Source organism: Lithobates pipiens, unplaced genomic scaffold (assembly GCF_037356315.1).
Source record: "Lithobates pipiens isolate NorthernLeopardFrog02 unplaced genomic scaffold, aLitPip1_a1.2 Scaffold_10, whole genome shotgun sequence".
Lineage (NCBI taxonomy): Eukaryota > Metazoa > Chordata > Amphibia > Anura > Ranidae > Lithobates > Lithobates pipiens.
Genome location: NW_027507686.1, coordinates 26,260,122 through 26,332,210, shown reverse-complemented (window position 1 = coordinate 26,332,210; position 72,089 = coordinate 26,260,122). Strand labels below are relative to the sequence as shown.

The 72,089-nt window shown below is 44.2% G+C and overlaps 1 protein-coding gene across 2 annotated transcripts; it reads left to right on the top strand.

Moving 5' to 3' along the window:
* The first annotated feature begins 15,933 nt into the window (after nt 1–15,933).
* LOC143928299 (uncharacterized) lies at nt 15,934–55,475 on the top strand. 2 transcript variants are annotated; one of them, XR_013262395.1, is made up of 4 exons: nt 15,934–16,351; nt 21,615–21,748; nt 35,121–35,300; nt 55,166–55,475. XR_013262395.1 is itself a non-coding variant. In XM_077453106.1 (4 exons), exons 1-4 carry the CDS (start codon nt 16,248–16,250, stop codon nt 55,185–55,187), a joined length of 360 nt encoding a protein of 119 aa, XP_077309232.1. In that variant the 5' UTR covers nt 15,938–16,247; the 3' UTR covers nt 55,188–55,475. The 2 variants fall into 2 exon arrangements, 1 of the variants encoding a protein (XP_077309232.1); XM_077453106.1 differs by having other exon boundaries at nt 15,938–16,351; nt 21,695–21,748.
* Nucleotides 55,476–72,089: the final 16,614 nt, after the last annotated feature.

The window sequence follows — 72,089 nt, the reverse complement described above, 5'->3', positions numbered from 1 at the left end:
CTATCGGTCCACAATACATAGGGTTGCCGTGCACTACTGCTGACCGCTGCCCTATACTGCAGCAGTCCTTCATTGGTATAGGGACTGACGTACAGTCTGCTAATCACTAACACACAACCTGCTTGGTCCACAAAAGTTCTTATAAGGACTGGTAACTTGGTATAGGGTGCTACGGTACATAGGCCTGAGTGCGTTACAGTCTGCTGTTCTGTAAGGACCGCTATCGGTCCACAATACATAGGGTTGCCGTGCACTACTGCTGACCGCTGCCCTATACTGCAGCAGTCCTTCATTGGTATAGGGACTGACGTACAGTCTGCTAATCACTAACACACAACCTGCTTGGTCCACAAAAGTTTTTATAAGGACTGGTAACTTGGTATAGGGTGCTACGGTACATAGGCCTGAGTGCAGTACAGTCTGCTGTTCTGTAAGGACCGCTATCGGTCCACAATACATAGGGTTGACGTGCACTACTGCTGACCGCTGCCCTATACTGCAGCAGTCCTTCATTGGTATAGGGACTGACGTACAGTCTGCTAATCACTAACACACAACCTGCTTGGTCCACAAAAGTTCTTATAAGGACTGGTAACTTGGTATAGGGTGCTACGGTACATAGGCCTGAGTGCAGTACAGTCTGCTGTTCTGTAAGGACCGCTATCGGTCCACAATACATAGGGTTGCCGTGCACTACTGCTGACCGCTGCCCTATACTGCAGCAGTCCTTCATTGGTATAGGGACTGACGTACAGTCTGCTAATCACTAACACACAACCTGCTTGGTCCACAAAAGTTTTTATAAGGACTGGTAACTTGGTATAGGGTGCTACGGTACATAGGCCTGAGTGCAGTACAGTCTGCTGTTCTGTAAGGACCGCTATCGGTCCACAATACATAGGGTTGACGTGCACTACTGCTGACCGCTGCCCTATACTGCAGCAGTCCTTCATTGGTATAGGGACTGACGTACAGTCTGCTAATCACTAACACACAACCTGCTTGGTCCACAAAAGTTTTTATAAGGACTGGTAACTTGGTATAGGGTGCTACGGTACATAGGCCTGAGTGCAGTACAGTCTGCTGTTCTGTAAGGACCGCTATCGGTCCACAATACATAGGGTTGACGTGCACTACTGCTGACCGCTGCCCTATACTGCAGCAGTCCTTCAGCGGTATATTTAAAAAATGACAGGCAGAGGAAGAGGCAGGCCCTTCCGCAGGGGTGGTAGGGGTAGGGCAGGAGCAACAGCCTTGAGCCAAAGTGGGAAGTTGCAGAAGGTGCGTTCAATTACTTTAAAGGACGCACCAGACTTGGTTGAGTGGCTCACTCAGCCTTATTCTTCTGCACCCTCCTCATCCTCTCGATCTGCACCCTCTTCTTCACTCTCTGCTATGTGCACCCCCAAAGACACTACCACCAACAACACCACCACCACCACATACCTTCCGCTTGAGTGCAAATGGGGGCCTTCATGCTCCAGTGTTTTAATAGGGACCCCCGTATAAAAAGCATGAGGGTCAAGGACCAGTACTGGGTGGCAACGTACTTAGATCCCCGGTACAAACACAAAATGGCGGAAATGTTACCGCCGTCGCAGAGGGCTGTCAGAATGCAGCACTTCCAGGCCTTGCTTCGAGAAATGCTGCATTCTGCTTTTGCGTGCGCTGGCAGAGGAGCAATTCCCACTCCCAGAGAAGGATTTGCGGGTACCAATCCAACAGCGCCTGCAAGAAGAGGCCGGTTTGAAGATGTGTTGGTGACTTCGGATATGAGGTCATTCTTTCAGCCGACCCATCGACAGGTGTCATCCGGATCCAGCATCAGGGAACGCCTAGACCGTCAGGTGTCCGACTACATTGGGTTAACGGCCGATGTGGACGCTCTGAGGAGTGATGAACCCCTAGACTACTGGGTGGGCAGGCTTGACCTCTGGCCAGAGCTTGCCCAATTTGCAATCGAACTGTTGGCTTGCCCCTCATCCAGTGTCCTGTCCGAAAGGACGTTCAGCGCAGCAGGGGGGATTGTGACCGATAAGCGTACTCGCCTAGCTCACGACAGTGTTAACTACCTCACATTTCTAAAAATGAATGAGGCATGGATCTCGGAGGAATTCAACACATGTGATCAGTAGACCATGTATATGTCTATAAACAATTTTTGGAATCAAGCACACAGACCTTCTTAATTCATTTGGCTCACTTCCCTGACCCAAAAAAGCACACCGTACTATATGCCCCTACCCTCCTCTTTGAAGAGGTTGAGCGGTGTCATATTTCTACTGGGGCTGCTTATTATGAGGGGTTCCCACCATCCCTGTGCTGTGCTGACTTCCTCCTGGGTGTTCTTATTATGAGGGGCTCCCACCATCCCTGTGCTGTGCTGACTTCCTCCTGGGGGTTCTTATTATGAGGGGCTCCCACCATCCCTGTGCTGTGCTGACTTCCTCCTGGGGGTTCTTATTATGAGGGGATCACACCATCCCTGTGCTGTGCTGACTTCCTCCTGGGGCTGCTTACGGTGCTGCTGTCAGCGCTGTATGTCACGGAGCTGCTGTCAGCGCTGTATGTCACGGAGCTGCTGTCAGCGCTGTATGTCACGGAGCTGCTGTCAGCGCTGTATGTCACGGAGCTGCTGTCAGCGCTGTATGTCACGGAGCTGCTGTCAGCGCTGTATGTCACGGAGCTGCTGTCAGCGCTGTATGTCACGGAGCTGCTGTCAGCGCTGTATGTCACGGAGCTGCTGTCAGCGCTGTATGTCACGGTGCTGCTGTCAGCGCTGTATGTCACGGAGCTGCTGTCAGCGCTGTATGTCACGGAGCTGCTGTCAGTGCTGTATGTCACGGAGCTGCTGTCAGCGCTGTATGTCACGGAGCTGCTGTCAGCGCTGTATGTCACGGAGCTGCTGTCAGCGCTGTATGTCACGGTGCTGCTGTCAGCGCTGTATGTCACGGAGCTGCTGTCAGCGCTGTATGTCACGGAGCTGCTGTCAGTGCTGTATGTCACGGAGCTGCTGTCAGCGCTGTATGTCACGGAGCTGCTGTCAGCGCTGTATGTCACGGAGCTGCTGTCAGCGCTGTATGTCACGGTGCTGCTGTCAGCGCTGTATGTCACGGAGCTGCTGTCAGCGCTGTATGTCACGGAGCTGCTGTCAGCGCTGTATGTCACGGAGCTGCTGTCAGCGCTGTATGTCACGGAGCTGCTGTCAGCGCTGTATGTCACGGAGCTGCTGTCAGCGCTGTATGTCACGGTGCTGATGTCAGTGCTCTGTATTACGGTGCTGCTGTCAGTGCTCTGTATCTCCTGCACCCTCTTGTTTGCCTACCCTGGTCCCTGACCTTCCCTCTCCTCCATTGCCTTCATTAGCTCCATAGTCCTGAATTGTCAGAACAATTTCCCAAATAAAAAAAAAATGCTTGTAGTTATCGATCCCAAATTCACCTCATACATGTATTATGCTATTGTCCAGGTGGTGGGACTACGTGCTACCCCCTAATAATTACCCCGTGGCCGCAAATTCGACCTAAAGGTTTGCGAAATTCGCCTCCCATTGAAGTCAATGGAGCCCGCGGCGAACGGTCGTTTTCGCGAACGTTTGTGCCCGTTCGCGTTTCGCGTTCGCGAAACGTCCCGTCGGAAGTTCGTCCATCACTAGTCTTGTCCCCCTCTTCGGTTCTTCTGCCGGGCCACCGCGCCTTCTTGTAGCTCTTTTGCAGGCGGTGGCCCGGTCTTCTGTCGCCGCTGCCTTCCGTTCTTCTGTCGCCGCCTTCGGTTCTTCTGCCGGGCCACCGCGCCTTCTTGTAGCTCTTTTACAGGCGGTGGCCCGGTCTTCTGTCGCCGCTGTCGCTGTCGCCGTCGCCGCCTTCCGTTCTTCTTCTTCTTCTTCTTGTTCTTCTTCTTCTTCCCCAGGAGATGTTGACACGTCGCTCTCTCCGGCCGGAATGCCAGAGCCGCGCTGTGCGGTCACTTATATAGTGACAATGGGGCGGTGTCACATGGTATATGTCACATGGGTTGGTCACATGGGTTGATGTCACATGGGGACTATGACATCGTAAGGGGGCGGGGTCACCATGTGACCAACCCATGTGACATATACCATGTGACACCGCCCCATTGTCACTATATAAGTGACCGCACAGCGCGGCTCTGGCATTCCGGCCGGAGAGAGCGACGTGTCAACATCTCCTGGGGAAGAAGAAGAAGAACAAGAAGAAGAAGAAGAACGGAAGGCGCGACAGCGAAAGCGGCGACAGAAGACCGGGCCACCGCCTGTAAAAGATCTACAAGAAGGCGCGGTGGCCCGGCAGAAGAACCGAAGGCGGCGACAGAAGAACGGAAGGCAGCGGCGACAGAAGACCGGGCCACCGCCTGCAAAAGAGCTACAAGAAGGCGCGGTGGCCCGGCAGAAGAACCGAAGAGGGGGACAAGACCCCCGAAGTCGGGAGAAGAGGCCGGCGGCGGGGAGGAAGAAAGCCGGGCTCCTCCGCTAGTAAAAGAGCTACACGAAGATAGCGGAGGAGTCTGGCGAGAAGACCCCCGAAGACGGAAGACCCCCGGAGCTGTGCAATAAAATATTTTTTCTCTGTGTTGTGTTTTTTTTTGTACTTTATTTCACAGGTGAATGGGTAGGGGTACATTGTACCCCATACTCATTCACATAGGGTGGGGGGCCGGTATCCGGGGGCCCCCTTCTTAAAGGGGGCTCCCGGATTCCGATAAGCCCCCCGCCCGCAGACCCCGACAACCAACGGCCAGGGTTGTCGGGAAGAGGCCCTTGTCCTCATCAACATGGGGACAAGGTGCTTTGGGGTGGGGGGGCCGCGCGGCCCCCCCTTCCCCAAGGCACCCCCCCATGTTGAGGGCACGCGGCCTGGTACGGCTCAGGAGGGGGGGCGCGCTCGCTCGCCCCCCTTTCCTGGCCGGCCGGGTAGCGTGCTCGGACAAGGGTCTGTTGTGGACTTTGGGGGAACCCCCACGCCGATTTTTTTCGGCGTTGGGGTTCCCCTTTAAGCCCATTCCAGGCGGCGGAGCCCGCAACGTCTCCGTCGCGGGCCCCACCTACCTTCACACGTGCTCGAAATGAGCAGACTTTCCTCCGAGCGGGAACAGTTTGCTCATTTCGAAAGTAGCCTACACACGGGCGGACTGTTCGCTCAAACACAGTTTCAGCGGACAGTTTTTCGGAATTTCCGAAAGACTTTGTCCGTCAAACTGTCCGCTGAAACTGTCCGCTGAAAGCCCACACACGAGCGGACTGTCCGCCCAAACACTGTTCAGCGGACAAGGTTGGGTGAACAGTCCGCCCGTGTGTACGCGGCCTTACTCTTTCTCTCTCCCCCCCCACTCTGTCTCTCATTCTTTCTCTCTTTTATTCTCTCTCTCTCTCTTTTCCTCACACACACTTTCTTTCACTTTCTCTTTCATTCTCTCTCTTTTTCTTTCTCTTTCCTTTCTTTCTTTCTCTCTCTTTCTCCCCCCACCCTCTCTCTCTCATTCTTTCTCTCTTTTATTCTTTCTCTCTTTCATTCTTTCTTTGTCTCTCTCTCATTATTCCTCTTTCTTTCTTTCTTTCTTTCGTTCTTTTCTCTCTCTCTCTATTCCTCACATACACACTTTCTTTCACTCTCTCTTTCATTCTTTCTCTTTCTTTCTCTCTCTCTCTCCTTTCTTTCTTCCTCTCTCTTTCTTTCTTTCTCTCTCTTTCTCCCCCACCCTCTCTCATTATTTCTCTTTCATTCTCTCTCTCTCTCTCTCTCTGTCTCTCTCTCTTTCATTATCCCTCTTTTTTTCTTTTCTTTCTTTCTTTATTTTCTTTCACTTTCTTTCTTTCTTTTTCTTTCTTTCTTTCTCTCTCTCTCTCTCTCTCTTCCTCACACACACACACTTTCTTTCACTCTCTCTTTCTCTTTCTTTCTCTCTCTCTCTCTCCCCTTCTTTCTTTCTTCCCCTCTCTCTTTCTCCCCCCACCCTCTCTCTCTCATTCTTTCTCTCTTTCATTCTTTCTCTCTCTCTCTCATTCTTTCGCTCTGTTTCTCTCTTTCATTCTTGCTCTATCTCTTGCTCATTATAACTCTCTTTCTTTCTTTTTCTTTCTCTCTCTCGCTCTCTTTCCCTCACACACACTTTCTCTCTCTCTTTCTTTCATTCCTTCTCTCTTTCATTCATCCATTCTTTCTTTCTCGCTCTCTTTCCCTCACACGCACACTTTCTTCCTCTCTCTCTCTCTCTTTCACCCCCCATCTCTTTCTTTCTCTCTCTTTCTTTCTTTCTTTCTTTCTTTCTTTCTTTCTTTCTTTCTCTCTCTCAAAACATGGTATGGCGGCACCTTTTTTGTATATTTTACACACACAGGGTAACCCATTGAAACAAAGGGGCTGCCATTAAAATGCAGAAGAACGCACAGGAGCCTGGTGTGCAAATTGCATGCAAAATAATGTGTTTTCCCACACTACACAAAAGTTGGACTGTTGCAACACAGTGGGATTGATGTACTGAAAGCAAATCCACTGTGCACTAGAAATGCACTTGGAAGTGCAGTCACTGTAGATCTGAGGGGTAGATCTGAAATTAGGGGAAGCTCTGCTGATTTTATCATCCAATCATGTACAAGCAAAAATGCTGTTTTTTATTGTCCTTGCATGTCCCCCTCAGATCTACAGCGACCGCACTTCCAAGTGCACTTGCAGTACACAGTGGGTTTGCCTTTAGTAAATAACCCCCAGGGTTTTTTTTTAAATAGTGCCGGTACTTTTTTTGTGAATTTGATAAGTGTACAGCAGTTCTAAAATGCGATGCACAGGCACATGCAAAAAAAGCACATGTGCCTGGGCCCACAGCACACTTTTGTCTACGTGTTTCACCACATTGGGCTTCTTCGGGACATATTAAAGTGCTACAGTGCAACTACTGTATATGAAAAAATATAATCATAATTAGAAAAACTGGATACACAAAATACATATAAATCAGTCTATATAATGTTATGTAATGTCAGATTCACGTCACCTGCCAAGGCTCCCTGAAGTTGCACCCAGATAGAACCAGAACCGCATGCATTACAGGTGATAGCAGGGAGGTGACGGTGAGGCCCTATTCACTTGAATGAGTCACGTTTGGCGGGACTACTGCTTGCTGGATGTAACAAAGGGTATCATTTTTGCAGCCCCTGTGAAGAACGCAACATGTATCACGTGTAGCCAAGCCTTGCGATAATGCACGCGTTAATTTGTGCGTTCTCGCAATGCCCTGATGTAAATGGGCCCCCCGCGGTTTGCTCCGCCGCTATTTTCTGATAGGTTGTCCCAGGTCTGTCCGCTCTCATCTCTCTTCATCACATAATATCTTAATACTTCCCATTGGAGACGGCGTGCTTCCACCTCCCGTTTGGCGTAACAGCTGCACAGAGCGCGGCAGGCGTCCATGTCAGGCAACATACGGAGGGCATTTGCCTCATAACTGTACGCTATAAACAATAAACTGAAAACATATTTCCTGCTCCTTCTAATATGTAACATTCCCTCCGAGTCTGGCAATAAAGTCAACACCAATTTGTTCAGCTGTGCGGCCGGTTAACCCTTCGCCAGGCGGGCCGCGCCGATGTCCTCGCCCGCACCTGGCTTTTGTTTGCATCGTAATTAGGGGGATAAAAATAAAACGGCGCAGGTAGAGGGGAATTTCAGGGCGGATCCAGGTGGTCCCATTAAATACATGTTGCTAATTCTCTAATGCTGTGTACGCCATTGATGTAGGATGGGGGGGGGGGTCGTAATTGAGGTCAGATGTGCGAGCGATCGAGCCAGCGGCAGTCTGTTCACAATTACTGGTGAACTCTTGCACTAGTAAACAAGGGGCCGGCTTACTGCGGGGCAAGCACAGTGGCAGAGGGGGCATTCCTGGCATGTGTCAGGTTGGGACCCCCATGATGGGGATTTTTAGGGACATTTGAAAGCTTTCTTGGGGTCGACCATACTACAAATTATTCTCCTTAGTTTACATTTTTACCTTCAAAGCCAAACCGGCGTGAAGTAACATCATTGCACAGAGCAGAAGGAAGCAATGCAGAAATGTTTTTCATCTGTCATCCTCCGACCACCATTGCTGAGTAGTCAGAAGTGGAAAATTTTGAGTTTTGGTGGCTTTTGCAGCGAGCCGCTACTCCACAGGAGAAAGGAGCATAGAGAAGGAGGCGGGGGATCTGCGATAAATGTCACTTGATTTCATTTGTAAATTGCTGAATTGCCAAGTCTTTGTACCTCAATCTGCGGTGGTCGACAGGCGGCATAGGATGGTCAACAGGCGGCATAGGATGGTTGACAGGCAGCATAGGATGGTCGACAGGCGGCATAGGATGGTCGACAGGCGGCATAGGATGGTCGAAAGGCGCATAGGATGGTCGACAGGCAGCATAGGATGGACGACAGGCGGCATAGGATGGTCGACAGGCAGCATAGGATGGTCGACAGGCGGCATAGGATGGTCGACAGGCAGCACAGGATGGTCGACAGGCGGCATAGGATGGTCAACAGGCGGCATAGGATGGTCGACAGGTGGCATAGGATGGTCGACAGGCGGCATAGGATGGGTCGACAGGCAGCATAGGATGGTCGACAGCCGGAATAGGATGGTCGACAGGCGGCATAGGATGGTCGACAGGAGGCATAGGATGGTCGACAGGAGGCATAGAATGGTCGACAGGAGGCATAGGATGGTCGTCAGGAGGCATAGGATGGTCGACAGGCGGCATAGGATGGTCGACAGGCGGCTGGGAGGTGGTGATATGTCGCCTCCTCCAGGCTTGTTTTAACTGCCAAAAAGCACCACCGTGCTGCTGCATAGGGAAAGTTTTAAACTTCATGCATAGAATACATAAGAGTAAAAAACCTTGAGCCTTAATAGGCAGCAGACAGCAGTGTTTCCATGCAGAGGGCACACCTGCAGCAAAGTTTAGCTGGCATGTAGCGATACACATTGAAGTAAATTGGGAAGGGCCACAAACTCCTCGCAACGGCATGCAATGCACGCAGTTATGGCGCGTTTTTAGGCAAAAATAGGGTTAAATCAGGCAGTGAGGAGGCATTGCACCGGAAGTGCAAGGGATATTTAGAAGCACATCTAAATCTACCCTAAAGAGGGTGGTTCACAGGAGGTGAGGTGGGGGAGGCAGTAGCAAGCACCTATTTTTACCACCCCACGGCCGCCCATGTGAAGGAGCCACTTAAGGCACTATTCACACCTGAGCATTCCAGGAAGGCTCTGCTCACTTTCTTGGAATGCGTGAAAGACGTGACGAAATCGCACAGTGCCACTAATTCTTAAGTGGCTAGGAGACATGCATTTTGTCACATGATAAAACGCATGTCTGCTAGCCACATTTGGGGTGCCATTAGGAAAAACACACAGTAAAAAAAAATCAGCTCTGCACCAGAAAAGGATGCAAGAGTTTCTTTGGTGCATTTATGGTGCATATAGGGCAGCCCTATGCTTCCCTATGCTGCCCTAGGCCCAAGAGTTTTCATACATTAAACTAACATTAACCATTTATATGTGAGTTAGGGACCTTTGGTTGTAAGCTCCTTGAGGGTAGGGACTGATGTGAATGTACAATGTATATGTAAAGCACTGCGTAAATTGACGGCGCTATATAAGTACCTCTAATAAAATAAGATACATTTCCAGCCCAAGACAATTCTGGCACTCCTCTCCTACATGTAAATATCATCATTTTTTTGCTAGAAAATTACTCAGAACAAACATTATATATGGTTTTTTTTTTTTAGCAGAGACCCTAGGGAATAAAATGGCGGTCGTTGCATTTTTTTATATCACACTGTGTTTGCGCAGCAGTTTTTTTTCAAACTAAATTGGGGAAAAAATACACTTTAATGAATAAAAAAAACAAAAAAAAACACTAAAGTTAGCCCAATTTTTTTGTATAATGTGAAAGATGATGTTACGCCGAGTAAATAGATACCTAACATGTCACGCTTTAAAATTGCGCACACTCATGGAATGGCACCAAACTTTGGTAATTAAAAATCTCACACTAAGGCGCCTCTAAACGGCCAGTAAAACATTTGAGCGCTTTTGAAGAGCTTTTCATTAATTTCAATGGAGAGGGGCGTTTTTTCACCGCCCTGCGAGCCCACTGCCCCAGTGTGAATGCATTCATTGATTTGAATGGAAATAGGTTTTCGTGAGTTTTTTAGGTGCATTTTTGAAAGCGCCTCAGTGTGAAAGGGGTCTTACAGAGGAGGTCTTGCGCTAGAATTATTGCTCTCGCTCTAATGTTCCAGTGATACTTTAGCCCTTGTACACACGGTTGGAGATTCCGACAACCAAATCCATCGGATTTTGTCCGTCGGATCTTGTCCAACGGATTTTGTCCGAAACTGTTGTATACACACAGTCGGACGAAGTTGTCGGAAAATCCGATCGTTCAGAACGTGATGACGTTATTTCGTTACAACGGGACTACCATCAGCCTAGTAGCCAATAGCTTTGATGTAGGAATTTGATCTGAGCATGCGTGGCACTTTGTCCGATCGGAATTCTCTACACATGATCGGAGTATGTCCTATCAGAGCATTTTGTCGGAAAATATTTCCGGCAAGTTGGAAAATTTGGTCCATCGGATATTCAGATGGAAACAGTCCGATGCAGACCACACACAGTTGGAATATCCGACAAAACGCTCCGATCGGACACATTCCGTCGGAATCTCCGATCGTGTGTACAAGGGCTTACATGTGTGGATTGAATGCCGTTCACATATATGGGCGTGACCTACATATGCGTTCACTTCTGCATGCAGGTACGCAGGGTCCATTTACATTTTTTCTTTTTTAATTGTATTTTTTTTTATTGTATTTTTTTTTTGCACTTTCCCTTTAAAAAAAAAATGTGATCACTTTTATTCCTATTACAAGATATGTAAACATCCCTTGTAATAGAAATAGGGCAGGCCAGGTGGTCTTTTCAGAGAAATCTGGGATCTATAAGGTTATTTTCACACTGGGACATTGCAGGCGCTGGCAGTAAAGTGGCGTATGCGGCTGTTAGCAGGGCAGTTTTAACCCATGCTAGCGGCCGAAAAAGGGTTAAAACTGCCCGCAAAGCGCGGCTGCAGCAGGTTTGCAGCGCTGCCCCATTGTTTTCTATGGGAAGGGGCCCCATTGTTTTCTATGGGAAGGGGCCCCATTGTTTTTTCACTGGAGAGACAGCAGCGGCTGTTTCAGGGCACTTTGCAGGCACTATTTTTAGTGCTGTAGCACCTGCAAAGCCCCCCAGTGTGAAGGGGCCTAAGTCCCCACATCTCTCCTCTAGGCTGGAAAGCCTAAGCCCTTGTACATACGGTCGGAGAATCTGTCAGAATGAGTCTTATCGGACCGTGTCGTCAGATAATCCAACTGTGTGTGGTATGCATTGGACTGATTCCGTCCGAATCTCCGTCCGACCCAATTTTCCAACATGTTGGAAATATTTCCCGACCAACTGGGCCGGACGGACCTAATCCGATCATGTGTAGAGCATTTTTTATTGGACCAAGTGCCACGCATGCTCAGATCAAATTCCTACATCAAAGCTATTGGCTACTAGCCTGAATCTAGTCCCATCGTAACGAAATTACATCATCACGTTCTGAAAGATCGGATTTTTCGCCAACTTGGCCCGACCGTGTGTATGCAACAGTTTCGGACAAGATCCGACGGACAAAATCCGACGGATTTGGTTGGCAAAATCTCTGACCGTGTGTACGTGGGCTAAGATTTAAAAAAAAAAACAAATAATGATCTCAGGCTTTCCAGCTAAAAAAATGGCAGTGTTTACATCTGCCGGCGCCGGAAGTAATGTCATGATGTCGTTCCTGGCCTCCAAAGGTCATAGATATGGGTGGGGACCCATTCATTCTCCGCCTCGCCGATCGCACGGGCAAACCTCTAGAAGCTAAATAGCCGCTATGATTGTTTTTACATTACAGGGAAGCGCCTGCTAAAAAAATACAGATGCAGGCATCATTTATATTTAACCACTTAAAGTCCAGGACGTTATCTGATGTCCACCTAAGGAGAATTAATGAACCCAGTGAACACTTGATATATACAATTCTGAGCAACCTGGGTGACCATCTGTGAATGAGTCAGTTCAGATTTCCAGTCTTTGTCAGCCTTCCACTTTGAGCCCTGAAGAAGGGTGCGTTCCCCCGAAACATGTCAGCTTAAATCATGAAATTTAAAAAGAATAAATCTATATGGAAAAACTCTGCGGCCATCCTAAAGGAAACTTATGAAACTAAATTCTGACTTTTAAAGTCAGAATTCTGAAATTAGAGTGATGCACATGATTATCAACAGGAATGAGGTCAAAAACAGGCATCTCATCGCCTCCTAACCATCTGTCAATCACCTCTAAAAAGCGATCTGAACATATGGCTCAGGGATGTGTTTTTACCCCCCCCCCCCCACCCCACCATCTGCCCATCAGAAAGAGCACTTGGGTGTCCTTAGGCCTCCTTCACATTTATCAGATCAGACGGATACAATTTAACGTTCAACTGGACTCTGGACCAGACAAAACAAGAAGACCCTCAAGCCTTTTAGATATCTTTTTTTTTTTTTGGGTTGCTGAGTTTTTGTTTCCAGTTTTCATTGTGTCTTCCCAATTCTATTTTTGAAATGTTTACAAACTGTTCCCAACGTCTGCAAAGAAAAAGAAAAATCTCTGCGTACAATTATGTGCGTAATCCTCTTAGGAACGCCAATCTGGGCAGAGCCATCTACAAAGACGAGGCTACGGAGAGACTATGTGGGAAGGATGGGGGGTGTGGATAATGTATGTGGAAAGATTCGTCATTGGATGGAAGGTCTGGACATTGTCAGAAATATCAGGGGAAGACGTTGGATGTGGCAAGTTTCACCAGCGCTGCCAGCGAGCTTTTCGAAGTGTAAATCCCCCCCCCCCCCCCAGATAGAAGCCACGTGAGTCAACACCACTAACCCGGCCACCGGGGGTCACCCACCTGACTTTAATCCACTCTCTAAGGCCGCGTACACACGCGGGGACTGTTCGCTCAACTTTGTCCGTCAAACAGTTTCAGCGGACAGTCCGCTCAAAATTAGCATGGACGGACTTGCCCACACACGACGAACGAACAGTCCGCTGAAACCGTGCGCGATGACGTGAACGGCACGTACGACGGGACGAAAAATACGACGTCCTATACACTGCAATACAACTTTCGGCGTGTAAATCCTTTCTGAGCATGCGCGGAACTTAGTTTGACGAACAAGCCTACACACGAGGGGACTGTTCGCTGAAACAGAGTTTCAGCGGACAGTTTTTCGGAAATTCCGAAAAACTTTGTTCAGCAGACTGTTCGCTGAAACTGTCCGCTGAAAGCCCACACACGGGCGGACTGTCCGCCGAAACACTGTTCAGCGGACAAAGTTGAGCGAACAGTCCCCGCGTGTGTACGCGGCCTAAGTCTTTAGGTTTGATGACAATGACATCTAGTACTCGGGGCAACCAGCAAGCGTCCTCCACCAATGCCCACACATCTACCCCACCAATCAGAATTTAGCTCCTCCACAATTCCGTTAATCAGATCAACATTCAGCTTTTATCATTTTCTTTTCCTGGATAAACGTGGATCTCCTCAAACTACAGGAGTATAAAAGCAACCGGCTCTTACCGGCCCTTAGTGGCCCCGAGCCGGTCGGCAATAGACAACTTCATGGTGCCACATGCTAAGGAGGCAGGGCCGGTGCTACCACTAGGCAAACTAGGCAGCCGCCTAGGGCGCACTCCTGCCTAGGGGCGCCCGACCACTGGTTTTCCTCCGTGTCTGCAGGCTGCAGCTTGTAACTAACTCAGTCTCAGGCAGCTGCTTCGTCTGACCGGTAGTGTAATTAGAGGTGCAGCACTGGAGCCAGCGCTAGAGGAAGCAGAGCCGATGCTTCCGGTATAGCGCCACCTCCTGTCACACGAGCACGGCAAAGGGAGTGGAGTGAGGGGTGGAGCCAATGGGGGGCAGTAAAATTAGGTTTCGCCTAGGGTGTCAAAAATCCTTGCACCAGCCCTGTAAGGAGGAACTCCAGAAAGCAATTGTTGTCTTTTTCACGAGCAACCAGTAAAATACCCAGATACAGTGCCTTGAAAAAGTATTCATACCCCTTGAAATTTTCCACATTTTGTCATGTTACAACCAAAAACGTAAATGTATTTTATTGGGATTTTATGTGATAGACCAACACAAAGTGGCACATAATTGTGAAGTGGAAGGAAAATGATGTCATTTTTAGGCGGTTGCCTTTAGAGGCTTTTCTTTGAAGGCAAAAAAATGTGTTCAGACGCCGAAGTTACCGACGCCAAACGTGGCTACATGCGGCTAAACGCGGTACCGCCGTGTATCCAAACATATTGAAGACACACAGGAGTTCTCCTTTAAATGAAGAATATTAAAGTAATCATTTCATACATGACGGTGGTCCTGTGGAAGGTCCTCACCGGGATAATGAGACAGTGAAGGTGTGACAATGGAGGAGGCGATTGGCTCATTAACAGATAACGGTCTGCAGATCTGAAATCAGAGTAGGAGGGATGGAAGAGGAGTCTCTGTTTGGGTGGCCCAGGGAAGGATTCTCCTATAATTAAGCATCTCCTAAGCAGCTCTGGGGGCGCTCACGTTCCCACATCTCCCCCATATGATTCATTACACTGGCAGACCACCACTGATAACAGCCAGCCAAGGTGAGCTCACCGCCTGGAATCCCATCAATCCCTACAATAATATTCTACTATGTGCACAGATACCGAGAATTACACCCAACATACAGGACAAGAGAAGTGGTACTGTGTATAGTCCATACATACAGAATAAGAACAGATACTGAGAATTACACTCAGCATACAGGACAAGAGAAGTAGTACTGTGCAGAGTCCATACATACAGAATAAGAACAGATACTGAGAATTACACCCAGCATACAGGACAAGAGAAGTGGTACTGTGCAGAGTCCATACATACAGAATAAGAACAGATACTGAGAATTACACTCAGCATACAGGACAAGAGAAGTAGTACTGTGCAGAGTCCATACATACAGCATAAGAACAGATACTGAGAATTACACCCAGCATACAGGACAAGAGAAGTAGTACTGTGCAGAGTCCATACATACAGAATAAGAACAGATACTGAGAATTACACCCAACATACAGGATAAGAGAAGTGGTACTGTGTATAGTCCATACATACAGAATAAGAACAGATACTGAGAATTACACTCAGCATACAGGACAAGAGAAGTAGTACTGTGCAGAGTCCATACATACAGAATAAGAACAGATACTGAGAATTACACCCAGCATACAGGACAAGAGAAGTGGTACTGTGCAGAGTCCATACATACAGAATAAGAACAGATACTGAGAATTACACCCAGCATACAGGACAAGAGAAGTGGTACTGTGCAGAGTCCATACATACAGAATAAGAACAGATACTGAGAATTACACCCAACATACAGGACAAGAGAAGTAGTACTGTGTATAGTCCATACATACAGAATAAGAACAGATACTGATAATTACACTCAGCATACAGGACAAGAGAAGTGGTACTGTGCAGAGTCCATACATACAGAATAAGAACAGATACTGAGAATTACACATTTTTAATTCCCATGTATCCCAGGCTGTGGAGTGAACCCAAACCCCCCGGCCTAAGTGTCGTCCATCCCCACCACGCCCGCCCATCCGCCGAACGCCTGGGATTTTTTCTCAAGGCGCCCAAAGTGCAAAAACATTCCAGCTCCAGTCGGAGGCAGGACACCGGACCGGCCCGTCCCGCTAACATAATACTTTTCAGTGAGAGTAAAAACAAACTGAAGGCCGCCGGATTTGGCTGGGAACGTCCCGGCTCTGCCAAATCTCTTCCCTTCTCTCCTTTCTGTCTTTCTTCTAGAAAGTTATCTTTCTCGGTTGCATAAAATTCCCCCCAAAAAAAATAAATTGGCAGCTGGCAGCGCCGGGTCACGGCGGAGACAAATGTTCTGTTTTTAAAGTTAACAGGATCTGACTTTCCCAGAGTTGGGTCTGATGTCACGGGGCGCTCACGACGCCTACTCCTCCTGAAACCCGATCGTACACCTTGCCTTTCCACCACTATGAACCCCATTGGCAGGTGATTATTTGGCTTTCTCACATCACGCAGGAGAGTCGGGACGCTTGTTAAGCGCCAGCTGTTCATGGAAGAAAAAAAAAAAAAAAGCAGGACAGTTAAAAAATTCCATCTCGTCTCCGACAATTTAATGTCTGCGTTGGCACACCAGGGCTGGCCGCTGAGGCGGAGGTAAGTCTGCGACTGAGCGAGGCATCCAAAAATAACACCAGATTTGTTTCAGAAAAGGATTGGCCGGGCCAAACACGCTCTCAGTGCAATCTGCGGTCTGCGATTATTGTGTACAGAAGTCAGTCAGTGTCCGTCAGCGCCCAGAGCTGCGCGCGGCATCGGGGGATTTGGGCGCGGGCTTTACCGCAAGGCAATCTACTTCGATGGCAGCGTTTATTTTGGTGGCGAGATTGTTTAGCAGAAAAATTAAGTGGATCCGCAAAACAAAATAAAAAAATCTGCTGCGGTGTTGACTGAATCAAGTTGGTCGGCTTCCACGCCTTAATAACTAAGATGGGATTAAAAATAAATTTGCTTCTAATTATCAGCTAAAAGAAAAATAATATACCCTGTATATATATATATATATATATATATATATATATATATATATATATATATATATATATATATATATATATTATATATGTGTGTGTGCGTGTATATTATATATACACACACACACCCCATACATATATATTTATATATATATATATATTAGCTCTATATTTACTAAAAATACAAAAATTACCAAAAATAAACAATAAAAAAATTGTTTAGCAGGAAAATTAAGTGGATCCACAAAACAAAATAAAAAATTCACTGCGGTGTTGACTGAATCAAGTTGGTCGGCTACCACGCCTTGATAACTAAGATGGGATTAAAAATTAATTTGCTTCTAATAATAAGCTGAAAAAAAATAATGATACACCCTGTATATATATATATATATATATATATATATATATATATATATGTATGTGTGTATATATATATATATATATATATATGTATGTGTATATATATATATATATATATATATATATATATATATATATGTATAAATGTTTAGCCCTATATTTACTAAAAATACAAAAATTACAAAAAATAAACAATTAAACAATTATATATATATATTGTATATACAGTATGCAGTATGCAATATACAATATACAGTATGATACAGTATGTATAAATAAATGGCACATCTATTATTAAAAAAATAATAATAATATAAATAAATTAATATATTTATATCTATCTATCTATCTATTGACTCAAGACAAGATGGATTACAAATAAATGCTGCTATAAAAGAAAAAATTTAACAAAAAGTATTATGTATATATTATTATGAAAAAAAAAAAAAAAAATATATATATATATATATATATATATATATATATATATATATATATATATATATATATATATATATATATATATATATATATATATATATATATATATATATATATAAAATATACATATATATATATATATATATATATATATATATATATATATATATATATATATATATATATATTATTTTTTTTTTTTATAAAAGAAGCATTTATTTTGAATCCATCTTGAGTTACTATTCTGTATATACAATATATATAGAATTTTCTATATATATTGTCTAGAGTTTTTTTTGTATACTGTATGTGTGTGTATATAAAACATTTTTTATTATTATTACCTGTTGTCATTACATAATTTGAGGCCTCTTTATAAATCCGCTTTTGAGGTTAGAATGGCCCAACCAAACTGTTAGGATGTTATCAGTGACCCCCGTGACCCCTGAAAAAGATAAAACAAATTTCTTTAACACTTTGGTGACAATTAGCAAATTGCTCATCATTAGCACTGTGTGGATGGGATCCCAGAGCCAGTGCTGGAAATGAGGGCGATAATAATCCATCATTGGCCCCATCATTGTCAGCATGGGGGATGCACAAAGCCCACCACAAACTTAAAGTGGACCTAACAGGAGGAACAAAGATGTCATATATTGCAGCTTACTGCTCCTTAGATGCATTAGGTCATTGCATTTGTTTCCTTTTTTCCGTTTTTTTCCCCCCTAATTATCACCGGTGATCCCGCCAGTAATGCACTTCCTGTCCTATGGTGACAACGCTCACTCACTGTATTGTATCTATGGAGAAGCAATGTTGTCACCCTGCAAAAGGAAGTGTTTTAGAGCTACAGAACTCCCATCTCCCCATCTCTATAACACAGAGGGTCTAACCCATTTCCTGTTCTAGGGCGACTACATTGTTTTAACATAGGATAAAGGAAATCTATGGATGCAGCATAGACTTTCATTTTATAATATCAGCATTGTAATAACAACACAAACGATAGTTATTACTGACCATCCAATGTGAGCTTACTTGAAAAATCTCCTTTCATGTTGCGAGTGCTGCCTGTCTGCTGGCCTTCTCTTTCCACTACTTCCTGGATTCCCAGCATGCTTTGCAGCTTTTCTAGTCTAAGGACTACATATCCCATGGTACCCTGCTGCCTGCAAGCTGTGATTCCTGTACTGACTCCGCCTACTGAAATTCCTCCTATCAGAAGGCAGGCTCTGTGAAATGTGTGGCACAGCAGTGCCTACTCACAGCGCATAGTGACTACTACAGGTTACAGAATTCAAGGTGGTAGATGTGTGGGGATCGTCACAAAGTTTACAAAGTTCAAGATGGTTCAAGAGTGACAGGAGACGGCTGGAATACAATGTGGAAATGATTACATGATTTTACATTCTGACCATAGATACACATTAATACAATACAGTGTAATAGATCAGACCATATAAGATAAAGTAGAACTAAAGGCCTCACTTTTTTTTCTTTTGTATTGGATGGAGTGGAAAGGGATTAGAACCCCTGTCAGGTTTTATTGCTGTTTGTGCCCTCATTAGGGAGATTCACCCTCTCTATTTGTCCTGTTTACCATAATCACAGAGTAGGGCTCAACCTAGATGATCGCAGGTGGAATCGCAGCAATTCTAAAACGTGGGGCGCGTTTGCGATGCCATTAATTTTCACACAACAAATTGCGGCAAAATCGCTTACTCAAGAGAAGTAAGCGGGGCTTCCACACAGGAGACACAGAATCGGCTCTTTCAGGGCACTTTGCAGGCGCTATTTTTAGCACTGTAGCACCTGCAAAGCTCCTCATTGTGAAAGCAGTCTAACCCTAATATTAACCCCAACCCTAATCCTAACCCTAATATTAACCCCAGCCCTAATCCTAACCCTAATATTAACCCTAATCCTAACTCTAATATTCACCCCAACCCTAATCCTAACCTTAATATTAACCCCAGCCCTAATCCTAACCCTAATATTAACCTCAGCCCTAATCCTAACTCCTAACCTTAATCCTAACCCCTAACCCTAATATTAATCACAACCCTAATTCTAACCCTAATATTAACCCCTAATCCTAACCCCCTAACCCTAATATTAACCCCTAACCCTAATATAAACCCCAACTCTAACCCTAAAGTTTACCCCAAAGCTAATGCTAACCCCTAACGCTAATATTAACCCCTAACCCTTATATAAACCCCAACCCTAACTCTAACCACAAACCCTAATATTAACCCCAACCCTAATCCTAACCCCCTAACCTTAATATTAACCCTAATCCCATCCCTAATCCTAAACCCTAACCCAGATCCTAATATTATCCCCAAACTTAATATTAACCCCTAACCCTATGCCTAACCCCTAACCCTAATATTAACCCCTAACCCTAATCCTAACCACTTACCCTATGCTTCACGCCGGGAACCCTATTACGCATGCGCGAGGCCACGCTCCTCTCTCCTATTGGCCCCAGCGACAGGGGGAGGAGGAGGGAGGAGGAAGGAGCCCCGCGGTAATGTCATGGGTCGCGGCACGGACTCCCAGAAGAGGGAACGGGATACCTGACAAAGACAGGTATCCTGTCTGCCCTCTGTCCCGAAAGGTGCCAATTGTGGCACCGGAGGGGTAGAGGAGACAAATGAGTTCCACTTTTGGGTGGAACTCCAGTTTAACCCCAACCCTAATCTTAACCCCAGCCCTAGTCCTAACCCCTAACCCTAATATTAACCCCAACCCTAATCCCAACTATTAACCCCTAACCCTAATCCCAACTATTAACCCCAACCCTAATCCCAACTATTAACCCCTAACCCTAATCCCAACTATTAACCCCAACCCTAATCCCAACTATTAACCCCTAACCCTAATCCCAACTATTAACCCCTAACCCTAATCCCAACTATTAACCCCTAATCTCAACCCCTAACAAAAAAAAGGGTAAAATAAATAAATAAATAATGAATACATGATAAATAAAGGCAGCTGAAAAGGATGAAAACTAGAGCAACAAAAAATTTAATACAGGTATATGGTATTTTTCTCTATTGGCTAATAAAAAAAAGTGTCAAAGCTCAAAAATGCTTTAAAACTGCTGTACAGAAACACTCAGAGATGTGCACACAAACATAAAAATGCTACAAAAATGTCTCACTCAGGTGTGAATGCAGCCTCACAGCTCTTATTTGAATTTTACCAAAAGTGAAACCATTGCAGGGGATGCCTAAAATCAGACGTTTATTTGTACAGACTTCTGGGAAAATCAGTGAGCCAATCACACAAGCAGGAAATGACATCTCAGGGGGCGTTTCCTATACCCTCTGCGTACAGAACACCTCCAGGCTGCCATATTGCATTGAATTACATAGAAAAGTACTGCAGCGGCTGCAGTTTAAAATGAAAATCGAATTTTCAACAGTAATCAGTTACAATATGGCTTTTGTTACAATTGTAAGTGCAATTTTTTTTTTTTGCATTTTTTTTTTGCATTTTTTTTTCCCATGAAAGTGAATTTACCCTTTAAAGTGTCACTACATGCTGCTCATACTCAGTCACTATGAGATTAATTTTCTGTATTCTACAAAAAAAAAAATCTGGTTGATCCTGCTGCTCTCTATCTCCCCCTTCTGCCCATGTCCCCACTGCAGCTAGGGATTTTGCAGCTGTGGTGGAAACTCTGCACATGCTCAGTTTTCAGTGAGTTTCTAAGCAGAGGATTTCCTCCCCATCACATCTGAGCAGCCCATGTGACTACAGAGTCACACATGTGGGGCGTATACACAGTGGTAAGTGACAGCCCACTCCCTCCCTCCTCCTCCATGCCCACTAACCAGCTAAACACAATGGGGGACGGGATATTACATGTAGATTAATGAAGGCTTCACCTCCCTCTTTTTCTAAGACACAGGCTGAAGGGGCATGGCACGGCCTGTGACTGGCAGAAAACCACCCACACTATTATTGCCAAAAAAATAAAAATAAATTGATTTCAAATATATGTATTGTCAGACAATTTTAAACATTTTTTTGATATGAATTATTTATTTGTACTCTGTATTCCAAAGGCCGTTTTAAAAAAAAAAATATTCTGAACATGTGACCAGCAGCAGAGGATTAGAAGCTCATCCTGTTTGTTTCCCTGCAGACAGGCTGGGAGAGAGCTGGGTCATGTGACAGCTGTATATCGAGTACAAAAAAGGTAATTAGGTTTTTTTTTGTTTTTTGTTTTAATTAAAATAATTACAGTTCCATCGTCCACATACAGAAATAAAAGGGACAATGTAAATGAAATAGTGTGTGTGATTAGTATGACTTTAATATTAACCTAATTATTATATTATATTATTACATTATATCATTATATTATATTATATTTTATTATTATCATATTATATTATATTATATTATATCATTATAGTATATTGTATTATTATCATATTATTACATTATATCATTATATTATATTTTATTATTATCATATTATATTATATTATATTACATTATATCATTATATTATATTGTATTATTATCATATTAGATTATATTATATTATTACATTTTATCATTATAGTATATTATATGATTATCATATTAGATTATATTACATTATATTATATTATATTATATTGTATTATTATCATATTATATTATATTATTACTTTTTATCATTATATTATATTATATTATAATATATTATATTATTATTATATTATATCATATTATATTATTAAACTATATTCATTAAATTAATATTCAACAATACACGCAGGCTTCATGCACATGGGTCTATTGGGGGGTACAGCATGCACTTGGCTATGTATAGCCTCCCATAGACATAAACGGCTGCATGCGGCTGTATGCGGTTATACACCTCCTAACCGAAGAGTGATCAGAACTCAGATCACTCTTCAGTGATCAAAGTGTGTGTGAATGGGCCCCAAGCATGTGTCTTCCTGCAGTTCCAATGAATAGCACTGCCATGCAACACACACAGTACAGCATATTCCAGGAAAGTCCCAGTGTGACCCCCATCTCCATCTATAGAGAATTTCCAGGATTGGTTGTCACGGTGTGTCTGCCTTGTGCCGGGCCCCGGCCACGTCTGGCCCCGCTTTGTAGCAGATGCTCAGGGTAAGACTATAGCATGACCCCCGCTGTGCACCATGGCAGGTCTGTGATAGATCGCCCCCCAACAACGACAGCTGCAAAGTATCCAAATATGGCGGCCGCATGTCAGGTTCTCTTCATTGGAGAAGACCAAGTGACAGAGGGGCCCCCCTGCTGGGACTCGGGGCCCCATATCAGTGCCTGGTCCCTCCTGCCAAGTGGTCAGCTCTTCAAGGAAATACCTTAATAGGTTCCCCGTGTCAGGAGGACCATCTGTTGTCAAGTCTGTCTCTTTAAAAACCAGCACCAGCCAACACTGGTCTATAGCATGTGGGAGGACTAGAACCCCTGGCGGGTTTATATTTTCAGGGGTGCGAGGAGGAAAGTGACAAAAGCAGAACATATAATGTCCAGATTTCATTTTATTCAGAGAAAGCCCCCCATTTTCATGGCATGCCTCATGTTATAGCCGGGGATGTCCTCACTGGGTCTGTGTGCTTCTCTATGCCATGCAGGCAGATTGTGGAAGTAATGTCAGAAATCCCGGAACCTTCTCTACCCGTCTACAACCTCCCAACACACATGTGCCGTGTCCGGGAAGTGGGCTTCATTCCCGCACACCTCGTATGTGCGCTTCCGTGTGTGTTGGAAGTGCGCTCCATCGTGTGATCTGAGCCCTGACACCCCCGGGACCCCCACTAATGATGGGACTCCTTCATCCCGGTCATGTGATCACTGGGGTTAGCCAATCAGTGATCAGACTGCAACATTGGAACTTTGTAACAAGTCACCTCTGTGATCTCTATACTGTGATCTCTATATTATGATTTATATACTGTGACCTTTATATTATGATCTCTACACTGTGATCTCTGTACTGTGATCTTTATAATATGATCTCTATATTTTGCTCTCTATACTGTGATCTCTATATTATGATCTCTATAGTATGATCTCTATATAGTGATCTCTATACTGTGATCTCTATATTATGATTTCTATACTGTGACCTTTATATTATGATCTCTATACTGTGATCTCTATATTGTGATCTCTATACTGTGATCTCTATACTGTGATCTCTATATTATGATTTCTATACTGTGACCTTTATATTATGATCTCTATACTGTGATCTCTATATTATGATCTCTATAATGTGATCTCTATACTGTGATCTCTATATTATGATTTATATATTTTTGACCTTTATATTATGATCTCTATACTGTGATCTCTATATTATGATCTCTATACTGTGATCACTATAATGTCATCTTTATACTGTGATCTCTATATTATGATTTCTATACTGTGACCTTTATATTATGATCTCTATACTGTGATCTCTATACTGTGATCTCTATATTATGATTTATATATTGTGACCTTTATATTATGATCTCTATACTGTGATCTCTATATTGTGATCTCTATACTGTGATCTCTATATTATGATCTCTATAATGTGATCTCTATACTGTGATCTCTATATTATGATTTATATATTGTGACCTTTATATTATGATCTCTATACTGTGATCTCTATACTGTGATCTCTATATTATGATCTCTATAATGTGATCTCTATACTGTGATCTCTATATTGTGATCTCTATAATGTAATCTCTATACTAGGATCTCTATAATATGATCTCTATATTATGATCTATATACTGTGATCTCTATAATATGATCTCTATACTGTGATCTCTATATTATGATTTCTATACTGTGACCTTTATATTATGATCTCTATACTGTGATCTATATACTGTGATCTCTATAATATGATCTCTATATTGTGATCTCTGTACTGTGATCTCTATATTATCTCTGTATTATATCTCCAAACTGTGATCTCTATATTATGACCTCTATACTGTGATCCCTGTACTGTGATCTCTATAGAGTTTCCCTTCCCCCAGTGTTCAGACCCTCTAGTAGTAGTTTGTATTGGGCTCTCCTCTCTGGTCACTCAGGTAGGTGTTCAGGTAGGTGATGAGGTAGGTGATGAGTCTTCTCTCCTCTCAGGGGTTGTTCTTCTTTTCCTATCACTGCCCTATTATTATTATACAGGGTTTATATCACACCATCAGTTTGCTCAGCGCTGTACAACATGAGGGCAGACTGTACAGTTACAATACAATTCAATAGAGGAGGGATCTGAGCTTTCTGTGCCTGTTCCAGGCGGAGTTCCCCTTTAAGCACATGATGGGATTTTCGGGGTGTTTGTTGTTCTTCTCTCCGCCGTGCCGCCAGTCCCGCGTCCGATCTTATCGCAGTGTAATCATCGTCCTCCTTATTGACCTTGGCCATGTCCTGGGGCGATCGCAGGTACATCAAACGCTCCGACCAATGTGACCGGCGCAGATAAAGCGCCCCACACCGACTCAGCGCCCCCGACTCCGGTGACAATGGCCGAGTTTACACGCAGCACAAACACATGGCCTGCTGATAGCACAGCCCCCTCCCCCGCCTCGCTCTTATCAATCAGGAAGCACTCTACACGGGCGGCGGTGTCCGCTCCGTAATAACAACAATCGCGGTGGCGAGTGCCGAGTCATGGTGCCAAAATCTTCACTGCAGCTCCACCTGCCCCACTCATCGGCCCCCGGGGGCCCCCAGGAGGGTAAAGATCACCTGTCACCGGCGCTCAGATAAACTTTGCTCTGCTTTCAACTTTTGCAGGACGTTGCGGAGATGAGCGCCGAGGGGTCAGCGGATCGTCCCGAGGACGCTGGTCTGCGACCGCCCGCTGCGCAACTGGACGGGAAGAAGGTTGTTCTTGGCCCGGCGCCGCGGCGTGCATCCCTGCGATTAGGCTGAGAACATTTCTGGTCAGAGATACATCCAGGAGGACAGAAGAGATTTCACCGAATAACGATCCGGAGACGAGAGGCCAAATTTTAACTTAGCAAACCGCAGCATATGCATGGGGGGAGGGGGGGGGGGGCTCTGCGGCTTATTTAAGACCCACAAGCTTTTTAATGCCAAGCCCACCAAATTAAGTCAAAGGTGGGTGTACTCCTTCCAGATGTTTATTACCTCTCACAGAGATCAAAGGGCTCCCCCTGACAAAGCCTTCACTTGCTTTTCTCTTGAGAATGACGGCGCCATCTTTGCTCAGGCATCATCCAAAGTCACCACCTACTGCCTAGTCTCAGATGTCGGCTCACTATCATTTAAATCCTGGTCCCTGTGCAGTTCTTGTTCACATATTTGACACAGATCACCCCCCCCCCCCCCCCAATGGGGGGAGGGGAGACTGAGGAAATGCCTCCTCCTGCCTGCAGCAGACTGATGACATCATCTCAGCCTAGGCAAAGTCACTAGGCTGGAGCTCAAGGAAGGCCTTTTATTGATAAAAGGTGGAGCTTTTCTGGGAAATTATGCTGTTGCTATCATACGTATACGCAGCCTATTGCATTACGATGTGCGCCCTAAAGCTCAAACACACATGTGTGTATGTGTGTATGTGTGTCTACATATATATGACCCCGGCACACTGAAAGAGAAGCACGTAAACACTTCTCTTGTGGCCAAGCCAGTAACAGGGAGATCTTTCCCATCTTCGCAATGGAACACAATAATGCTAATGTGCACGGGGTGATTAGGGTGCGCCCAGGCACAGCCGGCGCACCCTGTGCACACGCCTATGGTTGCTATGTGTTATGTGGATATTGTCAGGAATGTGTCCATGGAGGACGGGTTCACACCAGAATTTGGAGTGGGAAAGGCACGTTCCGTGCACATTTTCCTCTCCACGTTCATTTGCCACAGGCGCCAGTATATGGTTAACAGCACCCCAAACACAAATTGAAAGCACAATGCGTTTGTGGGCACCAGATTCCATGGTACCGCAGAACTATGTGATTTCGTGCAGCACGTTTTTCCAAAAGTAGGGCATGCACTACTTTTTGCAAAACTCCCAACTGTCCCTGATTTCAAAGGACTGTCCCTGATTTGGAGTAATGTCCCTCTGTCCCCCTTGTTTGTCCCTCATTTTGGTCTGATCCATATAGTTGTATATAAAATGCACTTTTTATCTATCAAAAAGTGATTCCCAGTGCTAAACCTTTCATCTGATTTCTAAATTGCTGCATTTGTAAATTCCAAAAGCCAATATAAAGGAATAGTAGTGGTAAAAAAAAAAAAAAAATCACTTGTGGGTTTGACCAATCTTGTTTTTTTTTTTTTTGTACAGTTCTCCTTTAAGGGGGCGTGACAAGGGGTGTGTCCTATGCCTGCCTACTTTTGCTGATAGGTGTCCCTCATTCCCATGTCAAAAAGTTGGGAGGTATGGTTTTTTTGTGTGATCCGGTTCAATTTGCAGCCCATTCGCACTGCAGGGGAATGCACAGGAATTGCACAGGAACATGGACTGCAGTCCTATCCAATTTTGGTGTGAAGCGACCCCAAGGCGTGTGATGAGGTTAAATACAGGAAATCATTCTTAAAGGTAGCAAGATCACAATGTTTAAGGGGGCATATTACGGGATTAATACAGAAAGCTAAAAAAAATAAAAAAAGTTATATGCACAGTATCTCACAAAAGTGAGTACACCCCTCACATATTTGTAAATATTTTATTATATCTTTTCATGTGACAACACTGAAGAAATGACACTTTGCTACAATGTAAAGTAGTGAGTGTACAGCTTGTATAACAGTGTAAATTTGCTGTCCCCTCAAAATAACTCAACACACAGCCATTAATGTCTAAACTGCCTATCTACAAAAGTGAGTACACCCCTAAGTGAAAATGCCCAAATTGGGCCCAAAGTGTCAATATTTTGTGTGGCCACCATTATTTTCTACCACCGCCTTTTATCCTCTTGGGCATGGAGTTCACCAGAGCTTCCCAGGTTGGTACTGGAGTCCTCTTCCACTCTTTCATGGCGACATCACGGAGCTGGTGGATGTTAGAGACCTTGTGCTCTTCCACATTCCATATGAGGATGCCCCACAGATGCGTAATAGGGTTTAGGTCTGGAGACATGCGTGGCCAGTCCATCACCTTTACCCTCAGCTTCTTTAGCAAGGCAGTGGTCATCTTGGAGGTGTGTTTGGTGTCGTTATCATGTTGGAATACTGCCCTGCGGTCCAGTCTCCTAAGGGAGAGGATCATGCTCTGCTTCAGTGTGTTACAGTACATGTTGACATTCATGGTTCCCTTAATGAACTGTAGCTCCCAAGTGCTGACAGTACTCATGCAGCCCCAGACCATGACACTCCCACCACCATGCTTGACTTTAGGCAAGACACACTTGTCTTTGTACTCCTCACCTGGTTGCGGCCACACATGCTTGACACCATCCAGAGGCTCTCTAATTAGGCGGTCGCCTAAGGCCTCACACTCATAGGGGCCTCGCAACCACCTAATTTGCCTAATTAAAGAGCTTGAGATGGGTAGGAATAGCAGCACCCAGGTGGCTGGAAGATGGGGTGAGTAGCAGAGCTCCCAACTTGTACTGCACTGGCTGCGCTGTATCACATTCCCTGCCTGTGTGCTCGACCGGTGATCACAGCTGTACACTACTTGACATTGTAGCAAAGTGTAATTTCTTCAGTGTTGTCACATGAAAAGATAGAATAAAATATTTACAAAAATGTGAGGGGTGTACTCACTTTTGTGAGATACTGTATATATATATATATATATATATATACACAGTGCCTTGTGTAAGTATTCGGCCCCCTTGAACTTTTCAACCTTTTTCCACATTTCAGGCTTCAAACATAAAGATATAAAAATTTTATTTTTTGTGAAGAATCACCAACAAGTGGGACACAATTGTGAAGTGGAACGAAATCTATTGGATTTTTGAAACTTTTTTAACTAATAAAAAAATGAAAAGTGGGGCGTGCAAAATTATTCGGCCCCCTTGCGTTAATACTTTGTAGAGCCAACTTTTGCTGCGATTACAGCTGCAAGTCGCTTGGGGTATGTCTCTATCAGTTTTGCACATCGAGAGACTGAAATTCTTGCCCATTCTTCCTTGCAAAACAGCTCGAGCTCAGTGAGGTTGGATGGAGAGCGTTTGTGAACAGCAGTTTTCAGCTCTTTCCACAGATTCTCGATTGGATTCAGGTCTGGACTTTGACTTGGCCATTCTAACACCTGGATACGTTTATTTGTGAACCATTCCTTTGTAGATTTTGCTGTATGTTTGGGATCATTGTCTTGTTGGAAGATAAATCTCCGTCCCAGTTTCAGGTCTTTTGCAGACTCCAACAGGTTTTCATCCAGAATGGTCCTGTATTTGGCTGCATTCATCTTCCCCTCAATTTTAACCATCTTCCCTGTCCCTGCTGAAGAAAATCAGGCCCAAACCATGATGCTGCCACCACCATGTTTGACAGTGGGGATGGTGTGTTGAGGGTGATGAGCTGTGTTGCTTTTACGCCAAACATATCGTTTTGCATTGTGGGCAAAAATTTGGATTTTGGTTTCATCTGACCAGAGCACCTTCTTCCACATGTTTGGTGTGTCTCCCAGGTGGCTTGTGGCAAACTTTAGACGAGACTTTTTATGGATATCTTTGAGAAATGGCTTTCTTCTTGCCACTCTTCCATAAAGGCCAGATTTGTGCAGTGTACGACTGATTGTTGTCCTATGGACAGACTCTCCCACCTCAGCTGTAGTTCTCTGCAGTTCATCCAGAGTGATCATGGGCCTCTTGGCTGCATCTCTGATCAGTCTTCTCCTTGTCTGAGCTGAAAGTTTAGAGGGACGGCCAGGTCTTGGTAGACTTGCAGTGGTCTGATACTCCTTCCATTTCAAAATGATCGCTTGCACAGTGCTCCTTGGGATGTTTAAAGCTTGGGAAATCTTTTTGTATCCAAATCCGGCTTTAAACTTCTCCACAACAGTATTACGGACCTGCCTGGTGTGTTCCTTGGTCTTCATGATGCTCTCTGCGCTTTCAACAGAACCCTGAGACTATCACAGAGCAGGTGCATTTATACAGAGACTTGATTACACACAGGTGGATTCTATTTATCACCATCAGTCATTTAGGACAACATTGGATCATTCAGAGATCCTCGCTGAACTTCTGGAGTGAGTTTGCTGCACTGAAAGTAAAGGGGCCGAATAATTTTGCACGCACCACTTTTCAGTTTTTTATTTGCTAAAAAAGTTTAAATTATCCAATAGATTTCGTTCCACTTCACAATTGTGTCCCACTTGTTGGTGATTCTTCACAAAAAATGAAAATTTTATATCTTTATGTTTGAAGCCTGAAATGTGGCAAAAGGTTGAAAAGTTCAAGGGGGCCGAATACTTTCGCAAGGCACTGTGTGTGTATATATATATATATATATATATATATATATATATATATATATATATATATATATATTTTTTTTTTTTTTTTAACCACTTGACCTCCAGAAGGTTTTACCCACTTCCTGACCAGTCCATTTTTTGAAATACGACACTGTGTCACTTTAACTGGCAAACGCGTGCTCATGTAACACTGTACACAAATTCAATTTATATAATTTTTTTGACACAAATAGAGCTTTCTTTTTGTGGTATTTGATCACTACTGGGTTTTTTATTTTATTATTATATATATATGAAAAAAGACTGCAAAAAAACAACAATATTTTTGCTTTTGGATATAAAACATTTTTTTTAAATCAAGTTTCGTCTTATATTTTGGCCAAAATGTATTCTGCTACATGTTTTTGATTTAAAAAAAAAAATCCCAATAAGTGTGTATTGATTGGTTTGCATGAAAGTTATAGTGTCTACAAACTATGGGATATATACTGGAATGTTTTCTTATTTCTTTCTTTTTTATACTACTAATGGCGGTGATCAGCAACTCGGGCTGCGATTGTTTAGCAAAACAGAGCTCTGGGCTGAGATTGGACTAAGCCAATCAGCATGTCCCGGCCATGAATCATTAGCCAGGACCTGCTGACAGACCCCCGGTGTGTATAATCACAACGGGAGCTGAGCGGTGGCAAGTGGTTAATTAATATATATATATTTTTTGAGTTTTCTATAAATAGTCTCCAAAGTGCCAGCTGGTTAAAACTGATCATTTTGCCCCTTCACCCTGGTGTTCATTAAATTAAAACCACCCAGAGGGGGCTCATTCGCCAAATGGTCATCTTAGGAGTCCATATTGTTGTTAATAAAGATGATACAACAGGAAGAAAAAAGGTGCTCAACGCGTTTCAGGGCCAACAATCCAAATTTTATCAAGGCTTAAATGGAAGTATGACAGCGATTCACATAGGGCTCTATGATAAAACTCCTGGAAAGTGTTCTATGTTAAGACAGGAGGAATAAATAATCACAATAGACGTGTCTTGGAGGTACTAGAGCACAATGTATTCCTCCTGTCCTGACAGAACACTTTCCAGGAGTTTTATCATGTAGTCCTATAGGAAGCTCTGTTATGTTTCCATTTAAAGTGGTATGAAACCTAAACTCAAAACTGTAATATACTGTCTCTTACCTGTCATTAGATGTGGTGGCTGCATTCGTTTTATTTTTTTAGGCTCCCCCCCTCTCTGTTTTCACCTGGTGATCTGGCCAGTAACGCACCTGCTGTATTAGTCCCCTACTATGGATGAAGTAGCACAGGGGCACCTCTGTCAGTGGTACATGGTTTGTCTCAACACTCTAACTGCTATATTGGTAGATCAGATCATTCTGTTGAAAAACAACAGACTTACTGGCAGGATTACCAGGTGATGACAAGGAAAAAAAAAAAACACTAAAAAAGAAAACAAATGTAGCCATTACATCGAATGCCCCGTACACACGGTCGGATTTTCAGATGGAAAATGTTTGATAGGAGCTTGTTGTTGGAAATTCCAACCGTGTGTAGGCTCCATCGGGACTTTCTGACACACAAAACTTGAGATCTGGATCTCAAATTTTGTGTGTCCGATCATGTGTACACAATTCCGACGCACAAAGTTCCACGAATGCTCGGAATCAAGCAGAAGAGCCGCACTGGCTATTGAACTTCAATTTTCTCAGCTCGCTGTACGTCCCCGCGTTCTTGGCGGTCTGAATTTCTGAAAACATTGTGTGACAGTGTGTATGCAACAAGACAAGTTTGAGCCAACATCCGTCGGAAAAAATCCATGGATTTTGTTGTCGGAATAAAGAAAGCTCTATTTGTCTCAAAAAAATATCATATATGTACAGCGTCGCACGACCGCACATTTGTCATTCAAAATGTGACAGCTCTGAAAGCTGAAAATTGTCCTGGGCAGGAAGGGGGTGAAAGTGCCCGGTGGGCAAATGGTTAAAACTTTTGAACTTTTTTTTTTTTTTTGTGACATTTTCTTTATGAGTCTTCTATGATGTCTCTGAACTTCCAAAAAGTAAAGTAGCGGCTTCCAATCAGATCGAATTTTGTTTTCCGCCCGCAGAATCCTCGCAAGCTCAGGGGTGGGCGAAACGCTTCATCAGCTTGTGCCCCGCCCCAATCAAGCGCCGATCTCTTCATACCGCTCAACCAGGGGGGGGGAAAAAGTCATAAAAAGAGATTTCAGTGACAAAGAGAGGCCGCAATTATCTTAATGCCCCTCCGACCGCACTGGAGGCTGGCGGATTCCGAGACATGTCTGCAGACCCCGCACTTCCAAGAATCCCCCTCTGTTCAGCGAAGACTCGCGCAGATCTTGTTGCGAATGTGGCGGGATTGAAATCCCCCGTCATTACACAGGAAAAATCCAAGACGCTTCGCTGACAACACCGAGGGAGGGGGGAAAACGCCTGTTAGGAAAGCCCCAAATGTTCTGACCAGAGAGCTTCACACAGAAAACCTTCAACACAGGTTGATGATCCGACCCCCTTCAATGCGATCCGAGCGGAGCGATCCGAGGTGTCACTGCTTGCCTCCTGGGGGGGGGGGGGGTGCAATCAGTGCTGGGTGTGAGACATAGAAAGTATCCCCTTCCTCATATCGCAACTCTGCAAAACTCTTATAGAGATCATAATATAGAGATCACAGTACAGAGATTACATTATAGAAATCACAATATAGAGATCACAGTACAGAGATCACAGTATAGAGATTACAGTACAGAGATCACAGTATAGAGATTACAGTATAGAGACTACAGTATAGAGACTACAGTACAGAGATCACAGTATAGAGATCACAGAATAGAGACTACAGTACAGAGATCACAGTATAGAGACTACAGTACAGAGATCACAGTATAGAGATTACAGTATAGAGATCACAATATAGATATTACATTATAGAAATCACAATATAGAGATCACAGTACAGAGATCACAGTATAGAGATTACAGTACAGAGATCACAGTATAGAGATTACAGTATAGAGACTACAGTACAGAGATCACAGTATAGAGATCACAGTATAGAGACTACAGTACAGAGATCACAGTATAGAGATCACAGTATAGAGACTACAGTACAGAGATCACAGTATAGAGATCACAATATAGATATTACATTATAGAAATCACATTATAGAGATCACAGTACAGAGATCACAGTATAGAGATCACAGTATAGAGATCACAGTATAGATATCATAATATAGAGATCACAGAACAGAGATTACATTATAGAAATCACAATATAGAGATCACAGTATAGATATCATAATATAGAGATCACAGAACAGAGATTACATGATAGAAATCACAATATAGAGATTACATTATAGAAATCACATTATAGAGATCACAATATAGAGATTACATTATAGAGATCACAATATAGAGATTACATTATAGAGATCATAGTACAGAGATCACAGTATAGAGATCATAATATAGAGATCACAATATAGAGATCACGGTATATAGATCGCCATATAGAGATCACAGTATAGAGTAGAGGTCACTTTATAGAGATCATAATATAGAGATCACAGTGTATAGATCACAGTATAGCGATCACAATATAGATATCACAGTATAGAGGTCACTTTATAGAGATCATAATATAGAGATCACAGTATAGAGATCACAATATAGAGATTTCAGTATAGGGATGATAATATAGATACAAAGTATAGAGCTCACAGTATAGAGATCCCAATATAGAGATCACATTATAGAGATCATAATATAGAGATCACAGTATAGAGATCACAATATAGAGATCACAGTGTAGAGATCACGGTATACAGATCGCCATATAGAGATCACAGTATAGACTAGAGGTCACTTTATAGAGATCATAATATAGAGACTAAGTATAGAGCTCACAGTATAGAGATCATAATATATAGATCCCAATGTAGAGATCACAATGTAGAGATCACAATGTAGAGATCATGGTATATAGATTGCAGTATAGAGGTCACATTATAGAGATCAGAGATCACATTATAAAGACCAAAGTATAGAAATCACATTACAGAGATCACAGAAGTTTTTGTTGCAGTCTGATCACTGGGGGAGGAGAGACTGAGGAAATGCTTCCTCCTGCCTGCAGCAGACTGACAGCATCACCTCAGCCTAGGCAAAGTCGCTGACGAACGTCTTTTTAGGTTAAGCTACCTACTACTGTTTTGTGAACACGCTTTTCTTTTTGTTGCTTGTTTTTGTGTATTTTGGTGCTACACACATGAGGCAACCCATTAATTTCAATGAGCTTCCCTACACATGACAGATGCACCAAAGTCGCTCATGTACCTTCTTGGGCGTTGAGCTTCACACATTTTTTTATGTTTGTCACATGTTTGGTTGCCGCATTTGGGGTGCCATTAACATTAAAAGCTACCACAAGCACAACATCCGCTTTCCATGCGTTTCATAAACATGCTTTTGACGCATTCATGGAACAGTAAGGCACCTTTCACACTTCTGTGACCTGAAAGTCGTGCGATTTACCCCCCCCCCCCCCCCTCGATTTTATTGTGACTTTGACACGACTTGAAGCAATACCTGTGTAATCTTGAGGTCTATGGACTAAAATAGTGCAGGGACTACTTTAAAGTCGCACAGATATGAATGGTTCTCATTGGGAATCATGGGGTACAACTTGTCATGCAACTTTGTCATGCAGTCCCAAGTCACAGGACAAGTCGCAAAAGTATGAAAGGGGCTTTGGGTGTGAATGCAGCCTCTGCCCTCACGCATGCTGGGTGTGAAAAAAGTAACTTTTAGGCCCCTTTCACAGTTGTGCGACTTGGGACTGCGACGTCGCATAACAAGTCGTACCCCATGATTTCCAATGAGTACCGTTCATACCTGTGCAACTTCAAAGTAGTCCCTGCACTACTTTGATCCGACTTTGATGCGACTTCTGGAGGCGCAGGTCGCCCTTGTTTCCTCCTGTAGGCTGGTTTGTGGGCGGGACTGCGAATGGTGCTCCCTTTCCCATCTCCGCCTCGCCCTCTGAAGTCGCCCTGCGTTCTTTCAAACCTCACAGACAGAACTTCATTGTTGATTAAAATGCAAATTGGCAACAAAAATCAGATTTTTTTTTTTTTTTCAGGTTTCTCAGTTTTCAGGGAAAACGAGGTGGAAAAACTATCCAGACGCGGTCATTTGTCAAAGTCATATTATGCATGAATATCGCACATGGCAGCTCCATCCTCGCCCCGCCTTTAACCCATTATATGCTGGAGGACTTATGGGAAATCATTCTGCAGGACAAGCTGCCAAAGCTTTATGGGTAAGAATAAGGAGGTAGAAGATAATGGAATAACTCATAGAATAATGGAGGATTATTGGTGAGAATGCAGAAGCAGCATGTATGGGGGCACGGCAAATTTATCCTCCATTGTGGGAGGGGCAGAGACACAAACTACTGCAGGAAATCTCCTCATTGTGGGAGGGGCAGAGACACAAACCATAGATCCCAACTGTCCCTGATTTCAAGGGACTGTCCCTGATTTGGAGCAATGTCCCTCATTCTTCCTCCTCCGTCTCTCATTTTGGTCTGATCTATATAGAGATATATAAAATGCACTTTTTATCTATCAAAAAGTGTTTTCCAGCGCTAAACATTTAATCTGATTTCTAAATTTCTGCATTTGTAAATTCCAGAAGCCAATATAAAAGAATAGTAGTGGTAAAAAAAGGACTTGTGGGTTTAACCCATCTTGTTTTTTGTACAAATCTCCTTTAAGGGGGCGTGACAAGGGGTGTGTCTTATGCCTGCATACTTTTGCTGATAGGTGTCCCTTTATTCCCATCTCAAAAAGTTGGGAGGTATGCACAAACTACTGCAGGAAATCCCACCATTGTGGGAGGGGCAGAGACACAAACTTCTGCAGGAAATCTCACCATTGTGGGAGGGGCAGAGACACAAACTTCTGCAGGAAATCTCACCATTGTGGGAGGGGCAGAGACACAACCTACTGCAGGAAATCTCACCTTTGTGGGAGGGGCAGAGACACAAACTACTGCAGGGAAATCTCCCTATTGTGGGAGGGGCAGAGACACAAACTACTGCAGGAAATCGCATCATTGTGGGAGGGGCAGAGACACAAACTTCTGCAGGGAAATCTCATCATTGTGGGAGGGGAAGAGACAAACTATTGCAGGGAAATCTCACCTTTGTGGGAGGGGCAGAGACACAAACTACTGCAGGAAATCGCATCATTGTGGGAGGGGCAGAGACACAAACTTCTGCAGGGAAAACTCCCCATTGTGGGAGGGGCAGAGACACAAACTACTGCAGGAAAATCTCCCCATTGTGGGAGGGGCAGAGACACAGACAACTGCAGGAAATCGCATCATTGTGGGAGGGGCAGAGACACAAACTTCTGCAGGGAAATCTCATCATTGTGGGAGGGGAAGAGACAAACTATTGCAGGGAAATCTCACCTTTGTGGGAGGGGCAGAGACACAAACTACTGCAGGAAATCGCATCATTGTGGGAGGGGCAGAGACACAAACTTCTGCAGGGAAATCTCCCCATTGTAGGAGGGGCGGAGACACAACCTACTGCAGGGAAATCTCACCATTGTGGGAGGGGCAGAGACACAAACTACTGCAGGGAAATCTCATCATTGTGGGAGGGGCAGATACACAAACTACTGCAGGAAATTGCATCATTGTGGGAGGGGCAGAGACACAAACTACTGCAGGGAAATCTCCCCATTGTGGGAGGGGCAGAGACACGAATGTCACTTTGAATATTTCTTTAGTTTAATCAGCTGTATATTTACTAAAAAGCAAAGGTTGTAAAATAAATTGCCCTCTCCCACACCTTTCAGCATATCCCATCCTGTCAAATTTCAGCGATTGGTGTAGACGTGACAAGCCATCCTGCGGTCAGCGATGAGAGTCCAGCCCCCTCTCCAGGCGCGGAGTAAAGCGCCGCGAGAGCAAAGGGGGAAAAAGAAGAAAAAATAATTGGTGCAGTGGAAGTGCCAGACTCCGCACAGTAGTCCCAGTGTTTGCACTGCCTAAAACCCTTTTATCTGCCGTTCATAAACACAGCTCCCTTTATGATATAAAACACATTTAGCTGTCATGGCGTCCGGCTGATTTATTGAGCGGAGATGTCCCTGAGTGGCTAACGGGCCCAGAATGCTTATTTTGGCAGGTGCACCCCCTCAGGTTCCCGACAACCTCCAGGAACTGCGAACGCTAATGACAAAAGGTAAATGATTTTTTTTTTCCTTTCAAATATTTAAACAGTTTCACCGGCGGAATAATTTGCGAACGTCTTTTTAGAAATTCATTCCGTAACGAACACTGTTGGAATAAAATTGTACATCTTTAAACTGCAAATGTTTTTGGATATAAGCTATGTAATTGTTTCATTGTCATCATTGTTATCACTGTTACATTGTTAACAGATACAATTTAATGTAATTAACCACTTGCTTACTGGGCACTTAAACCCCCCTCCTATCCAGACCAATTTTTAGCTTTCAGTGCTGATGCAATTTGAATGACAATTGCGCGGCCATACAACCCTGTACCCAAATACAATTTTTATCATTTTTTTCCCCCAAATAGAGCTTTCTTTTGGTGGTATTTGATCACTGCGATTTTTATTTTTTGTTAAAAAAATTTAAAAAGACCAATTTTTTTTTATTTTGTTATAAAATTTTAAAATGGGTAATTTATGTCCGTCATTGATGTACGCTGATGAGGCGGCAGTGATGGGCACCGATAGGTGGCAGTGATGGGCACTGATCGGATACACTGATAGGCAGCACTTCCAGGTGGCACTGATTGGCACCACTGGTGGGCATTGATAGGTGGCACTTGTGGACATTGATAGGTGGCACTTGTGGGCAATTATGAGGCATAATTGCCTCTTACGTTTCGGGACTGATGTCCCTTTAAGGTGAGCCGGTGATCGGCTTTTTTTTCTCATCCGCTGTCAGCGTGAGGAGAAAAAAAAAGCGGTCACCGAGCTTTTGTTTTGATCATGTGATCAGCTGTCATTGGCTGACAGCTTTTCACATTATGAATTGCTATATGCAGCACACGACTCCTTGAATCTGTGTTTTCCCACACGTGTGCATATGATGTATTTCCCAATCGTGGAATTTTCATGTTCAGGAAATACATTGTATACGCCATCCATGTGCAGGTAAAGGTCAATGCATACAAACATCCAGGGGCGTCGGGAGGGGGTGGCTAGGGGGGCTGAAGCCCCGAATGAGACCCCTAAAGCCCCGAGTGTCAGCTCCGCGGGGTCTTCATTGTTAGCCCCGAGCTCTGCGGCGAGCGCCGGGACCAATCTGATCCCGAGCACCGCCGAGTGTGGCCGAGTGCGGCCGAGTGCCAGAGCAGGTCCCGCCTTCTGGAGCCTGCACGTCTATGATGGACGTCCCACTGGTCCAATGCCGGGACCGCGGGACGTGTGACGTCCATCATAGGCGCTGTTGGCTCCAGAAGGCGGGAATTACAAAGCGGCTGCCGCGCCACATACCCGCTTGGCACTCGGGCGAGCCCTTCTTCTCTCCTCCTCGGACTGGCTGCTGTGACAGGTCAGTGTGTAATAAGGTCAGTGTAAGTAGGTCAGTGTGTGGTAATGTCAGTGTAGGTAGGTCAGTGTGTGTGTGTGTGTGTGTGTGTGTGTGGTAATGTCAGTGTGTGTGTGTGTGTGTGTGTGTGTGTGTGGTAATGTCAGTGTAGGTAGGTCAGTGTGTGTGTGTGTGTGGTAATGTCAGTGTGTGTGTGTGTGTGTGTGGTAATGTCAGTGTGTGTGTGTGTGTGTGTGTGTGTGTGGTAATGTCAGTGTGTGTGTGTGTGTGTGTGTGTGGTAATGTCAGTGTGTGTGTGTGTGGTAATGTCAGTGTAGGTATGTCAGTGTGTGTGTGTGTGGTAATGTCAGTGTAGGTAGGTCAGTGTGTGTGGGTGTGGTAATGTCAGTGTAGGTAGGTCAGTGTGTGTGTGTGTGGTAATGTCGGTGTAGGTAGGTCAGTGGGTGTGGGTGTGGTAATGTCAGTGTGTGTGTGTGTGTGTGTGGGTGTGGTAATGTCAGTGTAGGTAGGTCAGTGTGTGTGTGTGTGTGTGTGCGTGTGGTAATGTCAGTGTAGGTAGGTCAGTGTGTGTGTGTGTGGTAATGTCAGTGTAGGTATGTCAGTGTGTGTGTGTGTGGTAATGTCAGTGTAGGTAGGTCAGTGTGTGTGTGTGTGGTAATGTCAGTGTAGGTAGGTCAGTGTGTGTGGGTGTGGTAATGTCAGTGTAGGTAGGTCAGTGTGTGTGTGGTAATGTCAGTGTAGGTAGGTCAGTGTGTGTGTGTGTGTGGTAATGTCGGTGTAGGTAGGTCAGTGGGTGTGGGTGTGGTAATGTCAGTGTGTGTGTGTGTGTGTGTGTGTGTGTGTGTGGTAATGTCAGTGTAGGTAGGTCAGTGTGTGTGGGTGTGGTAATGTCAGTGTAGGTAGGTCAGTGTGTGTGGTAATGTCAGTGTAGGTAGGTCAGTGTGTTAATGTCAGTGTAGGTAGGTCAGTGTGGTAATGTCAGTGTAGGTAGGTCAGTGTGGTAATGTCAGTGTAGGTAGGTCAGTGTGGTAATGTCAGTATAGGTAGGTCAGTGTGGTAATGTCAGTGTAGGTAGGTCAGTGTATGTGGTAATGTCAGTGTAGTTAGGTCAGTGTGTTAATGTCAGTGTAGGTAGGTCAGTGTGTTTGGTAATGTCAGTGTAGGTAGGTCAGTGTATGTGGTAATGTCAGGGTAGGTAGGTCAGTGTGGTAATGTCAGTGTAGGTAGGTCAGTGTGTGTGGTAATGTCAGTGTAGGTCGGTCAGTGTGTGTGGTAATGTCAGTGTAGGTAGGTCAGTGTGTGTGGTAATGTCAGTGTAGGTAGGTCAGTGTGTGTGGTAATGTCAGTGTAGGTCGGTCAGTGTGTGTGGTAATGTCAGTGTAGGTCGGTCAGTGTGTGTGGTAATGTCAGTGTAGGTAGGTCACTACCATTAGTGTATGTAGGTCAGTGTATGTATATGTCCAGTTTATGTAGGTCGGGCAGGTGAGTGTAGGTAGGTCACTACCATCAGTGTAGGTAGGTTAGTGTATGTAAGTCACTACCGTCAGTGTCACGGCCCAGCCAAAAAAAAGTCACGTAAAACACTGCACCCCCCCCCCCACCCATTCAGGCCTTGGACTCCGGGCTGAAGCCCCTGGTTCTTTTGCCACCTAGCAACGCCCCTGCAAACATCCATGTTTACAAGTGTATGGCCCTGTAGACCTATTCTCGTGTTTGGTGGCTATACACAGCACCTGCAGCTTCCTGCACGCAGGAAAACACCCAGGATTTTACTTTGAGCATATTTTAAATCTCCCACCATGCATGTGCAAGGGGCCTAAATGTTACTTAAAACTAGACTTGGGAACTCAGCACAGGGATGGTGGGGACCCCTCATAATGGGCACAGTGGGTATACAGACCCAGGAACTCAGCAAAGGGATGGTGGGAACCACTTATAATGGGCACAGCAGATGTACAGACCTGGGAACTCAGCACAGGGATGGTGGGAACCCCTCATAATGGGCACAGTGGGTATACAGACCCAGGAACTCAGCAAAGGGATGGTGGGAACCACTTATAATGGGCACAGCAGGTGTAAAGACTCAGGAACTCAGCACAGGGATGGTGGGAACCAGTCATAATGGGCACAACGGGTGTTCAGACCTGGGAACTCAGCACAGGGATGGTGGGAACCCCTTATAATGGGCACAGTGGGTATACAGACCCAGGAACTGAGCACAGGGATGGTGGGAACCATTTATAATGGGCACAGCAGGTGTAGAGACTCAGGACCTCAGCACAGGGATGGTGGGCACCCTCATAATGGGCGCAACAGATATGCAGCCCCGGGAACTCAGCACAGGGATGGTGGGAACCAGTCAAAATGGGCAAAGCAGGTGTGCAGACTTGGGAACTCAGCCCAGGGTTTGTGGGAACCCCTCATAATGGGCACAACGGGTGCTCAGACCCGGGAATTCAGCACAGGGATGGTGGGAACCCCTCATAATGGGCACAGCGGGTAAACAGACCCAGGAACTCAGCACAGGGATGGTGGGAACCCCTCATAATGGGCACAGTGGGTGTACAGACTCAGACTCAGCACGGAAAACTCATAAATATCCCTGAGAAATGGAAGAATCAATTAAAGGACGTTCATGCTCCAGCATCCACCAACCACTGAGAAATCAATTTTGGATGAAATTACCTATCAGAGAGGTGAAGAATGTCTGCTGACACACATTGCCATGCCGAAAATCGCACCGGGGAAAAGGGCCAGTGGGAAGAATAATGCCCAATTGTTGGTATCCGTGGGAGGAATAGTAACCCATCATTGGAAAGAATAATGTCCAATTGTTGGTTTCATTAGGGGGAATAGTACCCCATCATTGGTATCAGTAAAAAGAATTGTGCCCCATCAGTGGGAAGAATAATGCCCCATCATTGGTTTGGTGTCAGTGGGAGGAATAGTGCCCCATCATTGGTATCAGTGGGGGGAATACTGCCCAATCATTGCTGTCAGTGGGAGGAATAGTGCCCCATCATTGGTGTCAGTGGGAGGAATAGTGTCCCATCATTGGTGTCAGTGGGAGGAATAGTGCCCCATCATTGGTGTCAGTGGGAGGAATAGTGCCCCATCATTGGTATCAGTGGGGGGAATAGTGCCCCATTATTGCTGTCAGTGGGAGGAATAGTGTCCCATCATTGGTGTCAGTGGGAGGAATAGTGCTCCATCATTGGTGTCAGTGGGAAGAATAGTGCCCCATCATTGGTGTCAGTGGGAGGAATAGTGTCCCATCATTGGTGTCAGTGGGAGGAATAGTGCCCCATCATTGGTGTCAGTGGGAGGAATAGTGCCCCATCATTGGTATCAGTGGGGGGAATAGTGCCCCATCATTGCTGTCAGTGGGAGGAATAGTGTCTAATATCAGTGAGAGTATCAACAATGAAAACCGTGTGACCCAACGGCAAGGATTATCCAGGAAAAGCACACCGCCGGCCCTCAGATCGCCTACAGCCAGAAAACACGGTCTCGCCATGATGAATATGCCCGTCAACAGCCGATAATTCTCCCACGCTGGGACGCCACGGCCCGGCAGGATTTACTGGTGCGATGGGAACAGCCCAGCCAAACGAGCGTAGAGCGTTCGCACTTGTGAACGGCGGAGGATGGGGGGGAACATTCATCAGCGGCCCGATCTGGAATAGATTATCCAGGAAATCCCAAAGCCCTCCGCTCTGCGGGTCGAATTAACTGCAATTCTAGCAGAGATTAGGAGCGGCGCACACCTCCGAGATGCGGAGTGGATTCCATTAGAGGGGTCTGTTTTTCATCCAAGCTCAAACCAGCAATAATTAAATAGCTGTCTCGGGGTATCGGTCACATTTATCGGTGACAGGTCAAAAGATTTAGCGGAGTGTACGGGTGGGAGAACTTTCTTTAATAACTCCCAATTTTTCCAATTAGCGCTAAAAGTTTTCGGGGGGAAAGGTCACCCTTGACGCCTCCCCAACCTATTGCTGATGGCCTCTCCAGCTCTCAATTCTTCTGAAGACACGCAGATCAATACTTTGTGGGCAAAAGACATTGCCCTACAACGAAAACACTGATAAGCATCGCTCAAAACCAACTCCCATATAGGGGTTCGAAATATTGGTGCTCAGGCTTATAGTATCTCCACTCTCACTAGAATACCGAATCCAAAGTAAACTCCAGCCGGCAACTCAGTTTCATCCAAACGTGGTAAAATTTATTGGCTATATGGTAAGTACAGCATAAATATGGCTAACGTGTTTCGGGCCATCAGGGCTTACTCATGGCAATGATTAACAACTTGACCTCCAGAAGGTTTTACATGACCATATTTGGTAAATAACAACACCCGGGATCCCTGATTGGTTTATTTACTTGACCTCCAGAAGGTTTTACATGACCATGGCCATATTTGGTAATTAATAACACCTAGGATCCCTGATTGGTTTATCTACTTGACCTCCGGAAGGTTTTACACACTTCATGACCAGGCCATATTTTGCTATTTGGCATTGCGTTAATTTAAATGGCGATTGCGCGGTCATGCAACACTGTACACAAATTTAATTTCTTTCATTTTTTTCTTTCACTTTTCTTTCTTTTGGCAGTATTTAATCACCACTGGGTTTAAATTTTTTGATATATAAAAAATACTGACAATTTTGAAAAAAAAAAAAAAACAATTTTTTCTGTTATAAAATGTTGCGAACAAATAATCTTTCTTCATAAATTTAGACCAAAATGTACTCTGCTACATTTCTTTTTGAAAAATTACCCAAATCAATGTCTATTATTTAGTCTGTGTAAAAGTTATAGTCTACAAACTATGGTATATATCTGAAAATGAATCTTTACAGTATGCACAGACAGCCTATCTCTCTTGATGCCCTAAAAGTACCCACCCCTTTTTGGAAAGCAGACAGTCCAAGGTATTTAGTAAGAGGCATGGTGAGTTTTTTTGAAGTTGTAATTTTTTGTCGTAATTTTTTGTCGTAATTTTTTGTCGTAATTCTTTGGAATTTTTTTCTTACCTTGGGGGAGGTAATTAGGGATTTTTCTAATCTTTTATTACTTCCTACAGTTATTATTGCTTACAGTTATTATTGCTTCTAACAGTGATGATCGCTGTTAGAAGCAATAGTATTTACCTGTCATGCATGGCTTTCATAACAGTTAACACATGTTTTGGGCAATTTAAGCCCTGACAGTCAAAACACGTTAGTGCATTTATGCTCTACTTACCTTGTAGCCCAAAATTTTTACTGCATTTAGATGCATTTAGATGATACTGAGTTTACTTTGGTTTGCCCTGCAACTGCCTCTAAAGGGTACTACAAAAACACAAATACCATAAAGTGGACTCATATAATAAAGCCATACTAAAATGTATCTAAAGCCCTGGATGAAGGAAAAAGGGTCTCCATTGGGGAGAGTCACACTCTCCATTTTTTTCTGGAGACCTTTGAGACATTAAGTAATAGAAAAATCCATAAAGTTGGGTTGCCCCCGGGGCAGCACAGTGGGTTCAAATCCCAACCACAACACCACCCCGCCCGGGGCCCCCCACGGGCCCCCCCAAGCATATTGAATATCTCCAGGATGCGACAGCCTTCCATCGCTTTCAATAGGGCTTCCTCCCACAGCTGATTGTGGGAATCCCCACTAGGGTTCTCATATCTAATCAAAGTGCGGGTGCAATTGCAGGTGTGAATGCAGCCTAAAGAGTAGGGCCAGGGCTGGACTTACCATTGGGCTTGACTGGGCTCAAGCCCATGGGCCCCGCACAATAGGGGGCCCCGCCGAAATACATAGCTGAGTGTACTCGGCTCGGCTCACAGTCACGCCCAGTCCCGCCCTATGATAGGCATAACACAGGGACTGGGCGTGATTGTGAGCCGAGCCGAGTACACTCGGCTACTCTCGGCTCTGCTCGGGACTGCGAAAGGACCCGAGAGCCACTGAGATACACAGGACTCTGTATCTCGGTGGTGCCATTTTTAAACTTCAAGACTGCAATGACAAGGCTGCAAATGACACTGGACAAGGCTGCAGATGGATGGGCAAGGCCAGTGGCGTAACTAGAACCTTCAGGGTCCCGATGCAGGAAACCATGGCGCCCCCCCCCCCCCCCCCGACCTCCGGACAGGGCTCTTTTCTCCGAGCCCGATGGTGGAACACCAGGGCCCAGTCCCAAGTGGGTGGCTGCATATAAAGGAACCGATTTAAAAAACATCAATTACAGCCACTGTGCCCATCAAACGCCACCACTGTACCATCTAATGCCACCACTGTACCATCAAATGTCACTACTGTGCCCATCAAACTCTGCCGCTGTGCCCATCAAATGCCACCGCTGTGCCCATCAAATGCTGCCAGTGTACCCATCAGATGCTGCCACTGTGCCCATCAAATGCTGCTACTGTGCACATCAAATGCTGTTGGTGTGCCCATCAAATGCTGCCACTGTGAATCCCCACCGCCCGCTCACTGTCTGCCCGCCACTTACCCTGTCTTGGTGGGGCAGCGGGTAACGGCCATGAGCGGGGTCCTCCATGCAGCTACTGCCATCCTCATCTCCCGTCCTCTCCTCATTATGGGCGTCCAATAGCTGTGTCTATCGTTTCAGCCAATCGGGTGATGGGTAAAAGACCCACACACCTGATTGGTGGAGAGGCCGTTCAGTGTTAGGAAAGTGAATATTAATTCACTTTTCTAACACACCTGGGTAGACTGTGAGCGTCAAGCATGGCGCTCGCTGTTCACCTATTTTGAAGCCTATTATTGCCCATGGCTCTAATCAGGTGGTGCACCCCCCCCCCCCCCCGCCGCTGTAATTCAGGCACCCGGCACCCCAAAAGGGACCAGACACCTAAATATGGGGGTGGCAGCGGTGGCCATGAATAGATTCATGCTATGCTATGCATGAGTCTATCCTTTGGTCATAGATGGGGTGGAACCTGTGCACCCTTTTGGATGCACCACCACTGATAAACACATGCACATACACATACATATATGAACACACACACACACATACATACATGCATGCTCTCACACACACACATACAAGCATGCTCACACACACTCATACACATACAAGCATGCTCACACACACAAACATACATTAATGCTCACACACACACATTAATGCTCACACACACACATACAAGCATGCTCGCACACACACACGCATGCTCACACACACACACACACACACATGCATGCTCACACACACACACATACATGCATGCTCACAAACATACAAGCATGCTCACACACGCACATACAAGCATGCTCACACACACACACACGCACATACAAGCAGGCTCATGCACACACAAGCATGCTCACACACACATACATGTATGCTCACACACACACATACATGCATGCTCACACATACACACACACACACACATACATGCAGGCTCACACACACACACACACACATACATGCATGCTCACAAACATACAAGCATGCTCACACACGCACATACAAGCATGCTCACACACACACACGCACATACAAGCATGCTCATGCACACACAAGCATGCTCACACGCACACACAAGCATGCTCACACACACATACATGTATGCTCACACACACACACACATGTATGCTCTCACACACACACATACATGCTCACACACACGCACACACACATACATGCATTCTTACACACACACACATACAAGCATGCTCACACACGCACATACAAGCATGCTCACACACACACGCACATACAAGCATGCTCACACGCACATACAAGCATGCTCACACGCACATACAAGCATGCTCACACACATGCACACACAAGCATGCTCACACACACACACACATACATACAAGCATGTTCACACACACATACATACAAGCATGTTCACTCATACAAGCATGCTCACACACACACACACATACAAACACAAATACAGTAGATAGTCTTATTAAAAAAAACGGCAGGCATTTACCTTCCTGGCTCTTCCTGCCGGGTACTGTACTCTAGGGGGAGACAAAGAGCACACACTGCTTTCACTACTAAGCCTAATGTGAGGAGCTCCCGCACAGAGCCGATTTCAGTTCGGCTGATGATCAGGGAGCTCCTCTCAGCCTTCCCTCCTATCGAAGAGTGCAGGGGGCCCTTGGGCCCCCCCCCCCCCGCAGCAAGGGGCCCGGTCGCCATGGCGATCTTGGCGACCCCTATAATTCCGCCACTGGGCAAGGCTGCAGATGGACACTGATAAGGCTGCATTGATGGGCATTTAAATGTAAGTTTTTTCCTTAAACTTCCCTCCTAAAAGTTTTTTTCCTTAAAATTCCCTCCTAAACTTGGGGTGCGTGTTATATGCCAGCGCGTGTTATACACCGATAAATACGGTAATGTATAGAAGGTAGGGCCAGAAAGTGACTCAAGCCCAGGGGCCCCCACCACCCTAAGTCCTGCCCTGCCCATCACCAGCCTTTGCCATCACATAGGGGACCTGTTAGCCCTCTTGTAATAGCAATAAAGTTATATTTAAAAAAAAGATATATATATATAAAAAAAAATTTTTTTATAATAAAATAAATTAAAATAATTTAACACGTACATACACGCAAATGCAAAAGCATGCATATGTCCCTCACACATGTATGTAAACAGTGATTGCACCACACATGTGAAGTATCACCACAAATGTCACAGTGAGAGCAATAATTAAAGGGAAAAATGTTAGCCACCCCGTTACTCGACACACAAAAAAAAAGAAAAAAAAAAGTTTGGGCGCCTTGCCGCCATAAATGATTCCTTTCCAGTGTCAAGTGCTGCTTCATGCTCCCTCCAGTACTGCTCACATGATGAAATGACTGGGGATGTGGACGGGTTTACCATCTTGGGTATTTGTACCTGTGGGCAGCACTGAAGGGAGCCCATGACAGCTTTTTCTCCATGAACAATTCTGTGCATCATTTTATCCTGTCATGGTGGAAAATCCTTTCAAATCTGACTACACCATAGCTCCTAATTGTCCCTGATTTCAAGGGACTGTCCTTGATTTTGAACAAAGTCCCTCTGTCCCTCATTCCTCCTCATTTATCCCTCATTTTTGGGTCTGATCTATATAGATGTATATAAAATGCACTTTTTATCTTTCAATAAGTGTTTCCCAGAGCTAAACCTTTCATCCAATTTCTAAATTGCTGCATTTGTACATTTTTAAAACCAATATAAAGGAAAAAAAAACTATAGAATCGCGCTAACCCTGTGATTAAACCATGTGATTTTGTTTTTTTAATCACAAGGTTAGCGCGATTCTATTGTTTTTTCTTTATTTCGAGTCATATTTAGATATGTAAGAACCGCGGCTTTCCAATTATTGTATTTATTACACCTGAGTGCAGTTTTGTTTTCTTTTCTTTTCACAATGTAAAGGAATAGTAGTGGTAAAAAAAAACCCTTGTGGATTTAAAGTGGAGGGCCACCCTCCTGAAAAAAAAAAAAAACATTAAAAATTACAAAAAAATCTTAAAAAAAAAAAAAAAAAAAATGCCTGTTGCTAGGCACATAATCCTAATCTGCCTCTTCCTCCTCCGCGGAGATCTTCTTTCTTCTCTCCTTGTCGCGTTGTTTTCTGGGTAATGGGTTGTGCTGTGTTCTGGGAATTGTGTGTCCCAGAACACAGCGCGTCCCATTCACAAAGCGCTGCGCGACTCGCACATGCGCAGTAGGAAACGGGCAGTGAAGCCGCAAGGCTCCACTGCCTGTTTCCCTTAGAAAGAATGGCGGCCCTGGGACCCGAGAGCCGAGGGACAGGTCGGCCTCGGGCGGCCGATATCGCGGGCGCCCTGGACAGGTAAGTATGCTTATTAAGTCAGCAACTGCAGTGTTTGCAGCTGCTGACTTTTTTTTTTTTTTTTTTTTAAACGGCCCTCCTCTTTAATTAACCTTTTTTTTTGGTTAATTCTCCTTTAAGACGGTGTGGCAGGGGGCGTGTCCTATGCCTACATACAGTTGCTAGCAGGTGTCCCTCATTCCCATCCCAAAATGTTGGGAGGTATGGTTTAACTAATAATTTCCCCCCCCCCCCCCATAATTCTCCTTTATGAGGGCGTGGCCGGGGGTGGGGGCCTATGGCTACATACGTTTGCTAATAGGTGACCCTCATTCCCATTTCAAAAAGTTGGGAGGTGTGCTATACTGATCTTTTCTCTGTTGCCTCCAATGATCATTTTCGTAATTAAAGATCTCTTTAAACTTAATTTATGATGGTTCATTGCTTGATATGTCTGTGGCTGACATAAAACTGGAGAGCCCACAGTCTGGTGCAGCTGTGCATGGTAGCCAATCAGCTTCCAGGTTTTTTTAGCTTTGGAAGGTTTACCCCCCATTCATGACCAGGCTATTTTTTGCGATACTGCACTGCGTTGCTTTAACTGACAATTGGGCGGTCCTGCGATGTTGTACCCAATTAAAATTGATGTCCTTTTTTCCCCCACAAATAGAGCTTTCTTTTGGTGGTATTTGATCACCTCTGTGGTTTTTATTTTTTGCACTATAAACAAAGACCAACAATTTTGAAAACACCAAAAAAAAAAACAATATTTTTTATTTTCTGCTATAAAACACATTCGATAAAAAAATGTAAAAAAAAAAAAAAATATTGAATTTCTTCATCAATTTAGGCCAATATGTATTCTGCTACATAATTTTGGTAAAAAAAAAAATCCCAATAAGCGTATATTGATTGGTTTGCGCAAAAGTTATATAGCGTCTATAAACTATGGGATATTTTTTTTTTTTACTAATAATGGTGGTGATCAGCGACTTGACTGCGATATTGCGGTGAAATCGGCCACTAACTGACACTTTTGATACTTTTTGGGGGCCAGTGACACTAATACAGTGATCAGTGCTAAAAAAGTATGCACTGTCACTGTACTAATAACACTGGCAGGGAAAGAATTAACATCAGGGCCCATCAAAGGGTTAAGGCCGGGTTCACACTATAACCCGTTGCAGATCGCACAGGAGCGATGTGCGTCCCTGTTCCCCTGTGTCAGGGACGAATCAGGGCCGATTCTATGCCTGAACTCGGCCCTGAAATGGAGCCAAAGACGCACAGCGTTTTTGTGCAGTTTGCTCTGCAGCAAACAGAGATATGTGAACCGGCTCCATAGAGAGCCAGTTACATTCTCCTGCTATGTGAATTGGATGCGGGGGGAAACTAATTTGCATAGGTGTGAATCCGTCCTAAATGTCTAAGTTGTGCTTACTCACAGTGGGGGAGGGGCGTTGACTAGGGGAAGGCAAAGATCTGTGTTCCTGTTTAGCAGAAACACAGGATCAATTCCTTCCCCTCTGACAGAACGACAATCTGCCTTGTTTACATAGGCAGATCGTCGTTTTGCCTCTGTGCTGTATAATCAGTGGGTGCCACGGCACCCGCCGCTGGGCTCCCGTTGTGTATAATCACAGCAGATGCGGTTCGCCGGAGGTGCACGCTCCAGACCCGGAAGTGTCAGATCACCTACTAGGTACATGATTTGGTGCAGAGTAGCCGCCCGGACGCAGTTAATGTGTGGTGGGCGTTCCACAAGCGGTTAAACAATCTAAAAGTTAGAAGCTGATTGGCTACAATGCCCAACTGCACCAGATTCTGAGTGCTTTAGTTTCAGTAAATCTCCTCCAATCTCTTTTAGTGAATTTAGCAAATCTATCCTAAAATTGATTCAATGCCCCTCCCCCACCCACGGTCATATTGCGCTGTGTTCTTGCGTGGCACAAATTATTTTTTTCGGCCGCCCTGTTAAGCTGTGAAATGAAAATTGCGTCTCAGACATTGGCAGTGACAGAAGTGTGAAAATATTACAATCGTTAAACTCTGAAGTCTTCCCTCTCCTCCGCGTCCATCTGACATGGGAAGTAACCGAATATGAATTCCAATTATCTTCTGAATCCTCACTTTTCACCACGAGGTCAGCCTGAAACAATACACAAGCGTGATTGGTCGGGGTGACGGAGATGAATTGGATGCTCCTCGCTCCCACACCACGCTACGCTTCACACCATAATATTCCTTTTTTCCCAGATAAAAAAATAAAAAATAAAACAGATTCTGCATAAAAAGCGATATGCGCAGATCGTTTATAGCGTAACAAATGCATAAGCGTAAGAGAGACACTTGTTCTCTAAATTACAATTCTCGCCAGTGGCGGTTGGTGCTCACAATTTTTGGGGGGCAAACTAATTCTGAAAAAAACCCCATCAATTGCAGCCTCACCGTACCATCAATCGCAGCCCCTGTGCCCTTGTGCCATCAATCGGAGCCACTGTGCCCATTAATTGCCACCACTGTGCCATCAAACACAGCCACTGTGCCATCAATCGCAGCCAATGTGCCCATCAATTGCCACCACTAGGGATGAGCTTCGAGTTCGAGTCGAACTCATGTTCTACTCGAACATTGCCTGTTCGCCTGTTCAGCGAACAGTGAACAATTTGGGCTGTTCGCAGCAAATTCGAAAAGCCGGAACACCCTATACAAGTCTATGGGAGAAATCTAAAGTGCTCATTTTAAAGGGTAATATGCAGGTTACTGTCCTAAAAAGTGTTTGGGGACCTGGGTCCTGCCCCAGGGGACATGGATCAATGCAAAGCCAAAAACGGAAACCTGCGTTACATCAGAGGGGGTGGGGTCACCCACACGTCACTGGGGAACCCCTGGCTTCCCTCTCCAGCGTCAGAGGGGCGGGGTCAGGTGACGGGTGGCCCCGCCCTCCTAATACAAGAAACGTCAGCGCTGGGATCTCTGCAGTGTCTCCGCAATGGAGACAGAAGAAGGATGTATGGACAGCGCTGGACTGAGAGATCCCCCGTCGCTGGATATGATCATCCATCGCTGGACCCCGGAGATCCGTCGCTGGATAGCAAGAGTGGATTAGCACCGCTGGAATCTTTTTTTTATTTTTTTTATTTTTAATAAAGGAATTTTTCAAAAGTGTGTTTGTCTTATTTAACCATTTTTACACTTTCTTTGTGAAATGGTAGGGGTACTTTTGTACCCCCTTACCATTTCAAACAGGGGTGGGGCCGGGATCTGGGGGTCCCCTTGTTAAAGGGGGCTTCCAGATTCTGATAAGCCCCCCGCCCGCAGACCCTCACAACCATTGGCCAGGGTTGTGAGGATGAGGCCCTTGTCCTCATCAACATGGGGACAAGGTGCTTTGAGGGGTCACAGACCCCCAAAGCATCCTCCCAATGTTGAGGGTGTGTGGCCTGGTACGGTTCAGGAGGGAGGGGGGGCGCTCTCTCGTCTCCCCCTCTTTTCCTGCGGCCTGTCAGGTTGCATGCTCGGATAAAGGGTCTGGTATGGATTTTTAGGGGGACCCCCACGTAAATTTTTTTTAAATTTGATGCGGGGTTCCCCTTAATATCCATATCAGACCTGAAGGGTCTGGTATGGATATTTAGGGGGACCCCCACGCCAATTTTTTTTTTTTTTTTGACACGGGGTTCCCCTTAATATCCATGTCAGACCTGAAGGGCCTGGTAATTGAATTTAGGGGAACCCCCACGCTTTTTTTTTTTTTTTTTAATCAATGAATGAATGAATTGTCGGCTAATACAGAGAAGACTCATTGAGTGTTCTCTGTATTACGGGGAGCCGACAATTTAGCCGCAAGTGATTTTAAAAGACATTTTTCCTGCACAAATGACACTTTGTGCAGGGACAGTTCTAAGCACCAGAAACATGCGCCCCTTCACAGGCATACTATAGATACCCCCCAGCTACGAAATTTAAAGGAATATTACACTTTTATTGTTTCACTTTAATCATTATTAAAATCACTGCTCCTGAAAAAACGGCTGTTTTTAAAACTTTTTTTTGCATTGATCCATGTCCCCTGGGGCAGGACCCGGGTCCCCAAACACTTTTTAGGACAGTAACTTGCATATTACCCTTTAAAATGAGCACTTTAGATTGTGAACGTTCGAGTCCCATAGACTTTAATAGGGTTCTAAAGTTCACACGAAGTTTAGGTCTGTTCACAGGTTCTGGTGCGAACCGAACAGGGGGTTGTTCGGCTCATCCCTAGCCACCACTGTGCCATCAAACGCAGCCACTTTGCCATCAATCGCAGCCACTGTGCCCATCAATCGCAGCCACTGTGCCATCAATCGCAGCCACTGTGCCATCAATCGCAGCCACTGTGCCATCAATCGCAGCCACTGAGCCCATCAATCGCAGCCACTGTGCCCATCGATCGCAGCCACTGTGCCATCAATCACAGCCACTGTGCCCATCATTCGCAGCCACTGTGCCCATCAATTGCCACCACTGTGCCATCAATCGCAGCCACTGTGCCATCAATCGCATCCACTGTGCCATCAATCGCATCCACTGTGCCCATCAATCGCAGCCACTGTGCCATCAATCGCAGCCACTGTTCCCATCATTTGCCGCCACTGTGCCATCCAATGCAGCCACTGTGCCCCATAAAATGCAGCCACTGTGCTCATCAAATGCAGCCACTGTGCCCATCAATTGCCGCCACTGTGCCCATCAATTGCTCCCACTGTGCCCATCAATTGCCGCCACTGTGCCCATCAATTGTTGCCACTGTGGCCATCAAACACAGCCACTGTGCCATATCAAATGCTGCCAGTGTTCCCCCTGCCGGCCCGCTGTCTGCACTTACCTGTCTCGGTTGGACAGCTCCTCGATATCTTCGCCCGTGCTCTCCACCTGTCCTCTGCTATGATTGGACGCCTGCCTGTCGTTTCAGCCAATCAGGTGACGGGTAACAGATCCAAGCCCCTGATTGGTGGAAAGGCGGTTTAGTGTTAGGAAAGCGAATATTAATTTGCATTTCTAACACAGCATGGCACTCGCAGGTCACATTTTTTTTTTTTTTTACGCCTATCAGAGCCTATGGCTCTAATCAGGTGCCTTAAAACCACCCCCTGCCGCTGTAATTCAGGCGCCCTGCGGGGGTGGAAGTAGCGGCCATAGATAGATTCATGCACTGCATGAATCTATCTATTGGTGCTAGTGGGGGGTGGCTTGCCAACCGTCCACCACCATCAATGAGACTGAAACAAAAGTAATAAGAATAATAGTGTGTGATTGTGGGGGGGACATTAGAGTGTACATTTTTTTGTTTATTAAAAATCTTACAAACATAATAAAAACATATTTACATATATACAAAATAAAAAAAATATATATATAAACAAAAATAGCTGACATCAGCATAGCAAAAACATAAAGAAAACTAAATATACCATCCTGAACAAAGCCATAACACCCTCAGGCTAGACATTAGAGTGCAAGCTCCTCTGGTGCAGAGACTGATGTGACTTGCTCAGTGTTCTCTGTACAGCACTGCAGTATATGTCAGAGCTATAAAAATCTGTACAGTACTGCAGGATATGTCAGAGATATATAAATGTATAATAATAGTAGTAGTGGTGGTGGAGGAGGCATTAGAGTGTGAGCTCCTCTGGTGCAGAGACTGATATAAGTAAGAAATTGGAGAGTAAGCTCCTCTGGTGCAGAGACTGATGTGCCTCTGTACAGCACTATGGTATATGTCAGAGATATATAAATGTGTAATAATAGTAGTAGTGGTGGTGGGGGCATTAGAGCGTTAGCTCCTCTGGTGCAGAGACTGATGTAAGTAGTTAAATGATAATATGTTCTGCACTGCAGCATATGTCAGAGATATATAAATGTATAATAGTAGTAGGGGCGTTAGAGTGTGAGCTCCTTTGGTGCAGAGACTGATGTGTCTCTATATAGCACTATGGTATATGTCAGAGATATATAAATGTATAATAATAATAGTAGTAGTGGTGGGGGCATTAGAGTGTAAGCTCCTCTGGTGAAAAACTAATGTGACTGGCTCAGTGTTCTCTGTACAGCACTGCAGTATATGTCAGAAATATATAAATGTATAATAATAATAGTGTGTGACTGTGGGGGGACATTAGAGTGTAAGCTCCTCTGGTACAGACACTGATGCGTTCTCTGGATTTACCAGCACTGACCCACTCTGAGCCGTCACGGATGAAATCCGCTTTCTATGGCGATACGATAGATTTGCGCAGTCGGGCGCGGCTGATACTTTTTGGCGGAGGAGTTTGTTGTTTGTGGCGCTTCTCAGACTCTGACTTGGTGTCGGAATCACCTAATTTTTTTTTTGTCGGGTTTGGACGGAGTTCAGAAGTCGATGATGTCACTTGTCGGCGAGGAATATACAGACTGTCATTTATGGGTCATTTTTCTCGGGCTAAAAATAAGAAAAATTAGAAGCCGTCCTTCGGGGAGATAATAATGATATCTGGCGTGTTAAAGAATGATCTGGCAGACAGCGATGTCCACATTACATGTAATGACGGAGCGTGGGAGGTCAGAGGCTCAGAATCGCTCTGTGCTGCGAGGAGCCGACGTCCCATCCTGGGGGAGCTGCTTCTTAAAGCCAAACTCCAGACAGATAGAATGATAGAAATAAATGCAGCAATCAATAAAATGCATTTTCATTTTTTTTTTTTTTGTAAACACCTGAATGTGACCTGTGTCATTTGCATTCCCAGAGCTCAGACTGGAAGAGGGTGAAGCAACACAGAGAGCCAATCAGTGACAAGGAGCATGATGAGGAGGAGAGAGCAGAGTGACAGAGAGAGACTAACTCATCACTGAGCTGCTTCTTTTATCACTATCCATTCACAGACTGTAGGTGGAGCCAGGATGAACTGGGCTCAGAGGAGGTGGGTTAAATGATGCTGAGGACATCTTCTGGCAAAAATCATTACTGCACGGTACAGCTTTTTTAAAGGGCTTTTTTTTATTATTCTGTGTGTTTTCTCCCAGTTAAGAAATAATAAAGCAGAAAAATAATAAAAAGTCTGCAGCTGCCAGTGATTCTTTTTGAAGCTCTAGGGATTCATTTTTATTCTTGATTCAGGTAATGATTTCATAAGTGTGATAATGTGTCAGTGTGACCCTTCCAGGTATTTATTAAATTATTTAAAGATGATTAACTACATATGTAGGGAAAGGCAGCATAGGCAGCTGCCTAGGGCAGTTTTTTCCTTCACAGCACCCCATGAAAATATGCAAATTCTCACCCCAGTCTAAAATGGGACCCCTAGTATGTAAGAACTCCCCTCCCCTTCCTTTCACCTCAGAGTCATCAGCTCCCCCTTCCTTTCACATCAGAATCTTCACCGCACCCCCCTTTCTTATCCGAGCCTTAAGCCACCCCTTCCTTTTACATCAGAGTCCTCAGTCCCCCCTTTTTCATATTAGATTTCAGTTGTTCCTTTTTCACATTAGAGTCCTTGGGCCCCCTTCTTTCACATCAGAATTAATTTGTTCCCCCCTTTTCTCAGTCCTCGGTCCACCACAACCCCCTTTCACATCGGAGTCCTTGGGCCCCCTTCTTTCACATCAGAATTCATTTGTTCCCCCTTTTTCATTTGTTCCATCTTTTTCTCAGTCCTCAGTCCACCTCAGCCCTCCTTTCACATCAGCGTCCTCAGCCCCTCCCCCCCTTCTTTCACATCAGAGGCCTCAGAACCCCCCCTTCACATCAGAGTCCTCAGCCCCTCCTCCCTTCTTTCACATCAGAGTCCTCAGCCCTTCCCCCCTTTCACATCAGAGTCCTGAGTCCTCAGCCCTTCCCCCTTTCACATCAGATTTCTGTGCTCTGATATGTATATGCATAAATTTCATCTTGAGCTACTGAGCTCCATTAAAAAATGTTCTTTTAACAAAAGGTAAAGTAAATCTGCATGCAAATAAATAAGTTGTGGTGCTATTGGAATCCATCCCAGAGCATTCCACAGCTGAGCCTATGAAATATTATGCCATGTTGCTCTGACTTATAAATGTATGTGCATAAATTTCATTTTGAGCTACTAAGCTCCGTTAACAACGCTTTGTTTTTCAAACAAAAGGTTAATAAATCTGCATGATGAAAATGAGAATACATAATATTTATATGCAAAATTACATATGTGTATGAAAAAAAAATATTTTTACATTATTTTAGTCCTTACCATAATAAATAAAGAAAATATACACAAAACCACTAAACATAGGGAAATTTTAACAGAGTGAAATTTTTTTTATAAAAAAGTTGTGGCGCCATTGTAATCCATCCCAGAGCATCCCACACCTGAGCCTGTGAAATATTATGCAATGTTGCTCTGACATAAATGTATATGTGTAATTTTCATCTTGAGCTATTGAGGTCCATTATCAAAGTTTTATTGCATATGCCTGATGTAGATTCACTTTACTTTTTGTTTAAACAAAAAAAAACTTTGATAATGGACCTCAATAGCGCAAGATTTTTGTTTAAACAAAAAGTAAAGTGAATCTACATCAGGCATTTGCAATTAGTGGACCTCCAGCTGTTACAGAACTAGTCTAAGGACTAGGACTGAGTCCCATGAGGCATAGCAAGACTCAGACAGCCACAAGCATGACACCCAGAGGCAGAGGCATGATGGTTTTGCAACAGCTGGAGCTCCACTAATTGAATATCCCTGATCTACATGATAAAAACTACAATACAAAATATTAATATGCAAAATTACATATTTGTATGAATTTTTTTTTTTTTATAATTTTAGTCCTGACCATAATAAATAAAGAATATATATATATATATATATATATATATATATATATATATATATATATATATATATATATATATATATACGAAACAATTAAACATAGGCACATTGGGCACAGAGGGAAAAAAATAAAAAATAAATTGTGGCGCCATTGGAATCCATCCCTGAGCATCCCACACCTGAGCCTATGAAATATTATGCAATGTTGCTCTGACTTATAAATGTATATGTATAAATTTCATCTTGAGCTATTGAGCTCCATGATCAACATTATTTATTTATTTATTTGTTTAAACAAAAAGTACAGTGAATCTACATGATAAAAATGATAAAACATAATATTAATATGCAAAATTACATATTTGTATGAAAAAAAAATGTTTAAATAATTTTAGTCCTGACCATAATAAATAAAGAAAATATATCCGAAACCACTAAACATCTGAGCATTGGGCAATTTTTACAAAGTGAAAAAAAAAAAAAAAAAAAAGTTGTGGCGCCATTGTAATCCATCCCACAGCTGAGCCTATGAAATATTATGCCATGTTGACTGATGTGAATGTACAACGTATATGTAAAGCGCTGCGTAAATTGACAGCGCTATATAAGTATCTTAAAGTATAATAATAAAAACAATTTGCTCTGTGCTTAATCTCATTTTGAGCTACTGAGCTCCATTAACAATGTTTTGTTTTTAAAACAAAAGGTTAATATATATCTCCATGATGAAAATGAGAATACATAATATTAATATGCAAAATTACATATTTGTATGAAAAAAAATATATTTTTACATTATTTTAGTCCTCCTGACCATAATAAATAAAGAAAATATATACAAAACCACTAAACGTAGGAGCATTGGGAAATTTTCACAGAGTGAAAAAATAAAAATAAAAGTTGTGGCGCCATTGGAATCCATCCCAGAGCATCCCACACCTGAGCCTATGAAATATTATGCAGTGTTGCTCTGACGTATAAATGTATATGTGTAAATTTCATCTTGAGCTATTGAGCTCCATTATCAACATTATTTATTTATTTATTTATTTGTTTAACCAAAAAGTAAAGTGAATCTACATGATAAAAATGAGAAAACATAATATTAATATGCAAAATTACATATTTGTATGAAAAAAAGAAAATATTTTTACATTATTTTAGTCCTGACCATAATAAATAAAGAAAATATATACAAAACCACTAAACGTAGGAGCATTGGGAAATTTTCACAGAGTGAAAGAAAAAAAGAAAAAAAGTTGTGGCGCCATTGGAATCCGTCCCAGAGCGTCCCACAGCTGAGCCTATGAAATATTATGCCATGTCGCTGAGACGAGAAGGTTTCAGAGACCCAGAGAGAAGACAGGATAAATCACTGTTCCTCCCACCTCTCCCAGCACCGAAAATCTTCTCCAAACACAAAAATCCCAACACTGACAAGTGTAAATAAACCGACTTTGAAGGGACAGTGATTCACAAGAGAACTCAAATATTTACCTTGATACGCTATACAGCTAATAACGACATCAGTACTGGAGCCCGGGAGAGGAGGCCTCGGCCAAGCCAACCTCCTTTACAGACCTCCCTAAACCCAAAGGAAAAAAAAAAAAAAAAACGTAACCGTAAAACAAACTTTGCCCTCATTTTATTTCAAATTTGTTACAATTTATGAAACGCTTCAAAATTCTGTCAAGCATGATGAAAGAATAATACCATGATCTAACTTTTTTTTTTTTCTTGGTGGAAAAACACTAAAATATAGCTCCAATGGAAATAAATTGGGTCTCAGTGTTACTTCATCCCTTTTAAGTCTTTTTTTCTTAAATAGTTATCAGCAATATAAATCAAAACTATTAGTGCTTTTGGTTAATTTTATGTTACATTTTGATAAGTTGTTAAATAGATGTTGCATATGTATGTACGATCTTTGCTTTATAAATAAAAATTTAAAACACGACAGGGGAACCTCAGAGCACTATGGATAAGCCAAAGAGACAGCACAACAGGAGATATCTCCTTTCAGACATACTGTCTCTGATTGGAGCCATGCAATGGGAAGGAGGGGAAACCACTGCTCTGACTTTTTAAAGTGGTTGTAAACCCTTTTTTCGGACTTCTAGAATAAGGCTTACCTACAGGTAGTGGAAATATCTCCTACATGTGCGCCGTTTAGGAGATATTTCACTTGTAGTCTGCCGATAAAGTGAACGGCGCATGCACGAGGAAGAAACGAAAACTCTCTGCCGTTTCTTCCCTACCGTTACTGTGCGCATGCAAGGGCGTGACATCACGCGGCTCTGGTGAACCACGGCCCGGAAGGAAGAGGGGCTTGAAGATGAGAGCTACCTAGACAGGGGACATCGCTGGATTCTTTTGCAGGTAAGTGTCACATAATGGTTATGCTTTTAATTTGCAGGATATACAGGGAGCAAAAGAGGAAGTAAAACCCATCAGGGTTTACTTCCTCTTTAACGTATGTGTGTGAAACTTCATCTTGAGCTACTGAGCTCTATTAACAACTTGTTTTTACAATAGAAAATAAACTGTATATTGAGAATGTTTAATATGAATATGCCATACTACAATTTTGCATAACAAAATATAATTTGAATATTATTAGTTCTGACTAGTGATGAGTGAACCGAGGAAATTTTGGTTTGCTGGATGTTCGCTGAATTTAAAAAAAAAATCAACAAAACCTGAACATTCCACCTGAACCGTACTGAAATCTATGGGAGACGTATCTTGTTATATTTTCTGGCTTTTTTTTTTTTTTAATTAACCACTTTAACTCTGCAAGATTTTTGACCAGGTCCTTTTTTACGCATTTAGTGCGACGATGTACCCAAATAAAACGTATGTCCTTTTTTTCCCCACAAATAGAGCTTTCTTTTGGTGGTATTTGATCACCTCTGCGGTTTTTATTTTTTGTGCTATAAACAAAAAAGTCTGACAATTTAAAAAAAATATATATATTTTTACTTTCTGCTATAAAACATATCCAAAAATAAATAATTTTAAATCAAATTTCTTCATATATTTTAGCCAAATTGCATTCTGCTACATATTTGTGGTAAAAAAAAATCCCAATAAGCGTATATTGATTGGTTTTGCAAAAGTTAAAGTGTCTAAAACTATGGGAAATTTTTATTTTATTTTTATTTATGTATTTTTTTTTTTTTTTACGGAACTGCGTTATTTTAACTGACAATTGCACGGTCATGCAACACTTTATCCAAATAAAATATATGTCCCTTTTTTCCCACAAATAGAGTTCTCGTTCTGTGGTATTTGATAACGTCTGCCTTTTTTTTTTTTTTTTGTGCTATAAACAAAAAAGACTGATCATTTTGAAAAAAGAAAAGCAATATTTTTTACTTTCTGCTATAAAACATATCCAATAAAAAAAAAAAAATGTAAAAATCGAATTTCTTTATAAATTTAGGCCAATATGTATTCTGCTACATATTTTTGGTAAAAAAAAAAAAAAAAAATCCCAATAAGCGTATATTGATTGGTTTGCACAAAAGTTATAGTGTCTAAAAAATATGGGATATTTCTATTTATTTAATTTTTTTACGACACTGCGTTACTTTAACTGACAATTGCACGGTAGTGCGACGATATACCCAAATAAAATGTATGTCCCTTTTTTTTTTCCCCACTTCTTTGACTTCCAGCTGCAGAAGCTGGAGGTTTGGGTGGGCGAGCAGGTCAAATCCAACCATTTCAATGGCCGCTTTGGACACAATGGCAATGGCTGGTATGATGAGCGCTGTTGATCCCATGGAGGTTATCATGGGCTCTTGCTTTTTATCGTTTATAACCCTGGTGAATGGTGAACAACTTGAAACAAACTCAAGGTCAACCCAAATCCAAAGCTCATTCCTATTCTTGACTGAAATGAAAAAGAAAACATACACGCACATGAACTTTAATGGCATCCCAGTCTTAGTCCGTAGGGTTTAATATTGAAGTTGGCCCACCCTTTGCAGCTATAACAGCTTCAACTCTTCTGGGAAGGCCGTCCACAAGGTTTAGGAGTGTGTCTATGGGAATGTTTGACCATTCTTCCAGAAGCACATTTGTGAGGTCAGGCACTGATGTTGGAGAAGAAGGCCTGGCTCACAGTCTCCACTCTAATTCATCCCATAACGGCATCCCAGAGGCTTAGTCCGTAGGGTTCAATATTGAGTTGACCCACTATTTGCAGCTATAACAGCTTCAACTCTTCTAGAACACCTTTGGGATGAATTAGAGCGGAGACTGTAAGCCAGGCCTTCTCCTCCAACATCAGTGGCTGACCTCACAAATGTGCTTCTGGAAGAATGGTCAAACATTCCTATAGACACACTCCTAAACCTTGTGGACGGCCTTCCCAGAAGAGTTGAAGCTGTTATAGCTGCAAAGGGTGGGCCAACTCAATATTGAACCCTCCGGACTAAGACTGGGATGCCATTAAAGTTCATGTGTGTGTATGTTTTCTTTTTCATTTCAGTCAAAAATAGGAATGAGCTTTGGATTTGGGTTGACCTTATATTTGGTCCAAGTTGTTCACCATTCACCAGGGCTATAAACTATTATGCCCCATACACACGGTCGGAAATTGCGACGGAAAAAGTCAGATAGGATTTTGTTGTCGGAAAATCCGATCGTGTGTGGGCTCTATCAGACTTTTTCTGTCGGAATTTGTCGGGATAAAGTTTGAGAGCTGGATCTAAAATTTTCCGACAACAAAATCCGATCGGACTTTTTCCGATTATGTGTAGAGAATTCCGACGCACAAAGTGCCACGCATGCTCAGAAAAAATTTGGAGACGAAAGCTATTGGCTACCGGGCTCTACGTAGTCCCGTCGTACGTCTTGCACGTCACCTCGTACCGAACGATCGGATTTTCTGACAACTTTGTGCGACCGTGTGTATACAAGACAAGTTTCGGCCAAAATCCGTTGGAAAAAAATTGGATTTTGTGGTCGGAATGTCCGACCGTGTGTATAGGGTCATAAAAAGTAAGATCCCATGATAACCTCCATGCGTGTAAAGGCAGGCGTCCCAATACTTTTGGTAATATAGTGTATACAAAACCAAAAAAATGATTACTTGATGTGGAACTCCATTCCACACCTATATGTTCGTTGGATTCTTTCGATAAGTTTGTGTCCTCGTTTGGCAGACTTTTACTCACCGCCAGGTGACCATGGTCAACTTTTTACCCTTCATTTTTTGTCCTTAATCTTACCAATGAGGAAAGGGATTTCAAACTTTTTAAAACTTTTTCTTTCCAACTTTACAAGCATAGAAAAGGGACATCACTTAGTATTGAAGACCGGGGCCACCATTTGGATCTTCTACAGTTGGGACTGTCCTGGGGTGGCTGGCAATGATCTCAACACTCCCAGTCAGCAGAATGTCTGCCCCGAATGAGTATGACCTCTTCTTCCTGAGCTCCAGCCACCTTGGCAGCGAAACAGTTACGACTGATTGGTGCGTTTTTCTTTCCTCCTCGAGCTGCGGTTGTCTGGAATAGCGATGGTGGTGAAAGGCCGTTTTTGTGCCTGGCTCTTTCTTCTGTCCTTTTTCCGCCTCCCCTCCCTGCCCGCAAACTCCATTCTGCAGCCAAGACTCCCCCCCCCACCCCCCCAAAATCTCAGCATGTTCTATAACCCGAGCCGAGGAATTCACAGAGCTGGCGTTTCATGTCGCTGCCTCCGTACGGGTGGAAAGCACACGGGGCCTCATTAGCCGGGCTCTGGATGCCGTACAGGATGCCTGTCGCACAGGGCCGAAGGCTTTAATGTTTGGCTCGCCGAGTCGTATAAATCGATCTCTTTGTTTGGTTCCTGACATGTGAACTCCGGTGCTAAATTTCTACAGCGTGCCAAGAATTCAACAGAATGATAAGACGGAAGTCTCCTTCACTCATGTATAGCAGCTGTGGTGGACCAGAAGTCCCAGCTATCCAAATCAGTGGTCTATAAATTGCGGCCCTTTGCTTGCCTTTACCCGGCCCTTGGCGCACTTTTCCTCCCACTGATGCAAGACTCTATTCCTCCCACTAAAACCAACAATGGGGCACTATTCCTCTCCCACTGACACCAACAATGAGGCACTATTCCTCCCACTGACACCAACAATGGGGCACTATTCCTCCCACTGACACCAACAATGGGGCACTATTCCTCCCACTGACACCAACAATGAGGCACTATTCCTCCCACTGACACCAACAATGAGGCACTATTCCTCCCACTGACACCAACAATGAGGCACTATTCCTCCCACTGACACCAACAATGGGGCACTATTCCTCCCACTGACACCAACAATGGGGCACTATTCCTCCCACTGACACCAACAATGGGGCACTATTCCTCCCACTGACACCAACAATGAGGCACTATTCCTCCCACTGACACCAACAATGAGGCACTATTCCTTCCACTGACACCAACAATGGGGCACTATTCCTCTCCCACTGACACCAATAAGGAGGCATTATTCCTCCCACTGACACCAACGATGAGGTACTATTCCTCCCACTGACACCAACAATGAGGCACTATTCCTCCCACTGACACCACCAATGAGGCACTATTCCTCTCCCACTGACACCAACAATGAGGCACTATTCCTCCCACTGACACCAACAATGAAGCACTATTCCTCCCACTAAAACCAACAATGAGGCACTTTTCCTCCCACTGACACCAACAATGAGGCACTGTTCCTCTCCCACTGACACCAATAAGGAGGCATTATTCCTCCCACTGACACCAACGATGAGGTACTATTCCTCCCGCTGACACCAACAATGAGGCACTATTCCTCTCCCACTGACACCAACAATGGGACACTATTCCTCCCACTGAAACCAATGATGCGCACTATTTCTCCCACTGATAACAATCGATGAGGCACTATTCCGCTCCCACTGACACCAACAATGGGGCACTATTCCCTCCACTGACACCAACAATGAGGCACTATTCCTCCCACTGTCACCAATGATGAGGCACTATTCTTTCTTCTGACACTAATACTAAGGCACTGTTCCTCCCACTGACAACAAACGATGAGGCTCTATTCCTCCTACTGACACCACTGATGGGCCACTATTCCTCCCACTGATACCAACAATGGGGCACTATTCCTCCCACTAATACCAACAATAGGGCACTATTCCTCCCATTGATACCAATAATGCGCACTATTCCTCCCACTGACATCAACAATGGGGTACTATTCCCTCCACTGACACCAACAATGAGGCACTAATCCTACCACTGACACCAATGATGAGGCACTACTCTTCCTACTGACACCAATAATAAGGCACTATTCCTCCCACTGACAACAAACGATGGGGCACTATTCCTCCCACTGATACCAACAATGGGGCACTATTCCTCCTACTGACACCAACGATGGGGCTAATGCTAAAGATGCATTGTTTATTCCCACTGACTGCAGGACCATTTCTACTTCCAATGGCCCCAGTCTGAGCCCCCTAAAGTCTGAAGGACAGTAAATTGGCCCTTTGGTTATAAAGTTTGGAGACCTGATCTGAATCTTTACACATAGAAGTCCAACGTCTACACTTTTAGGCTGAACATTAATAGGCGGACTTCTCACTGAGAGTGGTGAATCTGAGTTGCTAGCTGTTATTGGTCAAAGTGATCACAAGGTACAGACAGGGCCAATCACACCCCATCTGTACCATGTGATAAGCTTTGAGCAATCACAAAAAAACGAACTGAATAAATTAGTTTCATTCAGTAAAATGTTTGTTTACAGCAATGTATTCTTATTGTCACCAGTCAGTGTCCCTGACCACCGTCACATCAGTTATATGATGATGCTGCACTGCACCGGTGACAGTGAGCAAAAAACGTGAAAATGTTTTTCTTATTTCCAAATATTTCCAAAAAATTTCCAACATTTTCCCAAAAAATTATGAAAAAAATTACAACTTTAAAAAACTCGCCATGTCACTTACTAAATGCCTTGGACTGACTACATTCCAAAACGGGTGACATTTGGGGGCTATTTGTACTGTCCTGGTATTTTCGTGGGGGGTTTGTGGACTGTATAGCATTCACACAGACTAAATAATAATATTATACGCTGATTTGGGTTATTTTCCCCAAAGAAATGTAGCTGAATATATATTTTGGCCTAAATTTATGAAGAAAGATTATTTATTTGCAAAATGTTATAACAAAAAACGAAGAAAACATGTTTTTATTTATTTTTAAAATTTTCAGCCTTTTTTTTAATGTATTTAGCAAAAAATAAAAAAACTCAGTGGTGATTAAATAGCACCAAAAAGAAAGCTCTAGTTGTGTGAGCAAAATTATAAAAAATTGTACAATGTTGAATGACTTCGCAATTGTCATTCAAAGTATGTCGGCGTTGAAAGCTGGGAATTAGCCTGGGCAGGTAGGGGGGTAAATGTGCCCGGTATTGAAGTGGTTAAAGGTGCCATAACACACATAAAAATATTTGTTTATACTCCTGGGATGACTGTTGCCCTGTTTCTGGGTTCCTCGCTGCCCATGGAATATGCTAATAAATAATATGTCAATATTCCAAGGTATGAATAAATCTCCCTTGGGAATAATTTTGAACCATCATGTGCCCAAATAAGCCCCCTTTTTTGGAATTATATCAGCTGGGGAGTAAATTTTACGTTCTTTATGTCCTATTTTTTCTTTATATATAGTTAGTTTCCTGCAAAGATCTTTGGCTTCCTCCTTGAAACATCTCCTGTGGTTTTCCCAGCAGTTCATTGAATATGATGATGCTATTTGGATTATTTTAAGGTATATTAGTTTTTCCCCAGTTTGGAAATATACCCCCTATTCAGGTGTCCAGTGCCTTTTCGGATGACAGCCGCAGGGGTGTTTTTTTGAAGCACCTGATTACAGCCATAGGCCTCTCCGCCAATCAGGGAACGCGGGTCTAATACCCGTCACCTGATTGGCTGAAGGCAGAGGCTATCCTACTGGACGCCTAGCAGAACGGAACAAGAGACACAGGGAAGCATGGAGGACAGCATGGAGGTCCTGCTGCTCGTCCCACACAGCTTGCTGCCATCACCAGCTGCCTGACCCACCACTAAGATGGTGTAAGTGCCGGTTAGACGGCAGGTGGGGTTTGGGGGGGGTGGTCACCGTGGCTTTATATGATGGGGCACAGTGGCTGCATATCATGGGCATATTGGCTACATATCATGGGGCACAGTGGCTGCAAATCATGAGCACAGTGGCTGCATATGATGGGCACAGTGGCTGCATATGATGGGCACAGTGGCTGCATATGATGGGCACAGTGGTTGAATATGATGGGCACTGCATAGTGAGGCTACAATGGATGGGCACAGTGGCTGCATATGACGGGCACAGTGAGGCTGCAATTGATGGGAACAGTGGGGCTGCATATGATGGGCACAGTGGCTACATATCATGGGGCACAGTGGCTGCAAATCATGAGCACAGTAGCTGCATATGATGGGCACAGTGGCTGAATATGATGGGCACTGCATAGTGAGGCTACAATTGATGGGCACAGTGGCTGCATATGATGGCACAGTGAGGCTGCATTTGATGGGCACAGTGGCTTCATATGACGGGCACAGTGAGGCTGCAATTGATGGGCACATTGAGGCTGCATTTGATGGGCACAGTGGCTGCATTTGATGGGGCACAGTGGCTGCATATGAAGGGCACAGTGGCTGCATTTGATGGGCACAGTGACTGCATTTGATGGGTACATTGGCTGCATTTGATGGGCACAGTGACTGCATATGATGGGCACAGTGGCTGAATATGATGGGCACTGCATAGCGAGGCTACAATTGATGAGCACAGTGGCTGCATATGATGGCACAGTGAGGCTGCATTTGATGGCCACAGTGGCTGCATATGACAGGTGAGGCTGCAATTGATGGGCACAGTGAGGCTGCATATGATGGGCACAGTGAGGCTGCATTTGATGGGCACAGTGGCTGCATGTGACGGGCACAGTGAGGCTGCAATTGATGGGCACAGTGAGGCTGCATTTGATGGGCACAGTGGCTGCATTTGATGGGGCACAATGGCTGCATATGAAGGGCACAGTGGCTGCATTTGATGGGCACAGTGGCTGCATTTGATGGGTACAGTAGCTGCATTTGATGGGCACAGTGGCTGAATATGATGTGCACTGCATAGTGAGGCTACAATTGATGGGCACAGTGGCTGCATATGATGGCACAGTGAGGCTGCAATTGATGGGCACAGTGAGGCTGCATATGATGGGCACAGTGAGGCTGCATTTGAAGAGCACAGTGGCTGCAATTAATGGGCACAGTGGCTGCATTTGATGGGGCACAGTGGCTTCATATGATGGGCACAGTGGCTGCATTTGATGGGGCACAGTGGCTGCATATGATGGGCACAGTGGCTGCATTTGATGAAGCACAGTGGCTGCATATGATGGGCACAGTGGCTGCACTTGATGGGCACAGTGGCTGCAATTGATGGCACAGTGGCTGCATTTGATTTTTTTTTTTCATTATTTTTCTGAATTTTTCAGTTTGTTTGCACCCCCCCAAAAAAATTGTGAGCACCAGCCGCCATTACACAGGACTCATCTTTTGAACAACCTTGCTGCTGATTTATGGCCTGACCTCTATTAGCATGTCCTTCTATTTTGAGTTGCAATGAAGACCAGATTACTTGTGCCAGGGCGCTGCATCTCGTCCCAAGCTGACGTCTTCAGTGACAATGGCCACATAACATCAGATTTCGATATACTGCTGGGCCGACTGTTCGGCGCAAAGGAATTTGAGTCATCCGCAGCGTGAGCAGTCAGCTGTTAATGAGAATGAAGGCAGACTGGAAATAATTCCTGGCTTTCAGGGCCCTTGGTCGTTCTTTGAGATGTGGAACTAATCGAGCTCGGATCTTTTTACAGTGGAAGGCTGGAAGGTAATATAGAGGCAACCTTATATCGCTCGGGGCTCCAAGACATAAAATTCGATGGCGTCTTTGGATGTCCCCATGCCGCGGACACATGTCCCAGCAGACGCTCGCTTCTCAGCTGCGATCTTGTGGCTTGGCATGTGCGAGGCATTAATCAATTGGAATATCGCAATCTCAACCCGTAACAAGAAAACCGTCTTCTGACAAAACATTGGATTATCGCTCCACAGCTTCGCCAATTGATGGATTGAGCTTTGTCACTTTGCTGATTTTAATCGTGTTTACCTATTGCTGCATTGATTTGCTATCTATTTATATTAAAAAACAATAAACTGTGTACAAGAAAAATAAAATGTGTCTAAAGCCTAGATCAGAGAAATGTTACACCCCTTATTGGTTTTTATTGTGTCTCATGGGGGGGGGGATTTTCCTGCACTAACCCTAAAACTTACCCTCTAACCCTCCAACCTTAACCCATAATCCTGAACCTTGGCGCCCCAGATGTTTTGGAACTACATTTGCCATGATGCTCAACTACACTGCAGAGTGCATGAGCATCATGGGAAATGTAGTTCCAAAACATCTGGGGTGCCAAGGTTCGCCATCACTGCTTTAGCCCCTTAACCACTTAAGCCCACCGGACCATTTGGCTGGCCAAAGACCAGAGCACTTTTTGCGATTCGGCACTGCGTTGCTTTAACTGACAATTGCGCGGTCGTGCGACGTGGCTCCCAAATAATATTGACGTCCTTTTTTCCCCACAAATAGAGCTTTCTTTTGGTGGTATTTGATCACCTCTGCGTTTTTATTTTTTACTTTTTGCTATAATAAATATCCCCCAAAAATATCTAAAAAACATTTTTTTTCCTCAGTTTAGGCCGATATGTATTCTTCTACATATTTTTGGTAAAAAGAAATCGCAATAGGCATTTATTGATTGGTTTGCGCAAAAGTTATAGCGTCTACAAAATAGGGGATAATTTTATGGCATTTTTATTAATATTTTTTTTTTTTACTAGTAATGGTGGTGATCTGCAATTTTTATCAGGACTGCAACATTATGGTGGACACATCGCACAATTTTGGCGCTATTTTAGGACCATTCACATTTGTACAGCGATCAGTGCAATTAAAAATGCATTGATTACTGTGTAAATGGGACTGGCAGTGAAGGGGTTTACCACTAGGTGGCACTGTAGTGGTTAAGTGTGTCCTAGGGAGTGATTCTAACTGTGGGGGGGGGGGGGCTGTGTGTGACACAACACTGATCACCGCTCCCGATCACAGGGAGCTGTGACCAGTGACAGTATCATTAGGCAGAATGGGGAAATGCTTGTTTACATTATCAATTTCCCCGTTCTTCCTCTCCATGAGACAATCGCAGGTATCCCCGCGGACATCAAGTCCTGAGGGACCCGCGATCACACTCACGGAGATCTCGGTGGCTGCTTCTTAAAGGGCAATGTACAGGTAGGTGATTCTGTCTCTACGTGCCCTTCTGCCACAGTATATCTGCATAAAGCAGTCAGGAAGTGGTTAAAGTGGCTCTAAAGGTGTGACAACCCCCCCCCCCATACTTACCTGAGCTCCTACTCAATCCAGCAATGGTCCACGAGAGCCACAAAGTCTGAGGACTCTCCCTCTTGAATGGTTGAGACACAGCAGTGGGAGCCATTGACTCCCGCTGCTGTCAATCAAAGTCAGTGAGACAATGAGGAGAGAGGCGGGGGCAGGGCCAAGCCGCAGCTCCATGTCTGAATGCCCACATAGTGCAGCCGCTTGGCTCAGGTGCCCCCACAGCAAGCCGCTTGCTATGGGGGCACTCGGCAGGTGGGAGGGGCCAGGAGCGCTGGCAAGGAACCCCAGAAGAGGAGGATCTGGGCTGCTCTGTGCAAAACCACTACACAGAGCAGGTAAGTATAACATGTTTGTTATTTTTAAACAAAAAAATAAGACTTTAGTATCAATTTAATCCTAACCCTTCAACAGGTATTACTTGGAATTGGGGTCCTCATTAAAAGATTTCCCACTATTTCTGTTCTGGTAACAACTAAAAAAAGTTGGATTTTCTGTCACTTTATGTATCGGTTACAGTGGTCACCAAGATAAATAGAGGAAAACAGGCTAATGATAATTATTTATTTTATTTATTTCAGGTACTTATATAGCGCCGTCAATTTACGCAGCGCTTTACATATAGTATACATTCACATCAGTCAGTCTACAATCTAAGGTCCCTAACTCACACTCATCATACTTTCATACATATACTAGGACAATTTAGACAGGAGCCAATTAACCGACCAGCATGTCTTTGGAGTGTGGGAGGAAACCGGAGTACCTGGAGAAAACTCACACAGGCACATGGAGAACATGCAAACTCCATGCAGGTAGTGCCATGGTTGGGATTCAAACCCACGACTTTAGGAATGAGTGTAGCGCTGCTGCAAATTTCAACAGATACCGAACTTCCTAATAAGTCACTTCCAGTGCACGCTGTCTCCGCTCACGCCCTACGCGTTACGTCAGATTCACGTGATTTCATCAAGGGGATCGTGACGTAATATGTAGGGAGCGGAGACAGCGCGGACTGGAAGTAACGTAGTAGGAAGTCTGGTATCTAGCTTATGCATGGTTTCTATGGTGTTTTTCATATATCTTATATTGTGTAAGCGCGATTCTTTTAATTATTTAGCAGGTTCTATAATATTACTACACTAAGGGCCGGTTCACACAGCGAGGCGCGGCGAGGCGTCTCCGACTTACCTCGCCGCGACCTGCGGGGAGCTCAGCGGCGACTTGCAGAGGACTTCTGTATAGAAGTCAATGCAAGTCGCCCCCGAAGTCGCCCCGAAGTAGTACAGGAACCTTTTTTCTGAGTCGGAGCGACTCGAGTCGCTCCTCTCAGAACGGTTCCATTGTACAGAACGGGGGCGACTTGCGGGAGCGAGGCGAGGCGAGCCGTGTCGCCTCGCCTCGCCTCGCTGTGTGAACCGGCCCTTTATTTACGCTTGTTTTGTTGAGAGCATTACATAATGGGTGCATGAATACATAAGGGTTCTTAAAGTCACCACACACCATAATCCCTGGAGGCATTAACTGGTGTACCAAGAGAGACCCCAGTGGAAAGAGGCTGAAGTGGTCCCTTCCTTGGGTGCTGGGAGTTGGGGAGTTTTGGGTAATACATGTTATATTAAATTGGAGGTGAGAGTTCTGGGAGCCACGGAGGGAGCACATGGTGTTTCTGCCCTTTTGGCTTCCACGACCAGGTCCCTACTGCGCATGCGCGAAGCACGCTGCGCTAGGGTTGCCACCTTTTCTTCAAGTCAAACCCGAACACTTTAGCGGCGCACAGCAATTTTTTTTAATAGTATAAAACTATACATATATTTTTCTATTAAATAACATTTCTAATCATATGAAGTTAATAACAAGAGTCCCCCTTTACATCAGAGTCCACAGAGTACCCCTTTTACATCTGAACTCGTAGAGTTCACTTTCACTGTAAGGGAGGACTCTGCAGACTCTGATGTAAGGGAGAACTCTGGGGCCTATAACATAAGCAATGCTCTGGGAACCATGATTTATGGGGGGCACTGAGGACTCTGATGTAAGTGGAAACACTGTGGCCTCTGGTGTAAAGGGGAACTCTGATGTAAGGGTTTCTCTGAGAGCCCTGATTTGAGTTGGTGTACTTACTCAGATGTGGGAGAGAGTAGGGGGAGACTTCAGTCACAGATAGGGATGGATGGTGAGCTCAGAGGTGTAAATCGAGCCCTCTCTCTTCTCCCGCCTGTGTGTGTGTTTGGGGGGGGGGGGGGGTTGTCAGTGCTGGCTTTGGGCAGTGAGGGTGTAACACACACTCTAAGCCAGCAACCCTGCTGCTAAGCCATAGTCCAGTCTAAAT

Excerpts from the sequence above, each read along its gene's own strand:
- LOC143928299 (XM_077453106.1), top strand. The coding sequence starts at position 16,248 with ATGGAAGAAAAAAAAAAAAAAAGCAGGACAGTTAAAAAATTCCATCTC. Across the intron at positions 21,749-35,120 it reads GTATATCGAGTACAAAAAAG|GTTTCTCAGTTTTCAGGGAA; the intron begins GTAATTAGGTTT and ends TTTTTTTTTCAG. Across the intron at positions 35,301-55,165 it reads AAGCTGCCAAAGCTTTATGG|AGCTCAGACTGGAAGAGGGT; the intron begins GTAAGAATAAGG and ends TTGCATTCCCAG.